This window comes from Emys orbicularis, chromosome 1, assembly GCF_028017835.1.
Source record: "Emys orbicularis isolate rEmyOrb1 chromosome 1, rEmyOrb1.hap1, whole genome shotgun sequence".
NCBI lineage: Eukaryota > Metazoa > Chordata > Testudines > Emydidae > Emys > Emys orbicularis.
The window spans coordinates 45,014,431-45,086,519 of record NC_088683.1 but is presented as its reverse complement, the minus strand read 5'-3'; the positions used below and the strand labels follow the sequence as shown (position 1 = coordinate 45,086,519).

General features: G+C 41.5%; 2 protein-coding genes across 2 annotated transcripts; both read left to right on the top strand.

Moving 5' to 3' along the window:
• Positions 1-13,062: 13,062 nt before the first annotated feature.
• LOC135884736 (hyaluronidase-1-like) lies at positions 13,063-23,272 on the top strand. The gene is made up of 3 exons (XM_065412270.1): positions 13,063-13,983; positions 21,502-21,591; positions 22,844-23,272. The coding sequence occupies exons 1-3, from the start codon at positions 13,063-13,065 to the stop codon at positions 23,270-23,272; spliced, it is 1,440 nt and encodes a 479-aa protein (XP_065268342.1).
• A 19,612-nt stretch (positions 23,273-42,884) lies between these two features.
• Positions 42,885-49,186, top strand: HYAL4 (hyaluronidase 4). The gene is made up of 3 exons (XM_065401080.1): positions 42,885-43,838; positions 47,653-47,742; positions 48,773-49,186. Exons 1-3 carry the CDS (start codon positions 42,885-42,887, stop codon positions 49,184-49,186), a joined length of 1,458 nt encoding a protein of 485 aa, XP_065257152.1.
• The last annotated feature ends 22,903 nt before the right edge of the window (positions 49,187-72,089 follow it).

The window sequence follows — 72,089 nt, the reverse complement described above, 5'->3', positions numbered from 1 at the left end:
TCTACAATAGGAAACACAAGATAAAAGCACCGAGGACCATAGTGATCAGAAAAGAGCAGCCTTGGCTAACGTTTTGAGGATGTATTTATTTTGCAATTACATGAAGCCTTGTAGGTAAAATCCTCTCTTCCCTCCAGATCCTGTCAGTATCTCAATAGTTAAAAGCACACCCATTAGGAGGAGCAAACTTCTAATACAAACACAGCAGCAACTGTAACTTGCTCTGCCAAAGTTTTCTTCTACTCACTGGCTTTATAGAGGTGAGTACCAATATTGTTGACTCAGTTAATAACCATAAATGACAATGTTTTATCTTTTGTTTACAGTTCAATAGTTAGGAAAATATCTCTGCAATGTTTTCTCTTACAGCGTCTCACCTCTGGGTTAATTTTCTCTTTATTATCCAGCCAAATAGCTGTGTGATGCTTTATACTTTGATGCATAATAAATACTTTGGTTTAGAATATTGATCTGGAACAGGCACCTCAGAGAAATCTGGTTAGAAATAAAATTCACATCTGAGAAACAACAACATTGCTTTGACTTCAAATATGTTTTAGAACAGGATTAATCAATATATTATTTAAAAACACAGAGCTGTGTATTCAACATCAGAGACATAGAAAATAGACAGTTGGGTGCTGATCATATATTTAAGATTCACTAAGAAATATATTTTGCCTCTTTGTTAGTATCAGGAGAGCAGAGGTGAGGGTATGGTTTCAAAACAGCATGCCATTTGCTGACTTGAAAATAACTTCACCAATCCCTTCTTATCAGTCTTACCGTAAAACAGCATTTAATGACCTAAAACCAGTGTCCTGTTTACGAACATCTTCCCCAAAATCATCTGGAAAGAATTCACTGGACTATTGACAATATTCTGAAATGTTCTTACTATTGCTGTGTGTTAACACATTGCATCATGCCTTTGCAGACATAGGGATATTTGTAACTCATTTGTTGAGGCAGGCTATGGCATGCCAGACAAGCTACATACAGTCCTGGAAATAAGATATACAACGTAACTTCACCTTGGATACTTTATATGTATTATTTCTCATATTGCCTAGATATTGCCTATCCTCTGTTCAGCAAAGTATTAATATTTTTTTCCTAGTATCCAGAGGGTAAGAAACATTTATAGAATACAAAACAGATTTTTTTTTATCATTTTAAAGTGAACATAAGCAATTATTTTAAATGTAGACCAAGATGTTAAGAAATATTAGCTCGCTATGGGCCAAATTTTACTCTCATTTACAGGATTGTAAAAGCTGAATAACTCCATTTGCCTCAATGGAGTATTTCCAGATTTACTCCTCTCAAATGATTTCACTAGAGTTTCTTTGAATTTACACCACTCTGAGAGCAGAATTTGGCCCAGCATTCCCTGAAGTTAGTTTAGCATGTAAGTCTAAGTCCTTACTTATTTCACTAAGTAGGGAAAAAAGGCCCTAACAACTGTGACAATCAATATCACTTCACATGGGAGGCAAAATAACTATGCCGGAGGCACCTTCCTTTATTCTTTGCAAAATACTTCTCTGGACACAAAATGAAATCAAGTTAAGCTTTGGTCTGTAGGTAATCTCATTTATACTTTTAATACATACACTGAAAAATAAAATAACCTTCAATATGTTTGTGTCCGGAGTCAGATGTATAGAGGCAGGTGAAATTGAAAACAAATGCACATGAAACTTTTTCTAATGTCAATACAGGCTCAGTTGGAGTTGTGGGTCAAAATTCAGGTTAGTGCTCATTTCTAATTCATGTATTAGATAAAAAACAAAGTGACGAGATACTCTAGCTTTTTCTCAGTCTCCTCCACCCAAAAAACTTTCATTTTGTCAGCTAGAAGCAATGGAAAGATGGGACATGGCATATATATACCTATACCTTTGTGCCAGTTAGAGGATTGATGTAATCCAAGGTCATTTCTCTTGCCCTATTATTCAAACTGTCATCCATAATTCATGGTGATTAAAGGGGGAAAGATGCTCATGTGGCTAAAACAGAGAACTGGGAATCGGGAGATTTACATTTCATTCTTGACTCTGTCACTGATCTGTGTGTGACCTTGGGCAAATCACTTAATCTTTTTGTGTCTCAGTTTCACAATATGTCCAACGGGGATAATAATATATCTCTACCTTACAAGGTGTTGAGTATTACTTAAAGGTTGTAAAGCACTTTGAGATCCTTGTATTAAAGGCACTATTGAAGGGCAAAGTATTACTATTATTAGAGGCACAACATAGGGTGAGTAATATCTTTTATTGGACCAAAATATATTACCTACCCTACCTTGTCTCTCTCATATCCTGGGACTGACACAGCCCCAAACTATTATTATTATCATCAGAATTCTAAGCCAGATTCTATGGAAAGCCAATGAGAGGGAGCTAAGAGAAAGAAAAATTCTATTAAATTACCTTTGCCATTGCCGCAAGATCATTACGTCTGTGTGGGCATGTACATGTGTGAGTGTACTTGCTTTCCAGTTGAATGGGCAGGGAATACAGTCCTGAGATCTGTACAGTGCCTAGAGGATCCACTTGAGATGAAAGCCATCCATACTGAAGTCTGTGAAACTGCACCAGCCACAGGGCCCTGTTTCCCTCTCTCTTCTCAGGAAGCTGCACTGCCAGGGACAGTTCTGCCCACTGCTGATCCCACTACTTCAAGAGGGGTTTACAGTGAAATGTTAATGCAGCCTCCTCTCAGGAATAGACCAAATTCAGCAATCAGTGAAGCTGCACTGGTCAATACCAGTTGGCTGCAAGTGTAGACAAGGACAAGCAGGGGCTTGCATTCGTTGAGCTAATCATGATTGAGACCTGGTTCAAGTGTACTGAAAACCCTGTAGCCTAGATCTTCCTCACTAACTCTACTATTAGTGCCATATACATGTTAAACAAAAAGGGAGACAAGATGGAGCTCTCCATAACTCCCCACAAGAGAACCTTCAGGACAGAAGAACAATGCCTGTAGCCTGAAGCACTGACTCTACTGCCTGAACCTGTCCACAATATAAATAACCTGTACATCAGAGGGACTGGATTCTTAAAGTCCCTGGTCAGTAATATAAGTTTTGTGACTTTCATGGAATTTCTCATTTTATTAAAACGAATGAAGTAAAAACAAACATCTGCATGTAATAGCATCAAGGGTTTGATACAAATGCCACAGGAAGTATAACAAAAAAAAAATCGATATTCTTCCATTGCTAACCCAACCAATTGTTCCAGGTACTGCAAGTATATCTAAAATCACAGTGATTTCACATACATAACACTGCAGCTGTAGAATAAAGATATGAGTTTCTTGTGTTTGGTCATATGTTACATTCATTTGGCCATACTTTAAATGATGATTTGTATTTATTTTAAACTAGTTGTATGATAAAGCTAGGACTAGATTCTATTCCCCTTTTTCCCGCTGACTAGTACCTTACTCCATGGGTAACCCTACTGAAATGAACAGGACTACTTGGAATAAGTTACTAGTCAATTTGAGTAAGGGTGGTAGAATTTGACTGCTAGAGACTAGCTTACATACCATAGAATATAGATCTTGTATAGTATTAAAAACTATTTTGTTCAAAGAGTCAGATTTCAGTGAAGTCTGTGATGCCATGAGAAGAAGTATGGGTTTAGTGGAAAGCAGCATAACCTTACAAGAGTATACCCCAAATGCTGGTTCTTTGATCTCTAATTCCCATGCTCATTTACAGCATTTCCTGTTAATTTAAACAGTATCATGAACCACACATTACAGCAAGGCTAAAACTAAACAGGAAATGCTCAAGCAGACCTTTGGTCTCAAAAGTGACTTAGTATAATACTGTATAATCTGACAAAGGATGTCTTTTGGTATCTTTCATTTGCTTTTAAAATGAATTCACTGCTCATGAAAGGAGTGACAGTGCTGAAAACTATTTGGCCACAGAAAAGACATGCTGGGCCTAATTCCCCACTGTCTCACAGCTTGTATAGGCTCTTGCACTTGTGTAAAGAGCTACCAAATGAGAATGGCAGCATTCTACAGCCATTCTGCCCAAGGTTTGCACTGTTGTAAATGGCTCTACAAGTTGGAAAACATGCTACTCCATACCTTGCCATTATGTCTCAGCACTGCCTCAAAGAGTGCAAATTTAAAGCTGATGTGCAAAAGAAAAAAATTGGTCATATGTTCTTTTTTGCTTCTTAGTGGTTTATAAACAAACCCTGGAAGGTTTGGTTTTTATTTTTTTTCTGCTTGTTAAAAATAAGAGATCTTGTTTAGCCTGGAAGCCAATAGTAACTGGAGCATTTGTGAAATAATGATTTCTTTTATACCTCTGTCCCTTGTGAGAACTCATAAAACACATCTTCTGATACACTCTTCTCCTCTCTCCCCTTTCCCAGGTCCTGCAGTTAAACTAGGAAAGGCAAAATCTGACATATTTCCAAAGTTATTTTTAAAAAGCAGAATATATATATATATATATATAAAGAAATGGCACAAACTCACATTTTAGTTATTTACAGCCCACTTTTAAAGTATAGTTCATTCTGAAAAGTCCCTCTGTAAAAATAGAATTTGAGGGTCCATATTTATTGTCCCTAACTAATTTTGACACCAAATATTTTCAGTTTATAAGTAAAAACCATTTGTTTAAAGTGCTAGTCATACACCCTCTCTCCCCCACACTACCAGGATCCAAAAGTCCAGGTGTTTTTCTTTCCTTCTCATCCTCAGTAACAAAGGTATTGCAGGCCAAATGATGCCTTCAGCTACAGGAGAAAAATGTAGTAAAACTATTCTGTCTCCAGTGCACAAGCATACTTGACTGTCATTAGTTCACAATTTGTTGATGATAGACAAGAAGAAACAGAATCCAAGTCTCTCTCTCCGCTATATTTTTGGTTCTGTAGGGCCAACAGGAGTGAAAAGTTGTAAAATATATTTGTGGTCACTGAAGTGTGCAGAATGCAGATATGACTCTACATATAAACAAGAAGCAGATCAATTGAGTAAGAAATTGCCATTTTTACATATTGGCTTTTCAGCGTAGAACCACATCTAAAGGACACAAGGGTAAATTCTTAATGCCCTTTCAACCTTCAGCCTTTCTGCTGAGACTACGAAAAGGAGCTAAATTATTGCATGTTGTGGTGGCAATTTTCTAGTGTGGACATCTGCCACTAGGAACTATACTGAGACCAGGAGCTCGTTTCACATAGTCCAACATATAGATTTCAACCATTACTTCCCTTGGCCAGATTTGAACCAGTGTTCCACAGGTGAAAAGTTCTGTATGCTATCACCTGAGACATCCAACCCTCCAAAATAGTGTACCCTTAAACAATTACACTAACTCTTGCTAAAAAAATATATAGTATGTTTATTATTTGGCTGCTAGAGAACTAGCAGTTAGACAAGGTAAACATTTACATGAACTAGTTGTATCCCCAGATTTATATTAACAGTATAGCTATCAATCGTGGCTCCATTCAAGTCAATGAGAAAATCTGGCATTGGCTTCAGTGGAGACAGGATTTTACTCATTGTCTCTATACAAACAAAGAAGAGCACATTTTCTCTTCTCTTCTCTTCATGTTCTTATGCTGGGCCCATCCTTGTGTGTATTGAGAGTTGTATCTGTTTTTGATATGTGCTTTGTAAGAAACACAGACAGACAATTAGTGATTTCCAAATGTAACATGAGAAAACTGCAAGGAAAATCTGTTCTATATGTTCTAAAATAAGTTCTAAAAGGAAATCATCAATACTGAAAAAGGGGTTTTAAATAAATACATGCATACTTGACAATGTCATTTCAGTAACGATGACTTCTTGTTACACGTGGCAAAATCAGAGTGTGACAAAACATGATCTGGAATTCTTTGTTATTGGATGTATTAAATAACAGCACAACTTCTGAATGCCCTGTTATGTGTATAATTTCTTCCAACATATTTTTTCATATTAACAGAGAACCTGAAATATAAAAAGCTATGTATTTAGACACCTGGTCTCTGCAAATCTATAATGTTTTCCAGAGGTGGTGCGAGCTAACTCTCAGAATTCAACAGGGAAAGTAGAAGTGAACAATATGAAGAACATTCCAACAGTTGACCAGGGTGCCCAGTAGATACAGTAAGTGTCCTTCCATAATTTATACTCTTCCTCTTTCCCTTTCTTTTTGTGAAATTTCAGTTTGAAAAATAGGAAGGTCAACTGAAAAGGGAACAGGCAAACATAGAGCATATTACATCTCACCTTACTAACAACTGTGAAATGAGACAGTTTAAAAATACATTGGGCCATATCCCACTCAGTGTACTCATTTGAGTAGTCCCACTGAAATCAGTGGGCCTACTTTAATTTAATAGGGCAGAGGATTAGTCCATTGTTCCTGAAAGACCAGTAGAATGTATGGGCCAAGTGGTATATTGGTGAGTTTGGACTCCTTTAATAAGGTGCTGTGACTTGGTGGTAGCATATATATCACCTAATTGCAGCCACTCTTATGTGAACTAATTTTTTTATATTGCAACAGTTAAATAGTTATGTAAAACATGCATAATTGCAGAGGCAAAAGATTTGTTAAGGTTGTCATATCTCTCTTCTAAAAATGTGAATAGAGGATTGTAATTTTAAAAACTCATTAATGCTCAAACATTAATAGGAAGTAGGTCTGAAACAAACAAAAGGAAGAACTTCTTCACACAACGCACAGTCAACCTTTGGAACTCATTGCTAGGGGATGTTGTGAAGGCTAAAACTATACCCAGGTTAAAAAAAGAACTAGATAAATTCATGGAGGTTAGGTCCATCAATAACTATTAGCTAATATGGACAGAGATGCAACTCCATATTCTGGGTGTCCCTAGCCTCTGACTGCCAGAAGCTGGGAGTGGACAACTGGGGATGGATCACTCAGTGATTGTCTGTTCTGTTCATTCCCTCTGACTACCTGGCATTGGCCACTGTTGGAAGACAGGATGCTGAGCTAGATGGACCATTGGTTTTGACCCAGTATGGCCATTCTTATGTAATTCAAGGTTAAGATTCCTGTACCATTCTCATCTTTGTGCTCTCATCCCCAACTATATTTTCATTTTGCAATCATAGATTACAACAGCATGGGTCTTTGATGATGTGACCCACGCACACCCTTTTATCAGGTACAGCTGGGGAACTATTGCCAGTTTTGCAAAGATTTACACTGCACTGAGAGGTGAGCCTGTTGCCCACATGTGAAGGGAGTGCACAATGCAGGTTAATCTCTTGCCTACATTTGGAGTTTAGGGTCTCTGATCAGTACTGGAAGGGTGAATGGGGTACATGGGATTTCCAGATGACATCTGGATAGTGGATGGGAACAGAATAGTGTATGTGAAAAGTAAGATATAAGGTATCAAAGTGCACATACAAAATTTCAGGTGGGATGGGGGTATGTGTGAGAAAGTTCATTCCAGGGATCAAAATTGGATTTATAAAGTGAATTATAGTATAGCTTGGAGCATGAAGGGAGCTACCATCACAAGGCAGCAGTAAAACATGCATGCTCTTTTTTTTGATGTTTACTTTTTCAATCTCATGAGATTTTATCATGAGTCTCACAATATTTTTCAAAGCCTTAGCTCCAACAGTCCTGTGATTACATGAGAATTTCAGCTTTCATTAAAAAAAAAAAAAAAAGAGTAAATTTCTAGCCGTCATTGTTGTGGGTGAAAAACGTTTGAAAACATGAAACATACAGGCTCAAATGCCAGAAGAATCCAAATAAAAAAAAAATCCAAATATGTTATTTTAAAAATCTCATGGTTGTCCGATGAAATATAGGAGCTGGCAATACTTCAATATCTTAGTTTCAACAAACACAATATAAATAAAAATAAAGCACATAATACACTGTCACTGGTGGACTTTATGTGACACTGGCAAAGAATCACAGAAAGAGTCACTTTCTTCTAACACAGAGCAAGGAACTCTATTGGAAATAAGGAAAACAGTGTTCCTTCTAAGGCCTTGTCTACACACAAAAGTTGTACTCTTTTAACTATACTGGTGTAGTTAGAGTGGTACAACACTGTAGATGAAATTATAGTTGTATAAATGTACCTATATCGGTGTAGGTAATAAGCTATCCAAGTATAAGGGCTAGTCTACACTGGCAACGTTGAAGTGCTGCTGCGGCAGTGCTTTAACGTGGTTTGTGTGGTCGCGGCACAGCTCTGGGAGAGAGCTCTCCCAGCGCTCTAAAAAAACCACCTCCATGAGTTATACCTTTATATTGGTATAACTGCACACACACGACGAGGGGTTGTACCAGTGTAACTATTTTGGTAAAAATTCTCATCTCTGACTTAAATAGTTATACCAGTACAAACATTGTGGGTAGGTCATGCCTAAGGCTTTGTCTAGGCTAGGTCTTAAAGGTGTGTTAGCTAACACGTGCTAACTAACATGTTCTAAGTCCAGTGTAGACAAGGTAGTGATTACTTTAACATGTTGTTAAGCTTGTTTTAAAGCCTAAGTTCCCCTTGATTTTAACTCAACCAGCTCAGTATGTATTAAAACACACACTGCCTTGTCTATCCCAGAGTTTTGTAACATGTTAGTTAGTATGTGTTAGCTAATATGTCCATAACATAATATGACCTTTAAGTAGCTTAAAGCTATTCTCTCTGCTTCATTGCAAAGCTTCTGCTTCGAACCTTGCCAGCCCTCTCCTGCCTGGCTCCTGCTTACTGATTTGAAGAAACAGCACCCATACCTCACAGTAAGTAGAAAGAAAGGATTGAATATCCCTTATTTAGAAAGTAGGGTCCTTAAGTTACAGGGACAAAAATAATAATGAGATAAAAATCACATCATAATGTTACCTTTAGAACACTGAATATTAACTAAAATACATGGTGGGTAGTTCTCAAGTTTTAGTAAGCAATTCTTTGAATGAAGAAAATGTCTTTATTTTTGTGATTCTTTGACACAAAATGCCACACATGATCAATCTGTGTTGGTGAAAAAATTATTCCAGTTCTTTAGAATAACTTTTTAATAGAGAATATGTCCATAAATGTGACTCATTTATCCAGTAGAGATGGAAACATTTGAGATTCAAGGACTATTAGAAACAAGGATTGTAAAATAGAAAAATAGAAATGTATTAATATTAAACGTATAGATTATAGTTTCTCAAGAAGTCAATATACAGATGGTGGAATATAATATGGGAGATTACATCAGAGGGCTATTATATTATAAATTAGACACTGAAATATCAACTGTCATGAGGAGTGTTGGAGTCCAAATAGCTCAAATAATCAACAAAAGAGACCGAGTAGCAGTTGGTTGTCTGGAAGAGATCAAAGACACCCGGTGAATGAGATCTTTTATTGGATTAATTTCTGTTGGTGAGAGAGACAAGCTTTCAACAGAGCTTTTCTTCAGGTCTCTGAGTAAGCCTGAAAGCTTGTCTCTCTCACTAACAGAAGTTGGTCCAATAAAAGATATTACCTCCTGGTATCTCTAATATTCTGGGACCAATATGGCTACAACAACACTGCATGCATGGAAGAAGTCAAGTTAGATGTAATTACAATTTAGGAGGGTATTGTTTTATTAGTGCTTAAAGTGCACCTCAATCATTTTTTTTCAGGGCGGGGGGAGGTCTACATTGTCTTGATTAGGCATAAAGGTGTTTCTTTTAAAGTAAAAGAGAATAACTCCCCCCTCTCAATTTCAGAATAACCTCTCCCCCCTCAATTTCAGCTGATATCAACCCATTGCAAGTTGCATACTTTGATGGAAAATATTTAGGCACAGTGGACATAAAAGTTTATTTTAAATTAACAGAATTTGCTTGAGAAAACTGTATTCTGCACATTTTTATTTACATAAATAGTGATGGAAACTCGCAGAAATGTATCAACTTTTTTTTATTCACTGAGGAGCAATTATCAGTGATTAAAGGATATACTCTAATTAGTCCAGTAGCCTTACTGTCCTAAACTTCAACAACATATGCAGACATAAATAGCAAATTGCACTTAATTTTGTGCTTTGAGTGCCTGATCTGAAGCCCACTTGAGGTCAACAGAAAGACTCTCATTGACTTCAATGTGTTTTGGATCAGGCCCTTAACTCTTTTTTTATGAGGGGATGTTTTTGTTTTTAGAATATAGAGCAGAAACATTGACAGCAGATTCTGTTTTGAGAACACTCCAGGGACAAAGAAAGATAGGCACGTCCTTTGAAAGTTAAATGAACTATGACAATGTGTCACCGAATGAGAAAAACAGGCGAATTTGAACCAAGATTGAAAATGAACTGCAAAATGGAATTGTTAGCGCCTGTGCTCATTATAGAGCTGGGATTGAGGCAGTCCAATTAGTGCTCATGCATGAGACCAATAAACTCACAGTCTGGATAAACAGCAGTGGCCCCAGTAATAAAAGACGTTTTGTTCATGTTTAGGAGATTGTGTGGCGCATTTGTGAAATAGTAGGTAATTGTGTTTTCCCTCCGTATTTCAGCATCAAATATTAACCTTATTTATTTTTGTAAAGACTTGCTCCACTTGGCCTCAAACATTGTTCTGAAGTGAAAAATAACATCTGCAATAAAATCACAATTTGCAAAAACCAATTTTAAGTCAATAGATCTAGATTGCTTCTTGTTCGCAATACAAAGAGTTTTAGGAATTCTCTCTGTTCATCAACAAAGTATTATCCTTCAGTGTCTAATGGTGAGAGGTTTTAATGAACAATGCCTGCGACCACAATATACATGAGTAAACCTATTAAAGGTATTCAACATATGTTGACTGAGAACAGATGAGAGCCTTCTGGAGAAAGAATTCCTTGCTTTCCTGAAGGTTTCTGTGCAAATTAAACTTTTTTTCTAGCTATAAGCAAGGAGAAAATACAGTTATAATGGGACTTGAATAATAAACCTTTTTATTTATGTTGTGATAGTGCCTCAGGATCCCCATAAGGGATCAAGTCCCCATGGTCTAGGCACTGTACAAACAACCAGATAATTTCAGATAAAGAGAGGGAGAAGGAGGCAGGAAAGTTGCAGGACCAAGGGGAGGTAGAGAAGGCAGCTGTCAAAATATTTCAGAGTGTAATGAAAGGTATGTTCCATTTATTTTTATGTGTGTGTTCCAACACTTTGGCTGGTGCCATCTGTAGGGGAGGGTAGGAAGTTTGGCTCTCATTTTAGGAGTCCTCCTTGTTATCCTCCTCAAACCTGTCAACAGGTTGATAGCTTAGTACTAATTCTGTCACTTGTCTTTCCCATTCTCCTTACTGTAGCAATTGGCTAAGGAAAGGAAAAGAGTTGGAGAGGGGGCAGGAAAAGAGAGAAACAGGGGCTGGGGAGGAAAATGGTTGCTATATCAGAGACCGTAGGCCAAGGGAGTGGAATCAGGAGGAAAAGCAAAAGTCTAGGAGAGGGGACTGGTGAAGAGGGAGAGAGACACAATACTAGAGGATAGAGGATGAAAATGGAAGGGAGGCACAAAAGACTAGGGGGGTCGCAGTCCCAGATATATCACTTGTACACTTCTTCAAATAATGTACAAACTGGATATCCTTCTACTTCATTGTACCTGCCGTGGGTAATTGGGGAGGGTGCACTTGCAGCCTGATGGCAGATCTGGTCTCACAATACTCATTCACTTCCACTAACATTTTAAACAAAAATCAGTTCCACTTTTTCATAGGTACTTGACACTTCCATGGATGCTTTGTTGAGTTTAATATAATTAATTCTCTTTACCATACTGATATCTAAGTTAAATCCAGGATAACAACTAGCCTTCACACTTTCAAAAGCCATTAATAATGTCATCCTTCTGACCTGCTGAGTGATTATAATTCTTCCACCTATTCCTTTAGAAAAATGACAATTTTGTACCACAGTAGATAGTAATAAACATGGGCCTTATTCTTTTCTTAGACACGTGGTATATATTACCACATATCTGAGTTCTCTTGGTTAATCTAAGTGAGAAAGACACTTCCATCATGGCGTTTGTTTAAATTACCTTCTCCTATTAAATTGATGTGGAGCTATAAGTCTGAGGGTAATATAAGAAGAAAAAATCATAGAACCAGAGTGTCAGAAAGGAGCAGAGCTATAGGAAAAACAGGGTGAATCTGGCTACAGCTAGCTGCACAAAGATACAAATATTCTGTGAAAACTTTTGAGACTTTTGAAACAAAACCACTTTAGTTTTGTGTGACATTTTTCATTTGTCAACAAAAAACAGAATAAATTTTTTGGAGAAGTTCCATTTTGCTGTGAAAAAACACTCACTTTTTAACTTCTTTCCAATGACAAAAGGCAGCAAAAAAGTCAGGGAAAGTGGTGAAAAAACTACTCACAATATGCTCAGTACTGAATTGGCACACAATTCAGGGCGTTCCAGCACTAAGAAGCTTTAATTATAATAATAATTATTATTATTGCATTATGTATATATTGCGCTATTTAAATTGTGATGACCCCTAGATGTCCCCAAAAGACAGTTTTAGATCCCAAAATGTTACATCCTAAGTAAAACAGATGGTGAGTACACAGGATATGCAGGGAAACTGAAACACAGAATAAGTAGGATGCTTTTGTTTTAAAAATATTCTAATATTATTATATTACTAAGTCAATTCTTGTGTCTTCATGGAAGAAGTGAGTCTTTCAGAGGGGTTTGAATGAAGACAGGAAAGTGTCTTGGCAGAATGGAAATCAAGAAAAGGCTGAGTATTGGAAAGTGCTTCCTGACCTAACAGTGAGATCTACCAATCTGTAGAATAGTTTCCCCAGGTACGCACCTCATCCTTGAAGGCATTTAAACGCTGACTTATTTTTGTCCTGATTATAGTTTTGTCTTTGTCCATATCTGTTGTGAGTACAAAGTTAAAAAAGAAACCCAAAATAAAAGCCATTTCTTTGACACAATATCTGTCCTTGCTGTGAATATTGGTTTTTAAAAAAAAATCTCTTCCTGTTTTTGTTCTCAGGGAAACCATCGCATTAAAACAGCGAAAACAGCATACCATGTGTAATCTGTGGATTAAATGGATAGAAATTACAATGCTGCTTATTATGGTTGATGGCCAACTGCTCAAGCAGGCAAAGGCCCCACTGCTACTCCACAAACCTTTCATTGTTGTTTGGAATGCACCTACGGAACAGTGCAGACTGCGGTACAAGGTGGACCTAGATCTCAGAGTTTTTGACATTGCATCAAACACCAATGAAACTTTGAGTGGATCCAATGTGACAATCTTTTATCACACTCATTTGGGGCATTACCCCTATTACTTAGACAATGGGGTTCCTGTCAATGGAGGGGTGCCACAGAATGAGAGTCTGATAAAACACCTTAACAAAGCTAAGTCTGACATTGACCATTCCATACCCATGAAGAAATTCCAAGGACTTGCAGTCATTGACTGGGAAAACTGGAGGCCCCAGTGGGACAGGAACTGGGGTAATAAAACCATTTATAGAAATAAATCTCTCGAACTGGTTAGGAGACACCATCCTCAGTGGTCAGAGGACAAAATTAGGAAAGTTGCTAAGGAAGAATTTGAAAATGCTGGCAAGAGTTTTATGAACAACACTATCCTTCTGGCTGAGCACATGAGACCGAATGGTCTATGGGGTTATTATCTTTACCCAGACTGCTACAATTACGATTACAAAGAACATCCAAAAGTATACACAGGTAGATGCCCAGACATTGAATCTTCCCGCAATGATCTCCTGCTTTGGCTGTGGAAAGAAAGTACCGCTCTTTATCCATCCATCTATCTGGATTATATATTGAAGTCAAGTCCAAATGCTCTGAAGTTCGTTCATTATCGGGTTAAGGAAGCAATACGTATTGCCTCAGTTGCTAGAAAAGACTATGTTTTGCCTGTTTTTGTTTACTCCAGACCATTTTATGCCTATACTTTACATGTTTTGACAGAGGTAAGCAGACATATATAGAAATCTAAAGATGAGCCATACAATCTCTTGGAAAAAGCACTTCCTAGGAGTTTCTCCTTGCATAATAACAGTTATAGATGCATTTGTGTTTCATATATAGAACTATCCTGGTAAAGAAAGACACTACAGTCATGGTACAAAACACTACAGCTTTCAATAGTGATCCTGCTGTGGTTTGGTCTATTACTGTAGAATAATGTTGTATTCTTTTTATGAGAGTAATTTAGAAGAAAGTACAAAGCAATTGTTTCCTTAAGTAATTAAATATTTCAAATTAATTCTTCAGTTTGAGAAATGGAGTTGACAAATCTCAGTGAAGTTTGAAATCCATTAATATTAAGGGAAGATAAACGCTCATGAGAAAGGAATCTCAGGGTTGAGTTTATTTGTTTTCTTCCCAAAATGGAAGCTCACTTGGTACAAAAATGAACTAGACGTATCAACTAGGTAAGCCCAAGTTTAGCTTGGCATTCCTAGCTCCTGCATGAGAAAACTTGCACAGAGGCAGAATGTGACAGCAGGCTTCCTAGAGGCTTCCTAGAGGAAGGATGAGTGTGTTCTCCTGGCCATATTGTTTTCTGAAAGTACAATATGTCTGATTATGCACAGTAACTGAGTATCTGGTTTTTGGCTTTTTAAATCTACTGTATTACAGAAATACAATTTCTGTGTCATGTGATGCCTCTTCAGCCAATGATAATTGAAGGAAATATTTTTAAAAATACAATAAATATATGCAGGTTACAAAATAGGTGGTTGAGATATACACACAGACATTAAGATTTCTGATAACTGTGGTAATCATAAACCTTGTTTTGGATCCTGTCTATGCAACTGCTCAGAGCATGTAATTCCTGAATGGCTTCCTAAATAGCCTTTTGCTATAGGCTGTCCTACCCTGGGCATGGAAGGATTTGGTTTGATCCATACCTGAGGTGCGGACCCAGTTGGAGGACAGGGAGCTACCTCCTGACAGGATTAATAGCCCTCTTTGGATATTGATGCCCCTCCCCTTCCTCCCTCCCAGCCCACTCTTGGGTCATGGAGAGCTGTGGTGTTCCCCATACAAAAATGGCATTGTGGTTGGTGGCTTGGAGTGATGTGGGCTCAATATCAGGGCTGTGTCCGTCTACTCTCACTTGCCATGGGTGTGTGTGCATATTCAGTCCCACAGGTTCCAGAGTGCTCCCATCTGACTGGTCCAGTTTGGAGCTATGAGTGGGGGATTCCTGCTGGAGCTGTGCAGACCCAGTCAGTCTCTCTGGCTGCTTAGTGAGGAAACACAAGGTATACAGCCACCTTTTCAGAAGCTTTCACTAACTTTGTGTGCCTCAGCTTGTTAATTCTCAGCTGGAGACTTCTCTGTGAGACATCAGAGTTTCAGAGATGCTGAGGATTCTCTTCCATGGGAACTGCCTGTCCTCAGCACTTCTGACAATCAGGCACCAAGGGGTGAAATCCTGGCCCTGCTGAAGCCAATGGGAGTTTTGCTATTGACTTCAGCAGAGTTCGGTTTCAGTGGTAGCCGTGTTAGTCTGTATAAAAAAAAAAAGAGGAATCCTTGTGGCACCTTAGAGACTAACAAATTTATTTGGGCATAAGCTTTTGTGGGCTAGAACCCACTTCATCAGATGTATGAAGTAAAAGATACAGGAGCAGGTATAAATATATGAAAGGATGGGGGTTGCTTTACCAAGTGTTAAGTCAGTCTAATGAGATAAATCAATTAACAGCAGGATACCAAGGGAGGAGAAATAACTTTTGAAAAAGTAAGAGAGTGGCCCATTACAGACAGTTGACAAGAAGGTGTGAGTAACAGTAGGGAGAAATTAGTATTGGGGAAATTAGAGTTAGGTTTTGTAATGACCCAACCACTTCCACTCTTTATTCAGGCCTAATCTGATGGTATCTAGTTTGCAAATTAATTCCAGTTCTGCAGCTTCACATTGGAGTCTGTTTTTGAAGTTTTTTTGTTGAAGAATTGCCACTTTGAGGTCTGTTATTGAGTGACCAGAGAGGTTGAAGTGTTCTCCTACTGGTTTTTGAATGTTATGATTCCTGATGTCAGATTTGTGTACATTTATTCTTTTGCATAGAGACTGTCCGGTTTGGCCTGGCAGAGGGGCATTGCTGGCACATGATGGCATATATCACATTGGTAGATGTGCAGGTGAATGAGCCCCGGATGGTGTGGCTGATGTGGTTAGGTCCTATGATGGTGTCCCTTGAATAGATATGTGGACAGAGTTGGCACCGGGGTTTGTTGCAGGGTTTGGTTCCTGGGTTGGTGTTTTTGTTGTGTGGTGTGTAGTTGCTGGTGAGTATTTGCTTCAGGTTGAGGGGCTGTCTGTAAGCAAGGACTGACCTGTCAACTGTCTGTAATGGGCCACTCTCTTACCACTTCAAAAGTTATTTCTCCTCCCTTGGTATCCTGCTGTTAATTGATTTATCTCACTAGACTGACTTAACACTTGGAAAAGCAACCCACATTCTTTCATGTATTTATACCTGCTCCTGTATCTTTTACTTCATACATCTGATGAAGTGGGTTCTAGCCCACGAAAGCTTATGCCCAAATAAATTTGTTAGTCTCTAAGGTGCCACAAGGACTCCTAGTTTTTTTTCAGCAGTTAGGATTTCAGCCAAGGTCTCTTCACCTGAGAACTCAAAATAGAGGCACACAAAGTTAGTGAATTCTTCGGCAGGCGTTGGCTCTAATAGGTATGTTCATCATAAACACACATAGCTCTGGGGGTTAAAATAAAAATACCATTAACACTAGCTAAACATCCTACAATATGAAATCTAGCACAATTATATATTATGCAAGCTTTCGAACATATGAGGCTGTACAAAGTTAATTGTTTACCTTGAACTAGCTTCCACATTTAATAATAGTAACTTAAAATAATATTGCCCATAAGTTACCCTTTTATCCACTGAGCTGTATTTTAGTTGCATATCACCTTCTTTTCAGACCTGGATGTTTCAGAGACCTTTTCTAAAACATTCAGCACCTGTGTGCACAGCCCATTCACAGCAGGGGGAATCCCCCATGAGGAATGTTCAAATATGTATTTTGTAGTGAAAACAAAATATATGTCTTCAAAGACTGATCATGGGTACCAGGCTTGTAGCTTCTCCAGACTACATATTTGGCAGCATGAGCTCTATGAGTGGAGCTTGGGAACCGGCAGGCTTTTTATAGATAGAGCACCGGAAAGAGCTCCAATGATCAGGAAAACAATGTTCATGGCTTTAATGTTTTAATCTATTGTTTCATAGCCCTGATGTCCTCAAATGATTTTATATCAGCTCTTGTGAAACATACTTGGACACTGATACCTACTGTAATCTCACACTCTGCACTGCTCCAGTAGCAGACAGGACATCCAACTGTAGCTCAGAGAGTCAGAGATTCCTTCCCAGCACCCTGAGGAAAGTTTCACTTCTTTTCTGGAGCACTTTACACCTTCCTATGACCCCCTTCAGCTACTCTGGGCAGCAAATATAGGGGGAACAGAAACAAATCTACTCACATTCCCCACCCCCCCTTGCTAACAATGCGGAGTAGCTCCCTGCTATAGTCATAATGTGAGCAAGGGGGGTAATAAGGACTTTACTCCCCCTTATACGCTACCATGGCTGAGCAAGAGTGGGACAATCTAGCCCTATGGAAATTTAGCTTTTGTTTGGTTGCTGACACAATAAGATGTTGTGCACAAGCCCTAACATGTACAGTGCTAAAGATAAAGCAAGCACCACTATGAAAGAAGTTAAGTTGAAGCAACAGTTGTGGGAACCACCAGAAAGAGCTGCAGGTATAAGAGCCCCACGAAAGATTAAAATCCAAAGGCCAGGAATGTCCCTGCAATTGTGTCCCCCTTGCCTCATTTCTCTTTACAAATCATTTGCCAACAGATCCTAACTTCTATGAATGGCTCTCTTATCTCTAAGTATTCACCACATAATTTATGCAAATGATTCTCTATATTGATGCTCTAGGGTGTTCAGAAACTGTCCCCCTAGACTACTTGCTATTAATAATGTGTGATCAGTGATTGAAGTTACATGGCATTGTTTCTGCTCCCTGACTGGAAGAACAAATCTTTTCATAAAGCAGAATGACAAATAAATGATGAATAATGAATAACAGCGACTCTTGTTCATGTAGAAATACCCGTGTCCTCATGTCACGGTGTGTATTTGTACAAAGGCCATTCCCCATGAGCAAAGCCACCTTTGCACAAATATTCTCCCATACAGAATAAGATGGGATATGACTAGATTGAAACAAAGAGCCATTCAGAATTTGAAGTAAAGAACACAAACATTTTTTGTTGTATGCGACCAGCTCCAATTGCAGCACCAGTTTCCTTTCATGTTGATAAATTTGAACAGTTTAGTGCTCCTCCTTCCATTTTTCAATACAAAATGAAATCACCCAGCTAATCAGCTTGTGGAAGGAGCCCTGGTGAGAGAGGAGTTCCCTTTTTGTTTATATGGAGTGAGGATTCTACTCTCCCCCAGGGGGCTAGTCCAGAACACCAGCACAGGAGCAGAATCTTGAGGGTCTTTGGTTGCTGGAAACAGCATCCAAAACTTGGAACAGGATCTTGAGCATCAGCAGAGAGAGGAGGAAACCGGGGTATTGTAGGGAAATATTGGTATGCTAAACAGCTATTGAGTCACAGAGGGGATGTTGAGCAGCTTGGGGATGAGGGAAGATAAACAAGCATATTATAAAATGGAGCTTTTAAAATATTGTAAGTCCCTCTCTTTCCTCCATATGGCTCCTCTAGGGCTGGAGATGGAGAAAGCAAGGAGAAGAGCAGCTAACTACCTAGCCCATCTACTTATCTATGTACTTATGTGGCCACTGTCACCATAGGATCTGAGCACCTCACATTATTTTAATGTATTTGGCCTCACAGCACCCTATGAGGAAAGGAAGTGCTATTATCTGAAGCACAGAGAGGCTACGTGACTTGCCCAACATCACATTGGAAGTCTGTGGTAGAGTAGGTAATTAAACCCTGGAGCTCCTGACACTGAGGCCAGTGAGCCCACCACCGGACCATACTTCCTTAAAAGTCCGTATTTTCTATTCTTCTTCGAGTGCTATCCCTGTGGGTGCTCTACTTTAGGTGTCAATGCAGCCCTGCCGGACACTGCTACTGAAAATCTCCAATTGACAGTGCAGGGACGTACTGACACCTAAAGTGGAGCACTCATAGTGACACATCTTGAAGAACCTCAGTAACTGCTCAAGGTGAATAACCCTCTCTGTTCAGTTTTTGGTTCATTCAAATGTGTTTGATGTATTGATCCCTTATTTTGTCTGACTGAGAAGAGATCACCAAGTTGTTAATAGGAGCTGAACTGTGTGTCATGCTAGTTCACTGTACCACCATGTGGTTGATTTAAAACAGTCATGGTCGAGGATTTGTGTTTTTATAATCTTTATGAAGTATTTTGCAGAAGAAAAGGGCTAGGGATCATTCATTACCAAGAGTTTTAGATATATCACAAAGTCACTCAACTTTTCAAAGTTTGATTTTTGAGCCAAACATTTTTTTTTACTGCTAAACTTAATCCAGTAAAAAATACACCACCATTTTCAACATGAAAGCAACACCAGTGGCATACCTTACTCTCTTCTTCTGGAGAAAGCACTGAACTATATGATTTTAGCGATAATAAAGTGCTCTCAAGAACTGCTTGGATGATCAGCAGCACCACGAACTGCAGGTGAGCCCAATAACATGGTATAGTACTGTGAAACCTACACGACGGACCAGTAGGCAAACCCTGTTGTTTAAAATATCTCCATGATTTCCAATATTATTTTATCTGACCTTTAGTTAAAGGTCACCTCCACCACTCACTTGTCCCAGGAATCCTCCTCATATACTTCTTCAATAATTCAGCACACTCTCCTTTTCCTCATCCACTGATTTGTGTCTTCACTTTCTTGAACAAGAAGCATTTCAGGACAGGAAAGTCCTTACTTATAAACTGCTCGGTGCATTAAGAGAGTTGTGTGTGATTTTTAAAAAAAATAATAAATAATAATAATAATGGAGTCATCCAGTTTTATCTATCTGTAGTTCTAACATACCTACTGCCATCACATGATCATCTCCTGAGCCCTTGGATGATTTCACAGTGATGCAGACAAGGAAACCTTATCAATATACTATCGAGCACCAGCGAGTTTATAAAATTTGCAGGTTCTTTATATAATGTTTGTATTTCTCTTTGCAAAGGCTGCAGAGGATGGGAGGAAAATCACTGACATTCCCAAATGAAAGCCACTTGCTAGGGATCTAGGGGAAGGGGAAGAAAGGTAGTTGCTCTGGGTTCTGTTTATTTATTTTCCTCCTTTCCCTGCTAAATATAGCAGTTTACTGAATGCGCCATTTCACCATAGCATCTTTTTACATTGGGAGGGCTCCCCAGCCTCTCTTTTTCTGGTATTATGAAGTGCTCACACACATTGCTGAAGTGACACTAAGGAGGCTTGGTCTGAACACAGTTTTTGTATTGGTATAATTACATCGTGATTTTTTACCAAAATAGTTACATCAGTACAACCCAAGCACGGACTAAGTTATGCCAATACATAAGAACGGCCATAGTGGACCAGATCAGTGGTCCATCTAGCCAGTATCCCGTCTTCCAACATCAAGTGCTTCAGAAGGAATGACTAGAACAGGCAATCATCATGTATAAAAGTGCTTATACTGATATGGTTTATTTCCTTTCCTGTACAGTTCTACCTCGTGTATGCGCTGTTATTACTGGTGTAATTGTGTCTGCCAATCTCTATACCAGTATAGTTAAATTGGTACAACCTGTGTGTATGGACAAGGCCTTAGAACCGCAAATACTCATGGACTGACTAAATGACAAACCATCATATTTATAATCCCTTGCAAAAGAGGTACTAGAGTATTCTACACGAATTGTCCAAGGCACTACAGTTCACAAGAGTGTCACTGCCTTTCTGCTCCTCCCGTCTGTCTGGAGGAATCATTCTGAATATACTACAACACACTGAAACATCGATAGGAAAGTACATTTATTTGTGTGAATAAGCAAAACATTTTTTAAAAATTATTTTAACTCCTTCCCCTCTTTCCACCCCACCCCTTTGCAGTTTCTGCTGTAAGTCAATGTTCAAAATCCTTCAGAGAGTCCCTGGATCTACTGTCGTTATTATCTATTAATTGTATTGTGATAGCACCTAGAAGCCCCAGACAAGGGCCAGGACCCCATTGTGCTAGAAGCTGTACAAGCATAGAATAAAAGACAGTCCCTGCCCCAAGAAGTAGGGAGCTCATTATGGGCCTTTTTGAATATGAAGATTCTACAGCATAAATCAACATCGCCTCTGGAAAAAAGTAGTGCTTAAATGTTAGTGTGTCCTCTGCTGTATTTGGTGCTATGGGTTCTGATGCTTTTCCAATGTCTAGTTTTGACACTTTCCTCTTTCAGACTGACCTGGTGAACACTATTGGAGAGAGTGCTGCTTTGGGGGCAGCAGGAGTTGTCCTTTGGGGAAGCATGCAGTATGCCAGCTCAAAGGTAGGTGGGGTGGATTTACAAACGTTCACGGGTTAAGTGCTATGTCCTTGATAAGAGCCTCTCTCCCCATCCATCCTCATTTCTACCATTTTACATCCTTACCATGAAGCTTTCCCTCACCCATCATTGTCACCAGCCGTTTGGCTGAAGATGACTGCTTGGGAGTCCTTTCATCTTGTTAACAACATACTTAAATTAGCCATTGCTTCCTAGGAACCACATCCAGGGACCAAACATGGATGACATCCATAGCAGCGGATAGCACTAATACCAAGATAATAAGATACGGTTTGAAACACTGAAATGTAAATGTAAACAGTCTGTTTAGCAGTGTTCTGCTTGCATAATCTGTACAGTACCAAACACAAGGCTATGTATTTGGCAGAGGATGAGGTGGGGAACATTTTTCACAGACCAAATGTTGAGCTTTGTCCTAAATTTTATAACAGAGTCATTGGTGGAATATAATCCCAACCTAAGAAAAGTCCTGCTCCTCCTCACAAGGCCCTGGGACTCACCTAAAGAAGTCTTACAGTCCCATCTCCTGGAATTACCAAAGGTGACAGAAGGTTGCATTGCATTGTCTATCTTTGCAAGGCACCTAATAGGCCAGCTCCCTAGCCTCACTCTTAGAAAGGCTGCAGGTGGAGAAGGCAAGTTGACCTTTGATAGGACATTAGCAATACAGGAAGACGCAACCTCTTTCAGTGTCTGACCCTACTACTATCAAAGTCAATGGCAAAACTCCCATTGACTGCAGTGGTGTGGTATGAACTCCCAAACAAGTTCAGCGGCTTAACGTGGAGCTGAAGAACCCAAAAGCTATTTTTCCACATTGCACACCAGCCAGTGAAAATTGTCTAGTAGCTACTAAGTTAAAGGTTTATGGTGATCAGTGTAGAAATCCCTAGTGCTAAAGCAATGTGTCAATAAATGTTTTAAACCCCTTTTATTTTAAATCGTTCCTTTTCAACAATCACTAGAAAACCTTATTTTTAATAAAACATTCAATATGTTGTTACCAGGCACCCAAAACAGAAAAGCAAGATTATAATAAAGGTCAATATCTTACTGGCCTTCCCATGAATGCAGATTAAGCCAGGGGCTAATCACATGAGTAAGGCCTTCAGGATTTATCTCAGTATATCACTTTAGCCAGCAGTGCTTCCATGTTAATATTCTACCAAAAATATGGAAACTTGGACATAACTCTGGTTACTGATTAACATGTCACACTCTTGTTTTCCTACAGGAGAGCTGTTCAGTTGTGAAAAAATACATAGATGGCCCCTTAGGACATTATGTCATTAATGTGACCTCAGCAGCCAAACTCTGCAGTAAAGTTCTGTGTAAGAAAAATGGGAGATGCATCCGTAAAATCGGTGACTCTTCTGCTTATCTGCACTTGTCACCCAATAGTTTTGAGATTGGGGTCCACCATTCTGAAAAAGGCCCAAGATTCTTTGTGACTGGAAAACCTAGACCAGAAGACATAAAGGCCATGAAGCAGAGCTTCACATGTCAGTGTTACCAAGGCTGGACTGGGATATTTTGTGAACTGCCTGACCGAAGTCTACTTGAACAATGGGCTCACACTCTGTTTAATAGATCAAAAAATAAAATGCTCAATTTTCTCTTATTTGGATCCATGCAGGTTTTTCTGCTTCTCATTATACACTAATGTTTCTTACAAGGAAGCAAGAAACGTTGCAGTTGAGACTTCAGATCTTCTTGCTTAGCAAGTTTCTATTCAGATGGGAAATGGTGTTGCAGACTGTTGCTTTATCTTCATTCTTCTCCATTTAAGTACTAATCCTACTGGTCAAGGCAGCATTTTTACACAGAGTGTTAAGGAGATTTTGAATGCATCTCCCTCTTACTGGTCCCACTCGTACTGTTCTATCTATCAGGTAGCTGTCACACCACTGGTGGAGGAGGAGATGGCTCAGGGTGGACACTGGCAGCTGGTTTCTTCTGGCAGCAGGCAGTGCTCCACCCCTGCTCCGAACCCTCCCGCTGTGGTAATAGGTAACCGTTATGCTCTTCTTGATACAGGAAAGAAGGCATCACCCCCTACAGTAAAGGAGGAGAAGCCTCGTACCCCTAAGGCTGGGAGGTCTGCTGCCACCACTTCGAATAGAAAACGTAGGGTAGTGGTGGTCGGAGACTCTCTGCTGAGGGGGACGGAGGCGCCCATCTGTCGCCCTGACATTTCATCTCGGGAGGTATGCTGCCTGCCGGGAGCCCGTATCCGAGACGTTACGGAGGCATTGTCGAGGATTATCCAGCCCTCTGACTACTACCCCATGCTACTCATCCATGTGGGCACAAATGATACTGCGCGGTGTGACACTGAGCGGATCAAGAGTGACTACAGGGCTCTGGGAGTACGGGTGAAGGAGTTTGGAGCGCAGGTAGTATTCTCTTCGATTCTTCCTGTCAAAGGTAGGGGCCCGGGCAGAGACAGATGCATCCTGGAGGTGAATGCCTGGCTGCGAAGATGGTGTCGCCAGGAGGGCTTTGGCTTCCTAGACCACGGGATGCTATTTGAGGAAGGACTGCTAGGCAGAGATGGCGTTCACCTTTCGAGGAGGGGAAAGACCCTATTTGGACACAGACTTGCTAACCTAGTGAGGAGGGCTTTAAACTAGGTTCGACGGGGACAGGTGAGCAAAGCCCGCAGGTAAGTGGGGAACATGGAGACCTGGGAGATGGGTCGGAAACGAGAGGGAGTGTGGGCTATATTGGCAGAGAGAAAGGAGGGTCAGGACAAAACTGGGAGGAAAGATCAAACCAGTATCTTAGATGCCTATATACAAATGCGAGAAGTATGGGTAATAAGCAGGAAGAACTGGAAGTGCTAATAAATAAATACAACTATGACATTGTTGGCATCACTGAAACTTGGTGGGATAATACACATGATTGGAATGTTGGTGTGGATGGGTACAGCTTGCTCAGGAAGGATAGACAGGGGAAAAAGGGAGGAGGTGTTGCCTTATATATTAAAAATGTACACACTTGGACTGAGGTAGAGATGGACATAGGAGATGGAAGTGTTGAGAGTCTCTGGGTTAGGCTAAAAGGGGTAAAAAACAAGGGTGATGTCATGCTAGGAGTCTACTACAGGCCACCTAACCAGGTGGAAGAGGTGGATGAGGCTTTTTTTAAACAACTAACAAAATCATCCAAAGCCCAAGATTTGGTGGTGATGGGGGACTTCAACTATCCGGATATATGTTGGGAAAATAACACAGCGGGGCACAGACTATCCAACAAATTCTTGGACTGCACTGCAGACAACTTTTTATTTCAGAAGGTTGAAAAAGCTACTAGGGGGGAAGCTGTTCTAGACTTGATTTTAATAAATAGGGAGGAACTTGTTGAGAATTTGAAAGTAGAAGGCAGCTTGGGTGAAAGTGATCATGAAATCATAGAGTTTGCAATTCTAAGGAAGGGTAGAAGGGAGAACAGCAAAATAGAGACAATGGATTTCAGGAAGGCGGATTTTGGTAAGCTCAGAGAGCTGATAGGTAAGGTCCCATGGGAATCAAGACTGAGGGGAAAAACAACTGAGGAGAGTTGGCAGTTTTTCAAAGGGACACTATTAAGGGCCCAAAAGCAAGCTATTCCGCTGGTTAGGAAAGATAGAAAATGTGGCAAAAGACCACCTTGGCTTAACCACGAGATCTTGCATGATCTAAAAAATAAAAAGGAGTCATATAAAAAATGGAAACTAGGACAGATTACAAAGGATGAATATAGGCAAACAACACATGAATGCAGGGGCAAGATTAGAAAGGCAAAGGCACAAAATGAGCTCAAACTAGCTACGGGAATAAAGGGAAACAAGAAGACTTTTTATCAATACATTAGAAGCAAGAGGAAGACCAAAGACAGGGTAGGCCCACTGCTTAGTGAAGAGGGAGAAACAGTAACAGGAAACTTGGAAATGGCAGAGATGCTTAATGACTTCTTTGTTTCGGTCTTCACCGAGAAGTCTGAAGGAATGCCTAACATAGTGAATGCTAATGGGAAGGGGGTAGGTTTAGCAGATAAAATAAAAAAAGAACAAGTTAAAAATCACTTAGAAAAGTTAGATGCCTGCAAGTCACCAGGGCCTGATGAAATGCATCCTAGAATACTCAAGGAGCTAATAGAGGAGGTATCTGAGCCTCTAGCTATTATCTTTGGAAAATCATGGGAGACGGGAGAGATTCCAGAAGACTGGAAAAGGGCAAATATAGTGCCCATCTATAAAAAGGGAAATAAAAACAACCCAGGAAACTACAGACCAGTTAGTTTAACTTCTGTGCCAGGAAAGATAATGGAGCAAGTAATTAAGGAAATCATCTGCAAACACTTGGAAGGTGGTAAGGTGATAGGGAACAGCCAGCATGGATTTGTAAAGAACAAATCATGTCAAACCAATCTGATAGCTTAAACTGCAGCAAGGGAGGTCTAGGTTAGACATTAGGAAAAAGTTCCTAACTGTCAGGGTGGTTAAACACTGGAATAAATTGCCTAGGGAGGTTGTGGAATCTCCATCTCTGGAGATATTTAAGAGTAGGTTTGATAAATGTCTATCAGGGATGGTCTAGACAGTATTTGGTCCTGCAATGCGGGCAGGGGACTGGACTCGATGACCTCTCAAGGTCCCTTCCAGTCCTAGAATCTATGCATCTATGAATCTCATTCCTTAATCAGTCAAAACTCTACTGATCCACTGGGAGTTTTGCTCGAGTGAGAACTGAATAAAGCTGGGTTAAGACTTCAGGATTTGTCCCTAGACAAGCAGAAAAAAAAAAAGGATGTAAAGACCATTTATTTCAAAGGCTGGATGATTTAGAACACTTTAATTCTGAGGATCTTCCCATTGACTGGGGTCTAGTCTGTACTCCTCTTGTGTTTAAACACCATGAAAGTCAAATGGAGTTTTGGGCGTACAATAATGTAGCATCAGGACTCAAACTGGTTTCAGCTTGTGGATGTCACTGCTTGTATAGCAGCTTCTACATAAAGATTTGAAAGGCACAGGGAATTCTCCATAAACACACACATTAAATATTTGGAATATGAACAGATATACTCAGTTATATTTCGGCTCACATGTTAATTCAGTGAGTATCAACACTTTCCGTGATAGTTTTGTCCTGTTGATTCGCAAGCTGCTGTTTGACTAAAGACTGGGCCTGTCTGCAATTTCTGATAACCCAGTTCAACCTTTGTTAGTCATTAAAAAAATTACCTCTAAAATCCATTCAGGTTTGGCGTTCTCAGTCTTTGAGAGAGGTGCTGGCACTGGCACTTTATAGGATTCCTGGCAAGGGCGAGCTCCACATGCTCCTTTCCTTCCTCCCTCCTGCAACTTGGAAGGAGACAGTCCCACTCTTTCCTCCTCCTGACTGCTGGGAGGTGGGATGCTCCATTCTCTCCTTCCTTCCAGCCAGGGAGGGTTGTGTGCTCCTCACTGCCTCTTGGGCACTGAATTCCCTACTTTCCACCCTGCTCAATCCACGTATAGCTGGTAGAGCCCTCCTGTGACTGATGCTCCACTTGCCCTGCCCATCACCAGACTGAGTTAGTGGATTAGTGGGATTCATCAAGAGCACGAAATGGGGAGCAGCCGCCACAGAAACCCTTTGGGAACACACCATCCCCTCTTTCAGGCAGGAGGGAAAAAATGGAGCATCCCACCTCCCACAAGCTTTGCCCTGCCTCCCATGTTGAGGACCCTGATCTAGGTGGTACGGTCAGCACTTTGTAGCCTGATCCTCTTTTAAGTAGGGCTAGTGGAAAGACCTACTGAATAATTACTGGTGAATATAGTATCCAAGAAATGGCCCATCGAACTAGTCCTATTTTTCAATTGAAACTATATTTTAAAACATTAATTTAAAATAAGGCACTGGCCCATTTTCTCACAGGAATGCATACATTTTTCCAAAAATACTACCTTATATACAGTAGGTTTTTTTAAAAGTCATAAATAAGTGACTAGATCAAATGGGTGACAAAACCAAGAAAAATTCTCTCTCTCTGAACTGAGTTGCTAGGTACAATATAAAAGTTGTTTTCTCTTGAAACTTGCAAATGATGGGTTGTGTAGAGTACTCGCCTAGAGCAGTGTGCACTGAAATAATGAGAGACCTGTGCTCGGATCTAAGAGAATATGGTATACAATCCTTTACCCTGAGCAATCTGAGAGTTTATACTGATTATTCATGGCCAGATTTTGCCATCCTTACTCACACTGAGTAGCATCATATTCCAAGAGTAGTTCCATTAAAACCAGTGAGACTACTCTCAGGGGAAGGTGCTACTCAACACAAGTAAGGGTGGCAGAATTTGGCCCTCAGCTAGAGGCCATTCTTGATACTGGACTAAGTCTTACTCAAGTAAGGCAAGTTACTTAAGACATTAATCTGCATATAGCACAATACAATTCTTCTGTATATTTTGTGTTGTTTGTACATCCTTAATTTATCCCCAACCATTACTATAAAATAGGAGTCAGATTCCCAGCTGGTAAAAGCTCCGATGGTCAGATTTGCACTAGTTAAAAATCTAGCTCATAACAGAATTGTAATGGATATTTTAAGGTTGCAATGACCAGTTTAAACCAAGACACGTAAGTGGGACTGATTTCAGTTAAATAGAGATCTAGTACAAGCCTTAGTTTTCTGAGTCACCACTGTAATGATATGTTGTGCTGAAATGCAACAATAAAGGTTCGCTACTCAACTTTTACTTTGTATCAGGTAACTGGAATGGCTGACAGCAAATCTGAAGGTAAAAAATCTTTTTTTGGAGGGGTTATTTGTAATTAAAAGGAAAACTTTTAGTACTGTGCCTAGAAGTCATTATATTTTTAAATTTTCGTGTATACTGTTCTTTAGTTCTTTTCATGTTCAGTGTTCGTTGAAGTTAAAAGAAAAGTGAAGCATACATTCAATCCACCTCATTTTAACACAAACATTTGAAACAACAAGCTTAATTTTGTTAAATATGTGTCATAAGTAACAGGTTTGCTTTTGGATTTGACATTTCTGTATTGTAGAAGAGTAACCTAATTTGTTTTCATAAGCCACACTGTGGGGTGAAAATATAATGTTATTAGGCATATGTTAAGTGTCACTTAAATTGTAGTGTTTATTTTTAGCTTATTTCATGTTTTATACTGTAAAGTATTTCTTCTATTTATACAGATTTTAAAGAATAAAATACTTAATATACTTAACAATATACACAAGTTATTTGGTAACATAAATGAAACTAAGTGAAATTAACATAAGATCTTCCATGAAAAGAGTGCTGGTACTTTGTGTAACGTTTTATATAAAACAGTATGAACATAGGGGGCCAAATCCCAAAGTTTTAATCCAGGCAAAAATTCCCATTTTAGTCAAAGGGGCATATCCTCAGTTGGTGTAAACTGGTATAGTGCCACTGAAGTCCTTGGAGGTATGTCAATTAACATCAGCTGAAGATCTGGCCCAAAGCCCTGTTTCTGCTCTGATTTACCATTTTGACAGCAGTGTAGCTCACTGATTTAATTGAAGTTACATCTGGTTTATATCAGGTTTAGCGAGAGCAGAATCTGGCTCAATGGAAGGTTTGCCTGGGACTAAGTAAAAGTCTTTAGGGTTTGTCCCATATACTGCTATGAAGTATTGTGAGCCAAATTCTCCTAGCAGACTTCGGTTGTGTTCCCTGGTTGTTATCAGCAGAATTTGGCCTGGGATTTTTACTTCTTTAATATCACTAATGGAACTGAACATATAACTGAGTGTGATTTTACAGATCTGAATTTTATATTTTGCTTAGTAATCTTAGAGTATTTCCTGGTGTAAGAAGAAGGATTTTATAATTATGAGTCAGTTAGAAAGTGGTTTTCTTTAAGGCAGCAATTCTCAACATGTGGCCCAATTAGTACACAGCTCAGCTGTGTGCTAAAGACTGCAGGCTCCCGGCTGCCCTGCTACACAGTGGGATCCGGGTCCAGCGTGCTCTGGGTCAGGGTCCTGGCTGCCCCCCGTCCCCGCACGGCAGGGGTCGGGTTGGGGGTCCCCACACAGTGGGGGTCAGAGGTCCCCGCACAGCAGGATCCAGGTCAGGGTCCCTGTTGCACGCCCAGCTCTCCACTCCTACCCCCACTCTGTGAAGGGGTCTCTGGACAAAGGGCGCTGAGCATTGGAGTTTGTGAGTGGGGTTTAGGCTGCATATGTGGCTCGCAATGATAAATAGGTTGAGAAAAAACAGTTACCTTTTCTGTAACTGGTGTTCTTCGAGATGTGTTGCTCATGTCTATTCCACAAAAGGTGTGCGTGCTCACCACATGCACCGGTGCCAGAAGTTTCCCCCCCAGCAGTATCCGTAGGGGGGAGCGCCCCCCGCGACCCCTGGAGTGGCGCCTGTCTGGTGCGGTACAAGGGGAGCTGTGCGCTCCCCCCACCCTCAGTTCCTTCTTGCCAGACAACTCTGACAGAGGGGAAGGAGGGTGGGATGTGGAATAGACACGAGCAACACATCTCAAAGAACACCAGTTATGGAAAAGGTAACTGTTTTTTCTTCTTCAAGTGATTGCTCATGTGTATTCCACAATAGGTGATTCCAAGCTATATCTGTAGGAGTTCACTGAGTCAATGAGACCTTTCAGGTCTCAAACAGTTCTGGGGCCGAGCTACAGCAAAGCTGGAGCAGAGCAGTTCCGATGCACCTTCACTGGCGGCAAGAAGGAACTGAGGGTGGGGGGAGCGCACAGCTCCTCTTATACTGCACCAGGCAGGTGCCACTCCAAGGGTTGTGGGGGGCACTCCCCCCTACAGGTACTACTGGGGGAAAAACTTCCGGCACCGGTGCACATGGCGAGCACGCAGACCTATTGTGGAATACACATGAGCAATCACTCCAAGAACCACCACTGCTTTAAGGGGCTCTGTTACTATTGTGACAGATCTTAGCAAGAGCCACTTCCTGGCCATGCACTAGGACTGCTGTGAAGGGAATCAAAATCTCTGTGCTCTGGATTCCATGGGTTGTGTTAAGCTTCTGGAGCCCAGCCACCTCCCCAATCTCTGGCTCACTAGGCACACTCTCAGGCGCAGATCTTCTATCTGGCACCCCCCTCCAAGTATTGGAACCCACTGTCCAGCAGCCTAGCCCCTCTGGATGCAGTGCGGGCCCCTGACTCCTGAATACTTAAACACACCCCTCTCCCAGAACTCCACCCAACAGGTGTGAAGCTTTTGGTTTGCAGTTAAATTCTCTAAGGGGCATGCAGTAGTTGTGAAGCAGGCAACACACACACACTTTGTTCAAAGCAACAGAGGGTCCTGTGGCACCTTTAAGACTAACAGAAGTATTGGGAGCATAAGCTTTCGTGGGTAAGAACCTCACTTCTTCAGATGTCTTGCATCTGAAGAAGTGAGGTTCTTACCCACGAAAGCTTATGCTCCCAATACTTCTGTTAGTCTTAAAGGTGCCACAGGACCCTCTGTTGCTTTTTACAGATTCAGACTAACACGGCTACCCCTCTGATACTTGACACTTTGTTCAATCAACTTTATGCTCTTTATATTCAATCATGTAAAGCACAGGAGAGTACAGATCACACAAAACAATAGAACATCATAAATACAATGTCCTTCACTAGCTTACCCTTCCATTGGGTCACCCGCTTCCTTTGTTCTCCTCCTGATAACTTTCCATTACTTCCAACCCTGCTCCCTTCAGACAAGAGGAGGGAGTATCTTCTCCTGGCTACAGCAAACCCATTGTCTCAAGGTGTTTTACTTTGAATAGACAATCATTGAGTGCTGATCAGCCATAGTTGTCTCTGGCCTGGCAGAGACCTGATACAACCCTGATAACTCATTGTGGCTCCACATACATATAGGCTTTCCATGAGACAATAACTTCATGATCTAATTTCATAAAATTATCCACAATTCAGAAGTGGGACAGACAGAACCTTCAGTTCATCACAACTATAACAACCCTAATATGTCCATAAGAGGTCACAGAGCATTAGGAGTATTATTGTACTTTTTAATTGAAAGCTGTGACCATAATGGCCTATAATGTGGCATTCAGCCACTGCCATTGCCCCCTACTTAGCAGTGAGGAGGTTGGCCAGTGGCCTGCTGCACAGCGGGACTATATAGCTCATATCACCCTGTAGGTGCAGCCAGCCAACTCCCATAGAAGAGGCTGGTATAGAGGGAAGTGAAGCCATCACTCCCTCTTCTTCCTTCTCTCCTTTTTTGAGCTGCTAAGTGAGTGGTTACTGAACTTCAAGTGCAGGGACCACATCTATTGAACTTTCCTGCTTGTTAGAGTCTGGCTGTTAAAGGGTGGGAAGGATGGTTTTTTTGGCCATAAGCATCTACACGTTCTTTTATTTCCAACTGACATTAAATTAATGTGAATCTTGATAGGGTTTGAGGCCCAGACCCTCAAAGGTATTTAGAGACCTACCTCCCATTGAAATATAGGGGCTTAAAACTAACTAACTAAAAATGTAAACCTTCTTTGAAGTTTAAAGATATTTGGTTAATGTTTTTGCCCTGCTATGCATGCCTCTGTCTTTGCTGATACTGGTAGGACCAGAAGCAGACATACCATGTAAATAGCCTTTCTTGCAAAAACCCAGCCACCTGGAGATATAGGGGCATATCACCTCACCATTTGTTATTAGTTCATTGATGTCCAACAACGTGGTTGCGATCTGTGCATTATCACTCATGTATCAACCTACCAGTATTTGTTCTGTATGGTTGCACTGCTGCCTTCTTGCCATCAGGGCCGGCTCCAGGCACCAGCCCACCAAGCTTGTGCTTGGGACGGCACCTGGAGGGAAGCGGCGCGGCGCTCCGGCCACCGGGGAGAGCGGGGCCACAGCCGGGCTCGCCGCCCTCCCCGCGGCGCTCTCGCCGCCCTGCCCCCAGCGCTCTGGCCGCCGGGGGGAGAGCGGAGCCCCGGCCGGGGCTCGCCGCCCTGCCCCCCGCACTCTGGCCGCCGGGGGGAGAGCGGAGCCCCGGCCGGGGCTCGCCGCCCTGCCCCCGGCGCTCTGGCCTCCGGGGGGAGAGCGGACCCCCCGCCGGGGCTCGCCGCCCTCCTCCCAGGGCTCCGGCCGCCCTCCCCCCCTGGCGGCCGGAGGCTTTTTTGCCTGGGGCAGCAAAAAAGCCAGAGCCGGCCCTGCTTGCCATACTTCTGATCAAGCCAGAATCCAGGTACTAGTGTACAAATAATAAACAGGAAGTAGTGAGATCTCACAAGCCAGTCAAATTACAGCTTTCAGCCAAGCTAGTTTACAACACCATAATTGTTATGGTGGATATCACCAGATGGTGCTGTTGTACATAGTCTTACAAGTTCTTTTTCTTAGCATGTGCACACTGTTCAGTCTTTGAAGAAATGCTTTATTGTTGTTAGTGGTATGGTGTGGTATTTTGGGGGGAGTTCGGGCATGCAGCAGGGCAAGTTCCTCTTTGCTTAATCTTGCTAACTAAATTCTTTAGGCACAATTTCTCCCTGGGATCTGGGCACTGGTGTTTTGGCTGAGATTTCCGAAAAAGGGAATTTTCTGCTGCCCATGTTTGACCACCTCTGTTCCAGGACTGGTGTCTATAGTGTGTAATAAACAAGTTTCACAATGAATATACACAGACTACATGTCACTGATTTCTCTTCCAACAGGAAGCTGATCTGCAAGGCCCTGACATCTGCTACCCCACAACAAAGTGCTAGCAATACCATCACAACTGCATGTTCAGATTACACGTTTGCTCTCCTGGTACACTTGCATTTTAGCTAGTTTTCTCAAATTGTAAAATTCAGAAAAATGTTTTATTTCCTCCCCTGTCTTTTTGACTAGCTGTAGCACCTAAGCAACAAAAATGTTTGTTATCCAGTCTTCTATTCCATTGCTGATGGGTTTTTCTTCAAGCACTGAACAGTTCTAGGCCTGGTCCTGCATTTCTTGTGCCCCCAAAACTGAAGTAAAGATAAACAAAATCATCACCCACAAACAGGAAGGGGTAGAACAGAAGTAATACAAACTGAAGACCCAGTTTCTTGCATCCAAAACCTTCATTGAGGTCAACAGAGTGACCCCAGGGATGAATTTGTCCCACTATGTTTTTTTCCCAATACTGTAAACTGTCTCTTTTCCATGTCTGGAGGTGACTTACCCCAAAACCATGAAGTTTGAATTGTTATTAGGGTTGTTTGTGTCGTAAGCATGAAAAGTAAATTCATTTTAGCCAGCTGATTTGATAATGTGGGGTTGTGTGCTTTGCTCAAGCTACTAATGTAAAGTAAGTAGTGGAGCTGTGAGAAGGTTTAAAAATGGTCAGGTAAGTCCCCTTTTAAAGTCCAAATTTAATGGGCCAGACATTAGAGTGGCTTGTTTGAATTTAACAGTATGACTATTTTTACAGGGGGGAGGGATAGCTCAGTGGTTTGAGCCTTGGCCTGCTAAACCCAGGGTTGTGAGCTCAATCCTTGAGAGAGCCATTTAGGGATCTGGGGCAAAAATCTGTCTGGGGATGGGTCCTGCTTTGAGTAGGGGGTTAGACTAGATGACCTCCTGAGGTCCCTTCCAATCCTGGTATTCTATGATTCTACATTTTACCCACTTTTTCCTCATTGCTGAGGTGTGTAGATATTAAGGGGAGGAAAATAGGAATAATGTGGTTAGAGAACATAAGGAGATCTAAAAGAAAACAAAAGTGACAATAAAATGGAATGAATGCTCAGATCAGTTGTGAGTCATGACACTGTACATGCAAGTAAGTGTGTCTGCGAGAAATTTTTATTTAATAATCCCTAGTATAAAGAAGTTATAGTGCTCATTAAATGTAAACTATATTTCAAATAAGCATATTAAAAATGCACTAGTTTTTTTCTGAGAAGTATGATAGTTTACTCTGTAAACTAGAATTACATCATAAAACTTTGATTAATGAGACATTTATAGAGTGTTTTGCCTGCCTGAACTCTGATATACTTAGCATGCAGTGGCTGCCAGAACACATTCTTGTTTACGTAACAGGAAAAGTAGTTTCCTGTCAATCTGTGCCAGGCTCAGACAGTGGGAGTATTTGCAAATACAGATTATTCTAAAAATAATTTGGAAATGATAGTTCTGTGCACTTTGAAGGATGACACAGGCTGGAAGCAATAAGGTTTCTCAAAGGCAAAAATCCAGGCCTCTCAAAAAACCCCATGTCCGAATTTGTTTAATATGATTAAAGCAAGTGGGTTGTTTCTGTGGAAATAAGTAGTACACTAAATAATAATAAGAATGTACTTGTAGTTAAACTTCACCATGTTCTCTAATTGCAATAGGTCAGTTCATCTCTGGTTTAATACCATTGAATTTATCCCAATGTCTTTGTTTTCTGATTCAGTGAATATACTGTTTAAGTGGCAATAAAAGAACAATGGAATTTCTTTTTTTAAAAAATTTGATGTAGAAGCAGCAAGACAGTTGACACAGGAGTGATGCTTTTTTTTTTTTTTTTTTTTTTTTTTTTTTAAATCCCTCAAGACTACAGCTACAGGCAGCTACATAATCTTATATGGCATTTATGGTTTGTGCTCAGACTCAGATTTTATGTAATATGTAACTTCATTTGCAGAGGAGGCTAAAAGCACCTAACAATCTAAAAATAAGCAGAAATGGATGGTGTTCCAAATGACAATATTTCAGTGTTCTCTACTTTGAGTTACTCCCTCTGTTTTAACAAACATTACTAAAAAAGTGATCTCTTTAGACAATTAATATTTTTTCTCTACAGCAATGTGTCTTCATATTGGCAGTCTGTTACATGATAGAGATTCATAGATGTTTGAGCAATTTTTTTCCTTATAAAATGGATTTTTCTGTTCTTAATTTGAGGTTAAGTGAAACAGAATTACCTTGCAGTACTCTAACATTTGTTTAAAGGAATACACCAAGCTCTCTCTTCCTGTCCTCCCCTTGATAGCCAAATAGTTTAATCTGTGTGAGCAACTTTTAGAATAAAATAAGATTCCATGCTAACAAGAATCCTCTCAGTCAAACAGAGGACCGATTATTAACAGAAATTCTTTTAGGGGCCTCTTTCAGGGGTTGGCTTTTTTAGGCCTGAACATTAAAATATCTTATTCTCTCTCTCTGTGCTTGCTGCTTACCTTTGTTCTTTACTTGCCAGTCAGTAACTGAGAAAGTCATCCCAGATTTCCCTTATATAGAGCCAGGTTCTGCCATGCTTACTCATGTTGGGTAGCATCTTACTGTGACGCTCCCCTCTGGTATTGTCTGGACTGGTGATCTGCTAAATCACTCCAATCCTTAACTCTAGGAGCCAGCCTTATCCTGCTCTGCTGTGAGAACCCCCACTCCTGGGCTGTTCACGCACAGCCTCTGGCATGTAAGCTGCTCCCAGCTACTTGCAACCAAATGACACTAGCCAATACCGCCGGTCCCAGACAAACTCTAGGAACCTCTGTCTTGCAGTGTCCAGTTATGCCCGCTGGACGCTGCAAGCTTATATGACTTCATCAATTTAACAAAGAAATTGATATGCACCAGGCTTGTTATTCCAAGGGGAGTCTCTGACACACTTCAAACCAAATGCACTGCTTCAGGTAGAACAAACAAACAAATTTATTAACTGCAAAGATAGATTTTAAGTGATAGGCAAAAAGTCTGAGTGGTTACCAAAATAAAATAAAACATAAGCACGCAGGCTAAACTCTCAACCCTATTAGACTGGGCAACAACTAGACTAAGCAGTTTTCTCACCCCACTGGATATTGCAGTCCTTAATATACAGGTTTGTTCCTGGGCCAATCTCCTGTGTTGGAGTCTTGTCTTCTTCTCAGTGTCTTGGTTGCTTGCAGCATAGGTGGGGGCAGGCGAAGGGCCCAGTACGTGGCCACTCTGTCTGTTTTATACCCTCAGTCCATGTGCGTGGGGAGCACAAGTCCAGGCATGTCTGGGGGGCATTGCTGAGTCTCTCCAAGGTATTAAAATACTCATTTGAATTTTTTCCTAATCGTATTTAATAGAAAACACACTCAAGTTGCAATTATCAGAATATGAGCTCCTACTGCAGTTCTGTAATGATTTCTCTGCTCTTCAAGGGGCAAAGCCTCAGGGATTAAAATTAGTGCAGCATTCCTGATTTCAATGGAGCTACACATATTTACACCAGCTGAGGATCTGGGTTCAAATGTTCACATATGCTTTGTCTATTCACCCTCAGATCATTTCCTTCTCTTACACTTTTTTATTCTTAGCCTGGTACCATACGGTTCCTTTCTTTCAGTCACCAAGCACTCAGGCTGGCCAGCAACAGTCCCCAATTCCTTATGTTTATACTCAAGTACTTTGAAGAGACATGGACAGAAAGAATGCACAGCAGATGTGCAACAACTGGGATAGCTTGATAGATTTGCTCCAAAAAAGAACAACACACCACAGTAAGAATAAATTCCATACACTAGGCTTACAGAGGTTTACATGATTTCAGGTTCAAAATAATTACCATAATCCCCTCAGCTGACAAAGGAGAATTGTTACATTTCTCTCAACAATAATATTTAGTGCTAATCCAACATGCAGCAGGTGGGAGAAAACCTGCAAGTTACATTTTTTCAGTCTGTTGGAGTAGGAAGAAAGGAATGATATCCAATGCTGCTGGGTTTGGATGCAAGCTATAATCACTCATGTGGGAGTGCATTCTGAATTACTCAAAGCTTTCAGACCTCATTCTGTTCTGATGCTGGTGCAAATCAGGAATAAGTCTACTGGAGTCAATGACTTACACCAGTTTTCTACGGGGGCTAAGTGAGAGGAGAATCAGCCTGTTACTATTAAACAGTGATAAACTTCTGTTTAATTTCTGCTAACGACCATATTAGGAACAACAAGAGTTGCTTACATGATTTTCATTTGGGATTCACCATATAACTAGGAACAGGAACACAAACAAAGGGGGAAACTATTTTTTAGGGCAATCAATTCAACATAGTTCAAAATGCTGTAAATAATAATGGTGGGAGAGCAAAATACACAGAAATCCATTGGTATTTGCTCTTGCCTTCTGGTAGTTGCAGCGCTGTAAGGAAAGGAAGACATGAAAGGTATGTCTATGCTACAATCAGAGGTGTGACTGCAGCACATATAGACACACCCAGGCTAGCTTTGATCTAGCTAGCTCAAATAACAATAGCAGTGAAATTGTGGCAGCCTGAGCTAGCTGCTGGAGTACATAGCCAGGATGGGCTTGTACAGCCTGTCCTGCCACCCAGGGTGTTGCAGTTTCGCTGCTAAGGTTATTAAAGCTAGCTACATCAAAACTAGTCTGTTACACAGGCTGCTATCACACCTCTCATTTGCAGTGTAGATGCAAACATACCCCGAGAGCCTGATTCGCCATTGCCTTGCACCCTATGTACTCAGTTAAATCTGTGTCCATGCTACAAAGCAGAACAATGGGCCCTGATTCTGGACTGCATTTAACCCAGTTATGCTGCTTTTGTAGCAGAAGGAGCCAGAATGTAACTGGATCTTCCCACTGGGAATTTCTCCAGCACAAAGAGCATAATGATGGCATAATGTAATAGGGCTAATGTAACAGCAATGCACTGTCATAAGAACATAGAATGGCCATACTGGGTCAGACCAATGGTCCATCTAGCCTAGTATCCTGACAGTAGACTGCTGATTCTTTCGCTCAATCTGCTCCAAACCCTCTTAGCCTCCCCTAAGCAATTGCCCCTCAGATCCTGCTTTAAATCCTATGGAGGAGGCAAGATTCGCCCTAGCAACATAACTTAAACTCAATAAAACCTGCATCAGCCCCTCATATTTCTGAGCATGTCATTTTTAATTTGCAGATAAAAGTTTGATGAAAGAATAATTTTTAATTACAATTTAAATTCAGGGGGGTTATTTTATTTTTACACATTTGGTATGTGATTTTTTAAATGTGTACCTTTATGAATAAAATGATGTTAATTGGCCAATTAGCATTCACTTTCTCAAGAACCATGCAATGAACCAATGTCACCCAACTATGCCCATTATGAAAAAATCGCTGTTATTGATTCATCAGTTGCAGTTTTCCTAATCCCTTGATGTGAAAAGTAAAATCACTGGAACAGAATTTTGTTACAGGATAAATGGTGAAGTTTGAAAATAAATCCCTCAACTATAGATTAATTTGGGGGCTTTTATAATCTAATCCATGCCTAGACTTCTTTGCCATCATTTATTTAGCAGCAGGATACTCAGATCTTGTGACACTAATGTCCTCTTTATCACAAATGCTTAACTTTTTTTTTTCAGGTCAGTTCTTGCTTAGTTCTAGCTATCACAGTTTTAGTGAGCACAGGAGACATTTATTCTCTCTTCTCTTTTGGAAATTGCTGCTCTTTGTGCCTGCTGATTGACATTGGACAGAATGGTCTGCTTCTGTAGTCACTTTGTTCACAGACCTGCGATGGAATGGTTTAGGTAATAAGCAGACACAATGGGCAGTGGAGAAGAGGAAACAAAGGTTCTTGTGTGCTCAGTAACTCTGCAACAGTTTATTACTAATTATTGACTCCAAAAGTGTGAGTAAGAGATAAGAATGGCAGCAGAGTAGGACTTTGGCACCTGACTTTAGTAGGCAGTTTGCAAATGAACAGCTTCAGACTCTGGGCCCACCTGGAGGCTGGATGTTTATGTGTAAGTGTGATGGAGGGGAAAAAAATCAAAAATGAGTAAACTTATTTATGCATTCATGCAGAAACACAAAATATTAACTAAGTGTATATTACATCCAGCCACCAGATGGGCCAATCAGCAGGCACAAAAAGCAGCAATTTCAAAAAGAGAAGAGAGGGTAAAAGTATGCTTCCATTTATGACCCTTTATGATAAGTTTCAGTCCAGGGGTGATGTTTACAGCTGATCAGCTCACACTGTTACAGTGCAATGCTAGCCCTATTTCCCCAATGTTCAATAAGATATTCATTTTCACTGAGTATGAATTGTTGTACTGTCAACTTGACTATACGGACTTCCCTAAGCAGCAATCTAAGGTATTCTGACGAAGAAAAATAATACCAAACACAGAAGACCCTATACTTAATTATACCAACTTCACCCTGACCCGGATGCAAGTGCTAATCAGTGACAAGTAGCAGTTTTGAAAATTGCCGCTTCAGATTCATAGCAAAACTCAAGTACGTTGAAAAACAAACCATGTTTCAATGTAATGTGTAAGTGGGCTGGCTTAGGTTAGCTATTCACCTATGTAAGTCAAGATATACGTAAGCTGTTCTTGCAAGAAACTGATGTACCTTCGTTTGTATTATATTAGAAAGCAAACACCATGGAGTTTTGTGCATGATGACACCTAGTGGCAAAAATCAATGGTTAGGATGAATTACTCAAATCATCTTCAGTGACACATTTTCAAGCTAGAGTTTCAAAGGGCCAGGAAGGAGAGGAATAGTGAAGTGATATGGTTCTTCCAATGGCGGCTTAACACTAAACTACACAGGACACCTGAAAATTGACAGTAGGGAACAATCCTGTATGTGCAAGGAGATGGACTGGCTGCCTCTAATAGGACGTCCCCATTGCTAACTTCTGTGATTCTCTCTGAATTGTCAGAATATTGTGTGAATACAGCACAGCTGTCCCACGTGCAGGATGGCCTATGCTTCCAGAAGGAAGGATGGTTGAGTAGTTAGGATGCTAGCCAGTAGCATGGGAGACCTGTGTTCAATAGCCTGTTCTACCACAGGCTTCCTGTGAGACCTTGGACAAGTCACTTAGGCCAGTCCATGAGAGTTAGGTGCTTAATACCTTTCAGGCTCTGGGCCATAGTCTCTCTGTGGGAGATCTCAGAAGCACAAATGGAATGTATGTGCCCAATTGCTACTGATTTTCAATAGGAGTTGGATGCCTAACTGCCTACGCTGGTCTTGAAAATCTGTGCCTCTGTGAAATGGGTATAATAGCATTTCCCTACTCACGGATGTGTAGTGATGATAAATACATTAAAGATTATGGAGCGCTCAAATATTACAGTGATAGGGAACATATAAAAAGGCAAACACACAGGCAAACTAGGCACATACCTGACCTAAGTGGCGCTATGACCCCATGTGGTGATGCCACTCTCTCAGATTTGGCTGGCCCTCCCTTCCTCATGACAAAAGTGTGGCCAGGCTGAATTTGAGGGAGTGGCATTGTGCACAGAGTCGCAGTGTTGCTTAGGTTTGGCCCGGCTGCCCCATGCAAGTTGAAATGCCATTTACTCTCCTTTGGGGCAGTTGGGCCAAATCTGAGTGGGTAGCAGGGTGGGAAGCACTTCTCCTCCTCGCCATTGCTGTGAGGCCAGCTTCTGCACCCTGGATCCCCCACAGGGGCCTGCCTGGCCTCATCCTGCTTCCAGTATACCCTCTGCTCTGCCCACAGGAGTCACTCAGTGACAGCCTCAAGATCTGCTACAAGTATGGAGGACTGCAGACTGCCCACACAGAAGCCAGCAGAAGAGGGGTGGCAGAGATCCCTGCATAGGGTGACCAGATAGCAACTGTGAAAAAACTGGACGGGGGTGGGGGGTAATAGGCACCTATATAAGAAAAAGTCCCCAAAAGCGGGACTGTCCCTTTAAAAATGGGACATCTGGTCACCCTGTCCCTGCAGGTGCAGACACGACGGGGTTAACAGGGCAGGTCCATCCATCCAGTCACTATAGGACATGGTTAACTAAGCTACATCTGTGCAGTGGAAGCCAGACGTGCTTGGGTTTTAGATCACTATTGTATCTGTGCTGGCCAGGACAAGGTTAATATAAATGCATCCATACTGTGGGAGTATCTAGTTTAGCTGGCCAGTAGAGGAGCTCAGAATTGTATGTTTGCCTAGGGCCCAGTGATGGGTTAATCTGGACCTGTAGAATTTAGCATGCTTGGGTTTCTATTCTGAGGTCAAGAAAGGACAACCTGAATGCTTGTTGAGCAATAAACCAATTATAATTTCTAGTTTATGATAGCACCCATGATGTGTTAGGCACTTTCCAAACAGTCAAGAAGAAATGATGGTTCCTGCCTGAAGCAGATCCCAGTCTGAGGAGAGACAGATAGGTAAACAGAGATTAGGGGAAGGGGAACAAGAGATAGGGACTTTTTAATACAAGTCAAATAGATTCACTGCAGGCAGCATTGCAGAAGTGGGTCTTTAAGAGGGACTTATATGTTGATGGGGGCATGTGGTACAAGACATGGAGGCAATTAAGCAAGAAGCTGACAAATAGGTGGATGAGTATGGGAACATCTGCAGAGAAGAGGAGGTGGAAGCAACACAACTTAAGTAGGGAGGGGCAGAGCTATAGAGCTTTGAAGGAAGCAACAAGAAGCTGAACTTTGATATAATAGTGCATGGACAGCCAGCTTATGGAGGTCTCATGTTATGCAAAGGCACGAAGTATGGGCAGAAGAAAATGAGAGAGGACATAGTGTAGTGAGAGTACTTGAATGGACCCCAGGATAAGCAGTGGCTAGGGTTATTGTCTTCAAAACTGAAAATAACTTCATTACTCATTCTTTCCTACTGTTAAAAATAATTACAAACATTCTCTCTTTGCCCACAATTCTTCATAGTAATCTTGTCATAAATATTTTGCATTCTTACAAGATTACTGTGTCAGGCACAGGAGAAATTAAATTAACATTAAAGTGCACGGGCCAAACTCTGTTCTCGACTGTACTCCTGCAGCCCCATTAAAGTTAAATCAAACCAAGCTAAAATTAAGAGGGTTGCATAGAGTAGCTGAGAGCAGAATTTGGCCCTAAATCCACTTGTCTGAGGATTGCCCTTCTCCAAAAAAAAAAAAAAGGTTTGAAAGGGAGATGAATGTGGGTAATTTGGATTGTAAATATTTAAAGGCAGGGACAGGGAGACAACTCTTGGTTCCAGTGAAGTAATGGCAAAACTATTAATTTCAATTAGATCAGGATTTGGCTCAGTGGGGCAGATTTACAGCTGCTATAAATTGCCATAGTAATATTGACTTCCACAATGCTACACTGATTTACACCAGCTGAGAATCTGGCCCATTGTTTTTACTTTGTCTGTAAAGTATCATATACATTTTGGCTCTCAAGTACTACAGTTGCAAATGCCTTAGAAATACCTCAACACATTTCTAATACTGTGTAAAGAACAAATAATGCCCCTTCTCTTATGTTTTGCAGACAATATTGAACTAGGAGATCTCCACAGTAGCCTCTTACATCATGAGAATACTGTTTGAAAGTGAGATACTATTACATATTATCCAATTGGCTCAGCTCACGGTGTGGCTACAGATTACATTTATTTGGAGTTCCACATTTGCAATGAAACCAGCCCAACCACTAGTTTTCCAGAGAAAACCTTTTATAGCTGCCTGGAACGCACCCACAGATCAATGCTCACTGAAATATAACATAACTCTGAACCTGAAAATGTTCCATGTGATTGGAAGCCCACTGGCCAGAGCAAGAGGGCAGAATGTGACTATATTTTATGTGAATAGACTGGGATACTACCCATGGTACACATCGCAGGAAATCCCTGTAAATGGTGGCCTACCTCAAAACTTCAGCTTGCAAACTCATCTGGAAAAAGCTGGCCAAGACATTCAATATTACATTCCTGCTGAGGACTTTAAAGGATTAGCTGTCATAGACTGGGAATACTGGAGGCCTCAGTGGGCACGCAACTGGAACACAAAAGATATTTACAGGCGAAAGTCACGGAAGCTCATTTCTGAAACGCAAGGCAATATTTCAACAAATGACATTGAAAATTTGGCCAAACTCTCCTTTGAAGAAAGTGCAAAGGCTTTCATGAAGGAGACAATTGAGCTAGGGATTAAAAGCAGACCTCTGGGGCTCTGGGGATACTATTTATACCCTGATTGCCACAATTATAATTTTCATGACCAGGACTACACTGGTTCCTGCCCAGAGAGTGAAGTTTTGAGGAACAATGAACTTTCCTGGCTCTGGGATAGCAGTGCAGCTCTGTATCCTTCCATTGGCATCAAGAAAACCCTTGGAAACAGTGAAAACATATTACGTTTCTCACAATTTAGGGTGACTGAGTCCATGAGGATCTCCTCCATGACATCTCATGATTATGCTCTGCCTGTGTTTGTCTATACTAGACTAAGTTACCGAGATGATCCTTTATTATTTCTTTCTAAGGTAAGCCAACGTTAGGAGTTATGGAGGCTGCTTTAACAGATCTAATCATCATTATTGCAGAGATGCTTTGTATATTTGTAAAGGCTTGTATATGGGTCTACTCTGCTGATTAATGTTTAAATGACTACATGTTTTAAAAACAGCCAAAGTTCAGCAGTAAACATTCAATCTGAAATACACTTTAAAAAAAAAATCTGCAGTGCAGTGGACAGAAATTTGTCCAATAAAATATATTACCTCAGCCACCATGTATCTCTAACATTTTTGTAATGTATATATTTTTCTCCAGTTCAGCACTGTGCTATATTCCTGTCTGGATATGACAAAGCTAGAGAATTTTTACAGATTTTACTTAGCTGGAATGCAAATGGTTAATTAATTAACACAAAATGCTTTTCTTCTGCAAAGCACTATACAGCTATTAACTAATTCTCATAGCTGTTAGGTAGGTATTATTCGCCTTTTACAAGAGAGAAACTGAGGAGGAGATGTTAAGCAACTTGCCCAGTACCACATAGGTAGTCTATATGGGAGCTGGGTTTCAAACTTGGGAATTGCTGCCCCAGGCCCCAACCCTGCGAAGACTTAGTCAAGTGCCTAACTTTAAGCATGTGAGCAGTCCCATTGAAGCCAGTAGGACTACATCCTTAAACGTGTGTATGTGTTTGCAGGATCAGGGCCTTAAATGAGACCATTCTTCTCTTTTGGGTTCAGAGATCCTCTCAGAAAAAGATAATATTCTTCTTTTTAATAACAAACGTAATCTTCTTGTAACAGCTCTGGCTGAACTCCACATTATCGACAGCCACCAGGTTGCTGTATTAGACTCAAACCTTGGCTCCCACAGGTTTTTAAGCTTACTGAGTCTGAGCAGTATCCAGACACTGGCTGTATGTTATACTGTCCCAGTGCATGTCACTCACCACACTGGGCTGGCACTTCCTGCTGGCTGTCTTGGGGATTAGCTCAACGCTGACACCACCACCAGCAGTCTGCACACCGTCATCCAATCTCTGCCATCAGCCTGCAGCCCCTCTTGCAGCCTCAGGAGTCGCAGCATCCTCTTCTGTGTCACTGTCTGTGACCCCCCTTCTGGGGGAGTTTAACTTCTAGTCCAGCCACTTCCCCAGTGGCTGAGGTAGGGGAGCTAGACCCTGGGTCCCGACACTGTAGATGGCAGCCAGGTGTTGCCTCCCTTCCAACTCCTCAGTATATTTTCCTGGGCCACTTCCCTGCGGCCCCAGCACCTTCTTTGCCCTTACCTCAGGGCCTCAGCATGCCAGTCCTAGCAGCCAGGAGCTACCTCTCACTCCCCCGTTCCTGCCCAGCGCTACTCTGTCCAGGGTGCTAGCTTCCTTCTACCTGCAAGGCATCCAGTCCTCCCTCCTTGAGCTCCCAAGAGTAATTGACCCCACTCTGCCCTGCAGCTCTTTTTATATGGGCCTGCCGGGCCTTGATTGGCTGCTCCTCACAGCCCCTCCTCTATTGGCTGTTTCTTGCCCAGCCTCCCTAGGGTTCTATCAACCCTCTACAGGCTAGTGTGAAGCCAACACCCCATCACACAAGCCTTTCAGAAAGACAAGGTGGGTGAGATAATATCTTTCATTTTACCATCTTCTGTTGGTGAGTTAGACAAGCTCTTCTTCATGTCTGGGAAATGTACTCAGCGTGTCACAGCTAAATAATTTAGCATATCTATTTTATCTTGTTTTTAGCTGAGTCACTCTAAGTACCTCTCCCAGACCTGAAGAAGAGCTCTGTGTAGTTTGAAAGCTTGTCTCTCTCACTAACAGAAGTTGGCCCAATAAAAGATATGCCTCACCTACCTTGTCTCTCTAATATCCTGGGGCTGACATGGCTACAACTACACGTCATAAAGCCTTTCAGGCATATTCCCAAGGAACACAGTCCAAGGCTTGTACACCTTCTTGGGATGTAGGACCTCACAGCCTAACTCTGCTAGGCCACCAAGACCAATATGGCCCTCCCGAGTCTCCCCAGTGGCTCACATGCTGTTTCCAGAGCTTTACCCTCATGGGTACACTGGGTCCCTTTGGGGACATTGACAGTTAAAGCAAGTAACACACAGACTTTGCAAAGGAACTTCTGAAACATACACCTTACTGATAGGTAAGCACAAGAGATATATAGGTCTGTAGAAAAATAAACACCTGCACATAAGACTCTCCCCTTAGTTTCCTTACCCTTCTTTGTAAAGTGCTTTGAGATCTATTGATGAAAAGTGCTATATGAGAACTAGGTATTATTATTAGTCAGCATCTTTCAGGGAACCCAGGATCTGCCTGCACCCCCACTCCTTCTGCCCAGTCTTGCCTTCTGGTTTTGGTCTCCTCTTATAGTGAGTCTCCCTCTAAACAGAAGCTCCTAACATCTTAACTCTTCAGGTACTTTCCCTGCAGTTTTTCATTCTCTGTCCAATCCTCAATGTATTGTGGCCTTCAACATCCCCAATGTTTGTTACAGCCTATAGGAGTCATTAGCAAGTCAATAGCCTTTGGCTGGTAGTCTCCATTGTTCTACTAGGGCCAGGCTATTCAATTGTTAATGGACCTTAATGTCTGTTCCATTTAGGGATAGATCCCCAGGTGCAACATTCCCTCCCTTTGATACCAGAGGGATGATGTAAGGATACAGTGGAAGACATTGATGAGGTTATAAACATAAAATCAGAATGGAATTTATAAATTCACATAGATTCCCAAATTGTCATACTTTCTCTTTTATTTAAGTTATACAATGCCAGTCTTCTCCCTCCTTGAATTTGCTGTCCATTCATGATAACTGCTAATCTTATATGAAGGCCTGAATGAGTTCACACTGAAAAAAAGCTAGGACAATGCATGACCTTGGACTTGGAATTACATCTTTCTAAATCTGACAAAGACTGGAATTGATTGGTGTACAGAAGTGGCTGCTTCTCCCTAGTTTTTAGCCAAGATTTATTAGCTGAACTCTTTAAGGAGTTTTCATGTAAAAAAAAAAATCTCAGGACTTTTAGTAAATGTACTACACTATGTAGTAAATAATTAATACTATACTATTGCCAACATAAATGAAAATAAAATTATTTCCCCTGGTTTGATTGTTCACTTGAAAAATTCAGTAATTCCCCATCACCATGCCAGCAATTAGTGTACATTTGCAAGGATCTATTTAATGATATTTATTAATTATCTTTGTATCCAGAAAATTAAGGCTTGTGGGCAAACAAGTTCTCAAAAAGAATCTTCTTTAAATTTTGTTTCATATTTATCTACATAGACTTTGCACCACTCTCCTGCCATCAGAAACAGAAAGTCTTTCTCTTGACGTTCCACCCAAGAAATATTCCCTAGATGAGCCTGATCCTGCAGTCCTAATGGGTTAAAGCAAAACCTTGGATCCAAACATCCCAAGACTTTGGAATGTTCCAGATCTGAGATACAATTTTACATCATGAGTCCACCCCTATTTCAATAGCATTTTAGATCTTTACAGAAATTATGGACCAGATCTATTGAAGTCCATAAAGCTATGTCTATTTATACCCACTGAGGAGCTGGCCCTTTGTGAGCTAGCACTGTGACACATACTACAAAATGAGAGGTGAATACAATAAAAAGTATGCACAGTGTTTTCAATAAAATATCAAGAAGATTCTATTTTTGTCTGGACTAGAAATCCATATAGTCCCGTGAGTTTTGTATAACACTTACATTTTGTTTAACACTAACACTTGCCTGGCTTTAATAGCCACAAACTGTGAAAGCAATAAATTAGACTGACAGTGATGTCTTTATTGTTTTCACTGTAGCAAGATCTTATTAGCACTATTGGAGAGAGTGCTGCCTTGGGAGCTTCAGGAATTGTTATTTGGGGAGATATGAATTTAACGTCATCAGAGGTAAGTCAGTGCCATAATGCTAATTCAAATGTACTAGCACAGCATAATACATCAATTCCTTTGAGTTCTGAATTCCAGCTGGTGTGATAGCTCATAAAGTCCCCTTAGCCACCCAATCAAGATCATAATGGAATGGTGGGGATTCGGGTGCGGGTGGCTCGTTGGGGTGGTCCAGTGGCACGGGGAGTGGGGTTCATAAGGGCGGGCGGTTTCTGGGTGCAGGAGGGTAAGGCTCAGAGAGAGGGTCTGGGTTTGAGGGGGTCTGAATCCACAGGAGTTGGGTGGATGCGGGAGAAGCTCCCTGTAAAGTAATCCCTCCCCCTGCAGCTGAGGAGTGATGGGTGCAGGAAGCATGGAGGGGAGTTTACACAGCTTCCTACAGCCAGGGGAGAAATTTGGGGATGGGTCTGACACGGCCCCGGATGCTGTGCAGGGGAAGAGGACTAACAGCTGAAACTGGCTCAGGATAGGAGCCACCAGCTGGGTCTTCCCCAGTCCCGCCCTCTGCCCCACAGTGATTTACATCTCTGCTGGCTGCCCTGGGCACCCGAAACATACTGCTGGGGAGGGTCGCATGACCGCTCTTGTGGCATCCCTTTGCTTCCCCATCAAAAAATCATTTTTCTGTGGGGAAGCAAAGTAATCTGCAGGGGACATAAATTCTGCGCATGTGCAGTGGCACAGAATTCCCCCAGGAGTAAAGTAGATATGCTCAACTGTCAGTATTGAAATCAATTTCTGAAGCCAATTATTTGAACACACAGCTGTGGCTCCAATCAAATTAAAAGATCTTAATGAGACACTATCAGGTTATTTTTTAAAACAAACAAACAAACAAACAAACAAACAATCTCTTAGTGTATATATCTAGTACTATTTTAGATAGTCAACATAATTTCAATTTTAATAATCTAATTCTAGCTCCAATTGTAAAGCTTTTTGTTTACATTTTACATATTTCTCAGTTTGAACAAAGAATACAGACTAGTGAGTTTCTCTTCAGCTAAGTTGTTTTCTCTGCTATTTACAGGGCAACTGTACAAAGGTGAAACAATTTGTTGCTACTGAATTAGGGATCTACATCATCAATGTGACCAAAGCAGCAGAGGTGTGCAGCAAGCATCTTTGTCAGAATAACGGGCGATGTATACGAAGAAAATGGAAAGCCCTGGATTACCTTCATTTGAATCCTAAAAACTTCAAAATAGAAGCTTCAGAGGACCAAGAATTTACAGTGAGAGGAGAAGCATCAAGTACTGACCTGGAAGTAATGTCACAGAAATTCATCTGTCACTGTTATCAGAGCTATGAAGGAGCTGATTGCCGGAAAGTTCAGACTTCAGATAAGCAACCTGGAAGTTCTTCAGATTTCCTCTTACCCAGAACATTAGTAATGATAAGTCTGCTTTCTTTGCCTTTCTATTTTCTGAGTGTTAACTTGTGAATAATCATACTGAATAGGGTCTTTCTAGACTCCATAGGTTCAGAGGAACAACTTTGATAAGAGAGATTATGGCAATACTCCATTGTCTTTTAAAAATCAAGTGAGATATTGTAGCAATGAAAACACTATTAGAGTGCTACCTATAATCAAACAACACAGAATCGGGCACCTTTTTTTGGCTTGGAAGAGACCTTAAGTATGTTCTACCCAGCATAGTAGGACCAGGTGTTAAATGTTATTTTAAATTCCGTATCTATATTATACTACATGTCAAGATTTACATTCTGCTGACAAATTTATGCATCACTAGAAACCCTAATTCAACTTCTTGCTCACTAGCAGGAACTAGCAACTCCCTTCCTGCTTCTCAACTCACATCATGCCCAAATAGACCTCTCCCCATTGTCCTGACCCATCCTAGAATATTCCCCTTCTCCTTGTATAATACACTTCCCTCCAGCCAGGCCATTTCCCCCTGCTGTCTTTTGCTTCCCAGTGCAAAAGAAAGGCCAGGAATTGGCTACAGAAGATGGGCTATGTCAAGGGGCAGACTGGGAGGGAAAATTGAGGGATGTTTTCAGCAAAGAAGGTATGTTGTGGTATTCACTTTTCCAAAACATTCTAACCTGCCCTGCCTCCCAGAGTCCAGAAACTCTCCTTCCGTCCTAGCACACACATCTCTTGTGCCTATTCAAAAACTTCTGGAAAATGGCCTGTCTTCACAGTATTGCATGTGTGGATATTAACAGTTTTCTTAGGGTTAAGTGTAGAAATGTGGATTTATTTGAATGGAGCAATTACAATCTATTTGGTGAATAATGACATGCATTCTTAAAAATATACACACAATAAATTATGTCATTACACAGCAGGCAAGGTACTGGAAAGAAGGATGGTCCAGTGGTTAGGGGCTAGCCAGCAAAACAGGAGATGGAGGTTCAACTGCTTGCGTTGCCACAAATGCTTTGTGTGGCCTAGGGTAAAATCAATTAGGTGCAGAGCCTCAAAGGTATTTAGGCTCCTAACTGCCATTGAAAGAGAGGAATCTGTGCCTCTATTCCCCATCTGTAGAATATTTTAATGCTGCCCTATCTCACATGGGTGTTGTCAGGATAAACCTTAAAAAAAAAAAAAAAAAAAAAAGGGATTCTGAGGCACTCAGCTCCTTTGGTAATGGAGGCCATGTAAGTGCCATAGAAAATCTGTGACAGAACTGTTGTACTCCTTTGTTGAATGAAATATGTCAAAACCCATTGAGGGAGGCCAAAAAACAGACAAGCAAGACTTGTGTTTAAGACTACATTTTACAAACACAGATGAAATGAAGAATATTTCTTTTAATAAATGAGTGCAGAAGAACTGCCAAGAACTTTTTAAAGCAATTTTTTTTTTGCTAGCAACTAGAAAAGATAGAAAAAAAATGTGGAATAGTTTTCCCATCAGCAAATGCAATGGTGTCAAAATCAAAATGTTTTGTGGGAATTTATCAATTTCAACAAAATTTTCCCCAGTAAAGTGTTGAAACTAATCATTTTGACATTCTTTTTTCATTTTGATAATGCTGACATGTTTCATTTCAATAAGGTAAAAATGTTTCATTTTGACAATTTTCTTTCATTTTGACTTTATTATTATATGTTATGTATTATTTAATGTTTTATATTATTTTGTAATGTTTCAGCATTGTCTAAATGAAACACTTCAGTATTATTGAAAAAAAATGATTTGATGTTTCCAAATAATTTTTTTTCAGAAGTTTCATTCTGTGGTACATTTTGAAATTTCAAATTTTTGTTCTGATTAGGAACAATTTTTGACATGTTGAGATGGAAATTCCATTTTCTGGCCACCTCCCATGTAAAGGTCTTTAAAAAGAATTGTGCAGACTCCATTAGTGTTTGTTAAAAATTTGTGAGTGAGGCAGGTTTTACTCAATAATCTAAAGTGACTCCATTAGCAAGAAAGCTCTTGTGCACATTCACATCACTTTACTCTTCAGTGCAGGGAATCTACACTGCATTATACAATTGCTGGACCCAGACCTCACAGCCATGTTAATGCATCCATATTGCTCTACGCAGACCTTCCGACTTGGGTCTGCGGCTTGACATCCACACTGCAAAATGGCATGGCTTGGATCCAGGTCACACTGGAACTTGGGCTTTGACCCACCTTTCTAGCCAGGTCTTAGGACCTGGGTCCTGAGTGCCTGCTGACCCAAGTCAGACTGATTTGTGTGTGGACAGAAGAGGGATTTGGGTTCAAAGCTGAGTCAGAGCCCAGACTTAGTGTGCAATTACAGTTTGTACAGCACCCAGGACAACGGAGCCCTGACCTTAATCGTGGCTCCAGGACATTACGATCATATAAAAAATATGTTTAATTAAAAAAAATCATCTAATGTTTCTATTGTAAAACAAGGTGACAAAAGCAAGGAAATTCATGATTAAATCTGCTTCTCTACCTTTAACTAACCTTGTTATGTCCAAGGATTGCAATAAATACTATATAGCACAGAATGTCTCCTAATAACACCTGAGTAGCATTTAGTTAAATCTTAGCTTTGACTTTTCTTGCTTTCTTGTTTGTATTACACCCTTAATGCTACTATAATAAATAAGAATTACACTGGGCACTTTCAGTCAGGTCTTGACTCTTTTACAAATCTATTTAAACCGAGCTCCTACCCGTGAGATGTTGCGATGTGCCTAGGTATTGCAGCACATACTGCACGGTACGCTAGGGAATGTCACCTAATGATGTTTGGAAGGCACACACAGTTAAAGACAGATTAATTTCCTGTTTCCTTGATTTGTCACACCTGTTTTACTGCTCTTAATATTTCAATGTTTCTGTTAAGAACACTTACAAAAATATGGCATTTAATCATGCTGTAGCTACTGTCTGTGATGAAGAAATATTTACATGTTCTAAAGTTACAATAGGGCACGGTGATGGTTTCCACCATTAGCCACCAGTTTATAAACAAATAATATACAACCTCAATGTTCTCAGTTTAGAAGTGCGTTATCTTTTTTTAAGCATGCATTGACCCATGAGTGGGGAACCAGACTACCCATATTCTCTTCTATACCATCTGTCATTCTGAATGTATTTCTTTCAAAATATCCTGTAGCCTTGAAGCTGAAGACTGGAAAAACAACTGTAATCTGTGGCATTAATGCTGAATTTCTTAAGAATGTGGAGCCACACCTCTTAGCATGTCTGAACAAAACTACAGATACCAGGAGGACTTGGAACAAAGTTTCTCTTTACTGGCACAGGTGCAATAATTTTTCCTTTTTTTCAAAGCAAACCATAGGTGCATTGTGCTGCTCTCTTCCCTTGACTGAGAATCTTTGAAGTAATCTAAACAAATTCTTCTAATGCCCTTCAAAATTCCAGAGAAAAATACACATGTCCAAGGAAAGGAAGCACTTTCTTCTTATGTGACATCACCATTAGTGGAGATTTCCAACCATGGTAGCTCATTCTGTATGATTCTCTGCTAATCTCCGTGTGGATGAATAGGCCTTTTGATCCACCCAAGATATTACATCATCCATCCAAGATCTTCTTTTTCTGCCTTGTTTTCTTTTGCCATCAAATTTCTCTTCCAGTGCCCAGAAACATGAAACTCCTACTGAACCCCTTAAGATATGCCCAGCAAATCGAATGTTTTGTTTCATAAAATCTGACTAGTGTTTGCTGAGATCCAATCATCTCCACTACTTTTTCACCGGTTACGTGGTCTATTCATGACATTTTCAGAATTATTCTATACAATCCTTCGACTTATGGTGTTACTTTCTTTATTATCTATTGTTTGAATGTCCAGGTTTCAAAGCTGTAATTTAACATAGAAGAGCTTTATCCAAGCTTCAAGGAAAATCAAAGCACTTACTTATAATACCTTAGATAGCTACAGAATTAAGTGCAGGATTGTATAACATACTGCAAAAACTGAATTTTAAAAAGATATCAGAGAAAAATCTGTCACTGCTTCAGCATCTCCATAATTGGGAACAGTGTTAATGGGCCAGATCTTTAACTGGTGTAAATCAGCATGGAGCCCTTGACATCAATGTGCCACTGAGGCTGTGTGTAAGGGTGGGATTATGGAGTCCACTCTAAAATTCTAACCATGGCAGGAGGTTACCCAGCTATACGCACAATTTCCATTCTTCTGGCTGGAACAGAGCTCTAGGTGCTTCTGAGAAGGGCAGGATGAGGCAGTCCCGCTCTCCTCTAATCACCCCTCTCTTGAGGGCAAATCCTAAACTTGTGTAAATTCTGGTGTAAGTTTACACCAGCTGATGCTCTGCCCCTCGGTCTCTAGCCTGATGATTTCCCTTTAGGCAGTACTCAAAGATCTTAGGCCCAGATCCACAAAGGTACTTGGACACTGCAATCTCGACTTTGGGTGCCTAAGGTCCAGATCCATAAAGATCCCTGAGATTTAAGTACCTAAAGGTAGGTCTACACTGCAATAAAAGTCTCACGGTGCCCAATCTCAGAGTTTAGGTCAGTTGACTCGGGCTCATGGAACTCAGACTGCAAGGCTAAAATTAGCAGTGTAGGTGTTCTGGCCTGGGCTGAAAACCTGGTGAGGGTCTGAGACCCTGAGCCAGAACATCCACACTGCTACTTTTTGCCCTGCAACATGAGTCTTGTGAGCTTGAGTCAATTGACCCAGGCTCTGAGATTTGGTGCCGTGGATTTTCTTTGCAATGTAGACACATCCAGTGTTAGGCTCTGCTGCAAAACACAATACCCCTGGCCAGTTCCTGTCTAACCACGTAGGCTGCTAAACTTACTCCGCTCTCATATTTCTAGGGTAAGAGTCCCCTTGGAGCCCAAATTCTGTCCCTAAGCACATGCACTGCTACCTCATTCTAGATATCTGGCTGCCTATCTCCCACCCAAGCCCCAGAGCCATCCACAAACTGAAGGAAGATAGGTGGAGGAGTGCCTATCAAACTTGGAGGGCCCAGGCTGGTAGGCATGCTCAAAATTTGACCAGAGGGGGTGGTTCTGGTGGTGCCTTTTAACTTTTAGGCCACTGATTAGAGAACTCACCAGGATATGGGATACAGGTGTTAAACTCAAACCACTGAGCTATGGGGTAGTCTGAGGCAGGGTCTTCTCAGTCTTTCCTGTTGAAACTGTTCCACTGTGCATAAATAATTAAAAAAAGAGTCATCAGAACAGGGGGAGTGGACCCTCGATCTGCTCCCTCCCTGGTGGGCTACAGAAGCCCTAACCACTGGGCTACAAAATCATTCTCTCTTTTGCTCTGTCTCTGTGGCCCAATTACTCTTTACTTATTAATCCACTGAGGAAAAGCTTCAACAGGAGAGGTTGAGGGAACCCCACATCGGAACATCCCAGAGTTCAGTGGTTACAGCACCCTCCTGAGAAGTAGAAGACCCCTTTTCACACCTTGAATCTCGTGTGAGTGCTCTCACCACCAGATTAAAAGCTATCAGGTGGGCTCCTCCTACAGGTGTTTTTTGTGGCGTGCGGCAGGTGACTCAACGCATTCACACAAGAAATGACTTGGGGGCCTAAGCTGCCTGATTGCAAGGAGACGAGTTTCTGGCTGTGGATTGCTAGGCTATATAGGCATCTCCCTGCAGCCTGGACCTAGGCAACTAACTCAGTGAGGGGGCAAGGCTTAGGGCACACCCCTCTCATTGGCATCTCTCATTGTCTTCTCTAGGTGGCTTCCCCACCTTGCATGCTGGCTTTTGTGGATTCCATTCTAAGGCGCCTATCTCTCCCCATTTATTATGTAGGGAACCTTGGCACCTAACTCAGGCTTTGTGGATCCCATTGTTGTTCCAGTGGTTTTCTTGAAGCCTAAAAAAGTTAGGCATTGCAATGCCTAAATCCCTTCATGGAGCTGGGCCTTAGCTTCCTTTTATCAGGGAGCTAGGAGAGGATAGGCAGAGAGCTCTGGCAAAGCCCTCCATTCTCCATGAAGGACTCTCCCTAACTTGAATGCTGCCTCCTCTTAGACTTTTACTCCCCCTGGTTTTTGTATATTAAATCCCTGGCTTCTTACTAATTCAAAAAGTGTCTGGTGGTCATTCAGACTCTGAGTTACTTTCTGAAGAGCTGAGCTCTCATTATTTGTCTCATTTGGAGACAAAACCAGTGCTCTGATCAGAAAGTTTAGAGGTTTGTTTATGTGCTGGAGTTACTGTTGCATGTGCACACATTCCCACATGAGCACACTGGCTCTGTAGAGGAAGAGTGGCAGGGTTTCCTGACACGTGGTACACACCACAGAGTTATACCAAAAATACGATTTCCCATCAGAACTGGATCTTAAGGTAGTGGTTTAAAGATTGCCATAAGAACATAGTGACTTTATATTATGCTAACTACACAGTTGGTTAACTTGGGCCATGTCTACATGTACAGCACTGCAACTGTACCGATACAGCTGTGCCGCTGCAGCACATCTAATGGAGAACTCTCCCGTTGGTATAAAGAAGCCACTTCTGTGAGTGGCATAAGCTATGTCAGCGGGAAAAACTCTCCCACCAACTTTGCACTGTGCACACTAGCACTTTAGTCAGCGTAACCTATGTTGCTTGCGGGGGTGTGTGTGTGGAATATTCACACACCCGTGAGTGACATAAATTTTGCCAACAGAGACAATAGCGTAGACGTAGTCTAATAGTACGTATTATGGCATGTCATAATAAAAGAGTGGAACAAATTATTTTAACTGTAGTGTTTTTTTTTTCTTTAATGTGAATTAAAATTCAATGTAGATCATTAAACTCACTAAGTGGTAGCTACAAAACCCACTAATCTTACTTTATACATTTAAAATAATACAGCCTCCTATCTCGAGTAAAACATGGAAACATACTTTCTCCTATTACAATATACATTTGTGATTTCCCACTTTATTCTTTGTGCAGCTGGTTGTGGCTCAGTTATGACATATAAAAATAATGTAATTAAAAATAAAGTACTCCAGTTAATACAGGCTGATCCAAAGCCCACTGAAGTCAGTGGGATTCTTTCCCTTGGTTTCAATATGCACTGAATCAAATCCTATGTGCATGCCTGAAAACTATCCAGACATATGCCACCAAGTGTCCTTGTTATTTTCATAAATTCCTCTTATTCTCATGCTTGAATTCTTCCATAATAGATCAGCTGCAGAATCACATAAAATTTAGGGGAAAATAGGATTTAGAAAGGCTTATTGATTTCTTAAGGACATTTATTACAAAAATATACCAAAATACCATTTTCCTTGTTATCAAAGTTGTCAGAAGCCTTGACAAGATGCTTAAAAGGATTATAATAGCTAAAAATTATGTATTAGAGCTGGTATTTGAGAATATTTATTGATTTGCACTAGACACCAAAATAACCATAATTATTGTTTCATTTATCTAGGAAGCTAACAACCATTGAACAATCAGCATAAAAACAGCATTTAACTCCTTAATTATTGAAACAGTCTGGCAGAGATCTTCTGTATGCTCAGCCTGCTAGCAAAGGTAACCAAGGTTATTAAAAAATGGTTTTGGGGTATAGAACTTGGCTGGGATGCAGGGAAACAGAATGCTGAGGTTTAGATCAGAAGAGACCAGAAAAATCTGGGCAGAGCATTGTGATGTTGTTACCAGAAGCAGGGCCGGCTCCAGGGTTTTTGCCGCCCCAAGCGGCGCAAAAAAAAAAAAAAAAAAAAAAAAGCCGCGATCGTGATCGCGATCTGCGGCGGCAATTCAGCGGGAGGTCCTTTGCTCTGAGCAGGAGTGAGGGACCATCCGCCGAATTGCCGCGGAATAGCTGGACGTGCCGCCCCTCTCCGGAGTGGCCGCCCCAAGCACCTGCTTGGCAAGCTGGTGCCTGGAGCCGGCCCTGACCAGAAGGAGATATTCTCAGTGTCTTTTATTCTACATACTAGTCCCTGTAGAGAGAGATACTCTGATATTAGCTCGGTCTTCAATTTGATTTAAAATTTCTATTTGTGGTATCAGTTATCCCTTAATTCAGACATGCAGTCCAGCCTTGCCCACTTGTCCAAGCTGAATAAAATGCCGTTAGATTTTCAGTTTCCCATCATCATGGTAAAAGGCAGGGGAACAGATGGTGGAGCCTGGAAAATTGTTCTAATCATGGGTTTATAAATGTGGGTCCTGATCCTTCAACTGGATTTGCTCAGGCAGAGTCCTGCACACATATAGACCTAGTTACTGGATCAGGGCCTAACAATAATGGGGTTGGCAGTCACTCAAATACATAGTGGTCAAATACTAAGAAAGATGCTGATATTTCTGCATTTTTAGTTGCATGTCAGAGGACAGAGTCACTCATTCTATTTCAAAAGGGGAAAAAAGAGCTGTTTGGACCAAAATATAAACCAGTTGTCTGACCCAGCAAAGACAGAGTTTCCTAATCTGAGGCAGTTTAGTTAGTTGGTTGTTAAACTCTAGGACCCAAATCCACAAAGGGACTTAGCCTGTGTGACATTCAGCATTGCAACACCTAACTTTTAGGCAGCTGGAAAATGACTGGAATCCAGTAAGCCTGAGTTTGGCACTTAGGCTCCCTATACAATGCATGGGAAGAAACAGGCACTTGAGATTGGGATTCACAAAAGCCAGCACACCAAGTGAGGAGCCAATGGGAGATACTAATGAAAGGGGTGTGTCCTAACTCCTGCCCCTCCCATGGAGTTTGGAACCTAAACCTGGGCTTGCAAGGAGGTGCCTATCTCTGCTTGTGATCCACAGCAGGGAGGTGCCTTAAGTAAGAACAGTGTTGTTGCACACCTAACACCACACGCACCACATGCAAGAGGAAGCGGAGGTGGTGGTGGCAGCTTCTCAACTTATAACCTTTTGCTCAAGGATTCGAGCACTCATCAGAAGGTTCAATTCCCCTCTCTGCCTAATGGGGAGAAAGGATTTGAACAGGTGTCTCCGATCTCACAGGAGCATACTGTAACCACTAGGATATTCTGATCTGGGTCTCTCTTTCTCTCCTGTTGAAGCAGTTCCACTATGGATAAATAATTAAATAGTTATTGGAGCAGGGGAACCAGACATTAGGTCTCCTACCTTGTAGAGGAGTACCCTAACCACCAGGCTATAGAGCTATTCTCTTTCATAAGCTCTGTAGCCCAAGACTATTTAACTATTCAAAATGAAAGTGCTTCAACAGGAGACACTGAGGGGGTTTTCTTCCCCCCGCAATCGGCCAGTGGTTATGGTACTCTCCTGAGAAACAGGAGACCACTGTTCAAATTCTTCTCCTCCTGAAGGGGTAACTGAATACAGGTCGCCCACATGCTGGGTGAGTGCTCTAACTACTGGGCTAATAGTCACAAGGGAGGCTGCTCCTCCTTCTGGATCAGACCTCACGAGGTGATAGGATGCCTATCCTCAGCTGGTTTGAAGATGGCACTGGAGTTTAGGGATGAGATAGATATCCAAATGCCTAAGGTAAGGCAGCAGCGTTTGTGCACAGAAGCAGAAACGTAGGTGCCTATGGAACATTTATGGCAAAAATGTAGGTGCTGAGTGAGTTTAGGCACCAGCTGAACTGGGGTTTGGTGGCTCATAGTAGCAACTATATCTGGGGTTTAGACACCTAAAGCCCTTTGTGGATCTGGGCCTATTTTCCTCCCAACTACTACATCAGGGTACTACTACATCTTCTTGATTTAAACAGTTAAACTCCTAGCTAGATAATCAAGTGAGAGTTACAGGTTTTTCCCCTCATTACTCATCCCTTTTGGCTTGTTTGGATGTGGGCAGCAGAAAAGTTTAGCAGGAAATTAATCCCAAATTATGGGTGCTCTGGCAAGGCCTTTGATGCGTATCAGTTTAACAGGCAGATACACAATATAGTTGCTTTGACTTAATTTTTCTGGTTGTGGTGTGGCATGGGTTAAAACATTTTTATTTATACTGTTTACACTGAGACTTAGTACCCTGATTTATAGTACAATATCTTATAGTCACATGGAGTAATTTAATCTCAGATGCTACAGAATATTGGGGTGGGGGAAATTATATATCCTGTCTATTAGATTCCCTTGCCTGTACTTCAGCCTAACTCTTTACTGGAGCACAAGCCAGAGCTCTGTCCTTTCTGAAAAAATTACAGTCAAACAAACCTATTTTATTTAAACTCTAAACTCATGATTTATTAACAACTTTGAATCTACAAAGGGCTCACCTAGGGCACTATCTGTAACTGACAGGCCCAGCTAAAATCAGACAGAGGACATACAAACCTTTATCTAATTGAGCTCTGGTTCTTCTCTACCATATCAAGACCCTGAGCCTGCAAGACAATGGGTGTGCAAACTAATGTGTGAACACAATTGGTACTTTAGACAGATTCCTAATTTAAATCAACACATTAAAATCTAAATGCAATCTTCATAATATTTAAAATTGTATATATAGCAAAGCATTATAGGTGTGGGACCCAGCCTTGTTCTCTTGGAGCCTCAATTTTCCTTCCATTCTTCTGGCTGGGGAGTCCTTATATACATCCTTTGTCCTCTCATTGGTAAATATAAAGAGAGAGAGGCCCACCCAACCCAAACTCATGTGGGAGACCTATGTTCAAGTTCCTGCTCTACCTGATTTGGAGCAGAGATTTGATCTTGGTTTTCCCACAGCCAAGATGAGAGCCCTGTTTATTCTGTATCAGAGGGGTAGCCGTGTTAGTCTGGATCTGTAAAAGCAGCAAAGAGTCCTGTGGCACCTTATAGACTAACAGACGTATTGGAGCATGAGCTTTCGTGGGTGAATACCCACTTCGTCAGATACATGCATCGGATACACAAAAGCTCATGCTCCAATATGTCTGTTAGTCTATAAGGTGCCACAGGACTCTTTGCTGTTTATTCTGGTCCTTTGACTAGCTCTTCTTTTATCTTTACACAACAAGAACAATATGAATAAACCAAACAGGCAAAGTTGGAACTGAAACAACTATGTTTACTAAACATACACAAACGTGAGGCCTAGCTACATGTATACTACTACTGCTCTGATGGAATTCTGGGGGCTTCTGAAACATAGAACATTGTGACTACTGCTAGAGGGTTCACAAACCAATTAAAGAGCTACTACCCCTATTCCTTATGCTACAGCTACCAATACACAGTTCGCTTTTTTTCATGAGTACTGGTACAGCAGATGTATTCCCTACTCTACTCCATGCACAAACACAAATGATTACTGCAGATCCTTTGCTTCTCCCAACTACTGCTTTACCTTTCTCTAGGCTTTAAAAAAGTAATAAAAGCTATATCAGGAAAGGGACTGATAGGAACCACAAGAAGCAGTATTACTCCCTTTCGTTACCCCCAAAGCCTTGCTCAGAACTGTGGTTGTTAGCAGAAACTGGGTGTCCACCTCCCAGAGTTTGTGGAGTCCAGTTCTGTGCTGTGCTCATACTATCTAGACTACGCCTCCCTCTGTTATCAAAGAGGGCAAGATTATTATGGAACATCACAGATCTTTTCCCTACATTCTAGAACCTTTTGTTATACTTCTGCCAGGGCCACATAGCTTCTAGACTTTGAATTTTCATTAAAATAATTCAGTCTTAAATATTAAAAAGTTGAACACCGTGAAAAGCGAAAGTGGAATCCAACAAAAATTCAACAAATGTACTACGCTGCTTCCAAATAGATGACATGTACTCTTGATGGGGCTTTTGAACATCACAAAGGGACCAAACCAGCTCCCACTGAAGTTAATGTGAATCTTTCCATTGGCTTTGATGGGAGCTGGATGGAGGCCTCACTTCCATGGAGGTATTAAAGACTGTACCTACTCTCCCCCCCTAAAAACAAAACACATTGGAACCCCTGAGAAGGGCCAAAAATGCAAAATTTGATTCTACATTTCAACCCCCATTCCCAGAACTCAGGGTTGGTCAGGTCTGTTTTTGGAAAAAACTTCAGCAGTGTCTTCAATGGTATTTCTATGTATTTTTTCTGGTTTGCAAGAAATGTTTTGTCAGAGAATATTGTAAAGAATGCTCTTATTTCAGATACTTCCCATTTTGTCCAGCTGTTTGATTATATTATATTTGATATAATATAATTATAATTAACACCAGTGCTCGAAACTCCTACTGAGCTTTTAAGCTCTTTGAAAACTATGGACCAGATTCCCAGCTGGCATACATCAGAGTAGCACCACTAAATTTACAGGAGTGTTTCTGATGCATACCAGCTAGGAATCTGATCCTGAATGTCAAAAAAAACCAAAACAAAAAAATACCAAAAAAAGAGCCCAGGCTAATGGCCAATCAATAGTTAAAACTTAAGGCTGGTTGGTGTTTACAAAATAGAATTCAAGTGTCAATTCAGTCCTTGGCCTCTCTACTGAGATCTTCAGCAAGTAATGAAATAGTAATGGTGGTATGATGGGTTCCCTCCCCTCCCCCCTTCAGGGTGCCACCTGGGACTGGGGTACCACTGAGCCTGACTGACCTACCAGCTTGGGCTCCCTTTACACTGTATTGCTGAGGAAAGCAAACCAAGCCTTCCCTCAGGCTTCAGACTGCACTTTACCAGCATACATACAGGTAGGGACACCAGCTGCAGCTATACAGAGCTGATCTCAGCATCTGTGTGTATGGGAAGGCTCAGCTAAGGAACTACCCAGTTACTCAAGTGCACCCCCCCCCCGGAGTGTAAACCCAAAATTATACTGCCTTGCACTGCACAGAGAACTGTACAGCATAAGCTCGTGAAGCTTACCCCCTCCCTCAATGTGGAGAGAGCTATGCAACAGCTTTCGGCCCCAAGTTGTGATTTCTACACACTGGTTTTAAACAAAACCAAAACAAGTTTATTAACTACAAATGATAGATTTTAAGTGATAAGAGATAGCAAACAGATCAAAGCAGATTATCTTAGTAAATAAACAAAACCACAAACTATCCTACCTATATCTAGTGTGTTAAGGTTATGAATTAGCAAATTCTCACCCTGAGTGATAAACAGGCTGGCAGATTCTTAAGGCACAAGTTGCTTTGGCTTTCCCAGGTTTTCAAACACAGGCTAAAAATCCCTCTAGCCTGGGACCATCATGTCCCACAGTTCTACTTGCCCCTCAGGTGTTTCCAGGTGTGTTGTTGTAGGAAGAGTGAGATACCATCATGATGTCATTTCCCCCTTTTATATCTTCTTCCCACTTGCTAGAAAGCTCTTTTGTTGTGACCTGGGTCAAACAGTTCCCATTGTGTATTGCTATCTCTGAGAGGTTTCTATTGTACACAGTTCCTGGGGTAATCCTTGTGCTTGTGCACATTTCCTCAATAAGCCATTAACATTGTTTGGCCTTTTTACCGTTGTACCTGAAAGGCTGCTTGTGGGTGTTTTCAACCTCACAACATGTTTCAGTAACACACACATAGCCAAACTTCATAGCTTCACATATGATGATAGCACATACAATCCAATGAGATATTAATGTCGAGCAGATCATGACTTTTAGAATGATACCTCACAAGGTATACTTTGCACAAAACATATCCTAATTACATGACAGTGGTGAACATTGGGGTGCCAGGGTGTCACAGGTGGTTTCTGTGCACAGTAAAGTGTGTATCTCATCCTCCCTCTAGTGGCTGGTCCACACCAAGGATATCAGCTTACTCCGGTTACCAGTTCTTCCATTAGTTCAGGTGTTGGAGGTCTGTGGGTCAGTGCATGCTCTACACCTCCCACCTGAAAAATCTCACAATCACTTCCATGAGGAGTCCCAGCGGGTTCTGAGGAGGAGGTAATGCCATTGAGGTGGCACTCCCCCTTTCCATGAGTGAGGGGAAGATCCTCATATGCTTGGTCCCTTCTCTGTACAAATTGAAGGAATGCCATGGCCCATTATTACGTCTATTTCTGAGGTGCTGACCTCTGTAGTATCTGGAAGTACTACAGAACTTTATAAGATCATCACTTTTCTCCAAGGAAAAAAAAAACACCTCTCCTTCCTTTCCCCACGGATTAAAGCCATTTACTTAGAGGCATGAAATCCAAATGGGCCAATTTCCTAGAACATGCAGTCTTTAGTTACTGTTGGCACAGCACATTGAAGATGGAAAGTGCGATACAAAGAAGCAATATTATTACTAATAAGTCCTATTACAACGGCTATGAAAATACAAAGCTGTATTCAGTGAAATTTGTTTCATTAAATAAATAGTAGGACTAATGAACCCAGCAAGGTAGTTCCTGTGCAATACTGGAGGACACAGGAACTTTAAATGAATATCTTTGCTTTTGAATTTTGTAATGATTAAATTGTTCATCCCTTGCAATATAGCAATTGTTATAGGAAAGATTTGAAAGAAAAGCACTAGAGGGCAACAGCGAGATGAAATACAAAGCTCTTTTAGCTTGGAATTGGAGCTGGGAGCTGAAAACTGAATTTAAAGCTTTTGCTTCACTTACAGATCTCTGCATGACTATCTTCCACACTGGCAAACCCATCTGAGCAAGTAAAAGCACTGCAGTGACAGGCTCTGGAGTTCTGTAGTTGGATTCAGACAGAGCATTTGGAGGCAGGAAGCAGGGCCGGCTCCAGGGTTTTGGCCGCCCCAAGCAGCCAAACAAATAAAACAAACAAACAAACAAAGCTGCGATCGCAATCGCGATCTGCAGCGGCAATTCGGCGGGAGGGCCTTCGCTCCGAGGAGGAGTGAGGGACCGTCCGCCGAATTGCCGCCAAACAGCTGGACGTGCCGCCCCTCTCCGGAGTGGCCTCCCCAACCACCTGCTTGGTAAGCTGGTGCCTGGAGCCGGCCCTGGCAGGAAGAAGGAATATAAAGAGGGGAAAGGAAAGACATACCATATGATTCTAGCCTGTAGCTTGTTATGAAATGGAGATGAAACACTGACAGCTGAGCTTTCATGACAATTCCCGGCCAGATCCTCAGCTGCTGTATATCAGCACACAGTGTTATCAACCCTTCTGATTTTATGATCAATTTTGTAACATTTGGGGGTTTTCTTAAAGCATCAGCTGACGGAGATATGTGCTCGCATGAGAATCCCAGCTTTCATTTATATATATAAAAAAGTAAGCATCTGGCCCGCATGCTTGTAGAGAAAAGCTTGAAAATGTGAACCCTAAGAGCTCAAAACCCAGAAAGCTAATAAAAACCCAACAGTTATTTTAAAAAAAAATCTCAATCTTTAAACCAGTCCCATAATTCTTTTGAGGTCTGGCTCATGAGTTCTGAATGCTTGGGGTTAGCAACACTGCGAGTACTGCATGTTTTAAACAGCAGTCATATAGGGATCAAGACTTCTGTGGAATTTATTGCCACTTGAAGTGGAGAATTCTGAACCTCCCACTGATTTTAAGACTTCTCTCTCCAGCCTAGTACGTGGTAAATATTTATTTTGATTGTGTACTTATTGGGAACAGCACTATTGAATATGCAGTGAACACTGTGGCTTACCTATCTTCTGAATATTTTATTGCATACAGTGAAACATGCACAAGAGAAAACCTCCTGTCTGGAGAGACATCCCTAAAGTATCACCAGAGGTACTGAATACAATTCTGCTCTATCTTTAATAGAAGGCAGCCTCCATTAAACCAGTGGTTTGCAGGAAGGGTGGCCAGCATGTCCCTCGGCCCGCTCCGCTTTCTGCGGCCCCCATTGGTCTGGAGCAGTGAACCGCGGCCAGTGGGAGCTGCGATCGGCCGAACCTGCGGACGCGGCAAGTAAACAAACCGGCCCAGCCCGCCAGGGGCTTTCCCTGAACAAGCGGCAGTCCAAGTTTGAGAACCACTGCATTAAACAACCAGGGTTTGCCTGTCCTTTGAGTCATCACACAATGTTTTTAATTGCATCACAATATATCTGCATTTTTAATTAAAATCCATTCTATTTCAATTCATGTTTCACAGAGCTGGTCAGATAACTCAACCTAATATGGTCAATGGATTTATGCCTCTTTCTGTGATTGGACTCCCAAGTAATGTGGTGCCTCTCTCTTTCCTGACTGGATGAATGTAACTCTTAAAATCAAGTTCCCAGTGCAAATGCTAAGAGGGAAAGCATTTAAGATTCACTTTTTGAAAATAATTCTCCAATTTTCACTTAACATTTCCTGTTTCCTCAATGATTGCTGTCAATAAATTTGCTCACTAGAATATTCATGGGAAGCCAACACAAAAGGGGCACGAACAGTCACAAAGTCTCTTGAAAAAAATATAGGTGGAAAGTTTCAATGATGCAAAACTACTAGAAAGAGATAGAAGCAGCTGGGATTTTCCATGATTGCAGATAAAACAGCAGGATTGGCTAGTATAATTATTTAATGGGATACCAGGCTATATAAGGATACTGTGATGGCTGCAGCGGCGGCTCCAGGCACCAGCGCTCCAAGCGCGTGCCTGGGGCGGCAAGCCGTGGGGAGTGCCCTGCCGGTCCCTGCGAGGGCAGCAGTCAGGCAGCCTTTGGCGGCATGCCTGCAGGAGGTCCGCCGGTCCCGCGAATTCGGCAGCAATTTGGCAGCGGGTACGCTGAAGCCGCGGGACCAGCGGACCTCCCGGAGGCATGCCGCCAAATCCGCGGGACCGGGGACCTCCCGCAGGCATGCCGCCGAAGGCAGCCTGCCTGCCGTGCTTGGGGCAGCAAAAAAGCTAGAGCCGCCCCTGGATGGCTGGGTCTGTGTGTGCGCAGCACATATGGTGGCTCCTTCCAGAGGGGAAGGACCCCAGGCTCAGGAAGTAACCCTGACAGAAAGGTCAGAAGGGGTGCTCCCAGCCAGGGTGAGGCAAAGTCAGCAGCAGGAGGGGATTTGCCTACATACCTTCTTCCAGTAATAAACACATGTTCTTTTGTTCCTGAGTTCATGCCTATGTCATCATTCCAGGGACTCTGCCTGGTGTGCTAACCCTAGGGAAGAGGCTGTGAGGCCACACAATACAATTAGCTGGGATAGTCATCTTACACATATTATAGGAAGGGCATCCTGTTTTCCACCAAACTGGCTGACACCCATTAGTTTCCCTATTCAACTCACCAGCGTTGATTTTTAAATCTGAAAACAACCAGGCAAGATTTACACATCTGCTCATCACCAGTTTTGCCATGCTCCCCTCATGTCCTAGACTGCTGACAGGACTTTTGAACAACTAGAACAGACACTGTCCTAAATAATTAATCTCAGCTTTTACAGGAGACCTCACATGCTGGAACAGAGCTTTAACAGTTTTGGATAATGATGTTTGGATGCCCTTGCAGTGAAGACATAATCAATAAAGCTGATAGTTGCTTTAGTATGGAGGCTGAGTGCATTAATTCAAGAAAAGTCCAATAAATGAAGATACTCTAGTATCTAGTAGTATAGTGGGTCCTGCGCTTTTCTTGGTGGGGGGCTAAGATGCCACCCCTTGCCCCTGCTCTTGGGGCACCGAGGGCCCCACTAGTGGCCCAGGAAGGTGGTAAAGGAGGGAAGCGGGGGAGAGGTCTGGGTTTGCTCCTTACTCTGAGCCCCAACCCCTCTCAACCCCTGCAGGTTCTTACCCTCTTCCCCCTTGGGTGGGGTACCTTCGGTCCTTAAACACTGGGGGAGGGAGTCTCCCTCCCCTGCTGGGGCAGGGTCTCCCTTACTCTGGTTTTCTGATCTTCCAAGGGTATGTCTACACTTAGCCGCTGGTTCGGCGGCAAGCAATCGATCTTCTGGGATCGATTTATCGCGTCTTGTCTAGACGCGATAAATCGATCCCGGAAGTGCTCGCCGTCGACGCCGGTACTCCAGCTCGGCGAGAGGAGTACGCGGCATCAACAGGGGAGCCTGCCTGCTGCGTCTGGACCGCAGTAAATTCGAACTAAGGTATGTCGACTTCAGCTACGTTATTCACGTAGCTGAAGTTGCGTATCTTAGTTCGATTTGGGGGGTTAGTGTAGACCAGGCCTAAGTCTCACAGCACACCTCCAAGCTCCAGTCCTCTCTCCTTCCTCCTTCCCAGACTTCCTGAAGCAGGGGGTTTTATTAGGTTGCTAACAGGGCCTTAATTGACTACAGGTGCTCCAATTAACCTGTAGCAACCCTCCCTAGTCTACAGGGAACCACGCCTTAATTAGCCTAGGGCTTATATACTTCCTGGATACCAACAGGACCACTCTCCCACTGCTCCCTGGCCCTCCTGTATCACACTCCCTTTTCTTTTTCATATTTTCTGGTGTTCAGCCAACAACCTTATTGCTGTAATTACAGCTGCTATTTCTACTTGCTCTGAGTTAATATGAAAACATTCCCAGACAAGGTGGCAGTATGGGATGAGTGACTGCAAACAAGCAATTGCTATTTCAACACACTAGAGGGAGTGCAGGAAGCTGTTAAACATGCTCAGTAGCTGTTCTAAAGCTGGTGTGGAAGGCTTCATTAATGGCAGACATTTCTGCATGTACACACATGCCTCCCTTCCTTAGAAACTGGAAGCTCCTGAGCAATCAGTACTAAGTTTTATCAGGAGTACAAAACTGGAAGCCATGATGAGCACTGGTCAGATCCAGCCCAGCCCTTCTGGGGGAAGATAGAGCTAAAGACTGAATTTGTGGGTTGGGATCTCAATGCAGTTTCTGTAGGTCAGAAGAGAAACCCAGAGATCACCACACCTCCCTTCACAGACCCAGTACCCAACCCAAACACACCAAGAAATCTGTTCTCTCCAGCTAGGCACTCACAATATGATACCACACAATATGGTCTGAGGAGAAAATCTTCCTGGACTTAGAATACATCTTAACACACTTAAAGCTGCCTTCATCAAACAAGGTCACTCCACTAGAGAAGCAGATCGCATTATGGAATGGGCCATACCCAGACAGAATCTGCTTCAATAGGAAATAAAATCCCTGATGATTGCACACCCACCCTGGAACCAATACAGAGTATCATTAAACAATTACAATCCATATTCTGTGGAGACCACATCCTGAAAGAAATCTTTCCTGAACTCTTTGTTCTGGTCTTCAAAGAACCCCACAACTTCTCCAAGCACATCATCAGAAGCAAGCTCCCCACAGACCATGACTCACCAACTCAAAATGGCACCAGACACGACCAGAACAACACATGCAAAACCTGTAAACTTCTTCTCCACTGCTGTGATGATCAACATCCCCCACAACACAACTTTCTAGATCCATGGCTTCTCCACATACCTCTCAGAACACATGGTGTGCCCCATCTAGTGCACAAATGCCCCAACAACAACTACGTGCGTGAAACCAAACAATCACTATGCTCTCGAATGAACTCACACAGAAAAATAACTGAAGATAAAAATACCATATCATCTGTTGGTGAACACTTTTCACAAAGAGATCACGCTATATCTGATCTCTCAGTCCTCATCCTCAGAGGAAACCAGCACAACACCTTCAAAAGACAAGTCGAAGCTTAAATTCATAACTTTGCTAGACACTAAAAATCATGGACTGAATAGACACACTGGATTTATGGCTTATTACAACAATCTATAACCTACTAAATTTCCCTGTCCCCTGCTTTTTTTTCTCCTTTCCCCCCGATGACTGGAGAGGTGTTTACTGGCCACTTCACCTTGAATGGTCCCTTGAAATATGTTAGCTACTTATGCTAAACAATCTGTTCCATCTTGTATTTAGCTGTGATACTTTGAGTACATTTCCCAGACCTGAAGAAGAGCTTTGTGTAAGCTCAAAAACTTGTCTCTTTCACCAACAGAAGTTGGTGCAACAAAAGATATTACCTCATCCACCTTGTCTAGCTACAGTAATTGTCAGTTTCTCCTTTCTGAAGTTGTGTGGATGATGAAACAATTGGTTATGTAGCACAACATTTATTTTGTGAAGTATAAATATCTATATTTTAGGGCTAGTGTTATATTCTTCATTTTAAAGGAAAACAACAAATCTCTAGTTACTTATGTTAGTCTAGCTAAGATACATTGAAATTGCTGTGCTATAATGGTTTATCTTCAGAGTGCCAGTTAAAAAAAAGAAATTTGATGCTGCTAATTGTGTGTGTGTGTGTAACTCTCTTATGGTAAAGACTGTTACCGGATTCTTAAGAAGAGAGAGAAAGTCAATTCTCTTATAACTTCCACTTTTAGTATTTAGAGTGTTCCTATAGAAAACCCAGTTGTAGTCTCTTGCAAGGATAGGAATTCATGTTCAGAGCAAATACACCTCTACCCTGATATAACACGACCCAATATAACATGAATTCGGATATAACGCGGTAAAGCAGTGCTCTGGGGGGGGGGGGGCTGCGCACTCCGGTGGATCAAAGCAAGTTCGATATAACGCGGTTTCACCTATAACGCGGTAAGATTTTTTGGCTCCCGAGGACAGCGTTATATTGGGGTAGAGGCGTACTTTAAGTCAGATAGAGGAGTTATCTGGTAAGTAAGTTGACTTACTCCCCTCTATGTAGGTTACACTTGCACAGATCTTTATCTGGGAACTTTCCCTCGTAACTTTGCATCATTCTTCATTCCCTTTGTTTCTCAGACTAGGGACCTAGTCTTGCAGAGCACTGGGGTCCCCTGACAATTTCCCCCCATCTCCCACTTAAGTCAAAGAGTGTTTAGCACCTTGCATGAGTCAAAAAGCCCTAGGTTGGCACCACTCTGTTGATTTTGCTTGCCTGAGCAGTATGTAGTATGTGACCAGAGAAGACACACTTGAGCAGTATGTGACCAGAGAAGACACACTTATGTGGAGTACCATGAACACATAGTAAATGACTGGAAAAAGTTGGATTTCTGTCACCCGGTATAGAGGTAATACCTGTTGGGAACACACAATATTATTGTTTATCTTTAATTGAGCAACATAGCAGCAGCAGATTACATCATAACATCTTGTAGCAGTCCAATCATTGCACTGCATCCAGGACATGATATTTCATCCTCTTATTGTCAGAAGGATAGTCGAGGACTAGAGGACAGGTTTGGAGGGAGGAAAGCTGGATTCTATTTCTTAGGCAAGTAATTTCATAGTCTCTATCTCATGTTCTTTGTTTGTAAAAATGGGAGAAGTTAAACTCATTCATGTTTGTTAAGCACTTGAGATCATCAACTGGAAAATACCAGAGAAGTGGAAAGTAATGTTGACACATGGATCAGAAACCTAGAACTAAGACTCATTTATGTATAATGAAGTAAATGAAATGCTACTAGTGAGATGAGTGTTGTGAGAGCTTGTCTACATGCAGAGCTGCACTGGTTTAATTCAAAATGATGTATATGATTTTAAACTAATAAAGCTAAACCAGCACAAACTCCTTTGTGGACACTTATTTTGATTTAAACCAGGCTTAAATCTGTTCCTAATTGACTTAACCTAAACCAAATCAAGCCACTCTTAAACCAAAATAAGAGTGTCCACACACAGGTTTGCATTAAGCCAGTGAAACTGCATGTGTAGACAAGGATAAGTTATCTCCTGATGAGTTGGAACACTATACATAGGTGCTTAGTTTTGCTAGAACCTATTAATATCTGGGTTAATCACAGCCACAAGACTGATAAAAGTTATAACTTCTTGCCTCTTGTGCCAGTCTCATTGCTTTCCATGCCCTTCTGATACAAGACATCACCCACAGAATATTATACACTGTGTCTGATGAAATGCTGTGAATCCTTAGTAACGATGTGATAAAATCAAAGAGTTACTATTTCTGAAATATCACAATAATATGGTAACAACATGACTTACTTTGTACTTATAACATGCTATTCATCTGATGAGCTCAGAGCCTGTGACTAAAGTGGGCAGGTCTATGAACCTCATTTTAAAAATGGAGAAACCAAGACACAGAGACTAAGGGCTATATTTTCAAAAGCACACACACGAGATTCTTTGAAAATTATGACCTAAGTAGCTTGCCCAAAACCTCACTGTGCCAGGAATAAAATCCAAGCCCTTAACTCCCAATAACCTGCTCTTATTGTTTTTTGGAGGAAAGAGGGGTTTGGGGGCTTTTTGGACCATATAATAATAATGCTTAAAAGAGCCCTTACAGAGAAGACAGTGTTGTCTAGTGGCTAGAGAACTGGCTTAGGAATGAGGAAATCTAGGTTCTATGCCTGGCTATCTCCCTGATCTGCTGTGTGACTTCAGGCTAGCCTCTGTTTCTCTTCACAGAGCAATGAAAACAGGAGACAAAGTGATAAGGAAAGAATCTGATGCAAATCTCAGATGCTGAGAAGTGGATAAACTAGATTAGCGAAGAGCCAATGCAAACAATAGGGCCTGTACTTCCTTCTCATCTCATCCAAGCTATGTATGTGATGACAGTAATGGAGAAAAAGGTGCCATTGGTGTGTGTGTATACTAAACTAGAACCACTGCTTTTTGTGTAGTTGAATAGGAATATATAAAGCAAAAAAACCATTACCTGCTCTTATTACAATAAATGTTTCTTGCATACAGAAACACTTTACTCTTATTAGAACAAGACCTTTTATGTGCAGATTCATCACCACACCAGGGGTATTGACCTAAGTTCACCGGTGTCCATTTTTACCATCAGTGTGACCAGGACACCACAGAAAATAACTATAACACCACAAAAGTAAATCCATGAAGTCTGAGATTTTACGAAAGAGAGAGGAGCACCTTTTGTCTAAAGCAGAAACATCTTCTCTGTGAGACTATTCTACCTCCTCCGACGTAAGAAAGGTTTGCCCCCTCCTTTTCCCCTAATAGAAACTAAGAGTGCTAGCCAGCTGGAAGGGAGAAGATGAACCTCATAGCACGTGGATGCAAAATGGTCACTTCAGGGATACACCTCCTTACCCCTGCTAGATAAAAAGAAAAAGCTACCAGAAGAGCATGATGGGAAAGGCTCCTACAACAAGGTGAACCCAAATGAGCA

What these genes read in the sequence shown, in the direction of transcription:
- LOC135884736 (XM_065412270.1), top strand. Translation starts at nt 13,063, where the DNA reads ATGTGTAATCTGTGGATTAAATGGATAGAAATTACAATGCTGCTTATT. An exon ending in CTTTACATGTTTTGACAGAG is followed by an intron (nt 13,984 to 21,501) that starts GTAAGCAGACAT and finishes TTCCTCTTTCAG; the next exon opens with ACTGACCTGGTGAACACTAT. An exon ending in TGCAGTATGCCAGCTCAAAG is followed by an intron (nt 21,592 to 22,843) that starts GTAGGTGGGGTG and finishes GTTTTCCTACAG; the next exon opens with GAGAGCTGTTCAGTTGTGAA.
- HYAL4 (XM_065401080.1), top strand. Translation starts at nt 42,885, where the DNA reads ATGAGAATACTGTTTGAAAGTGAGATACTATTACATATTATCCAATTG. An exon ending in CTTTATTATTTCTTTCTAAG is followed by an intron (nt 43,839 to 47,652) that starts GTAAGCCAACGT and finishes TTTTCACTGTAG; the next exon opens with CAAGATCTTATTAGCACTAT. An exon ending in TGAATTTAACGTCATCAGAG is followed by an intron (nt 47,743 to 48,772) that starts GTAAGTCAGTGC and finishes TGCTATTTACAG; the next exon opens with GGCAACTGTACAAAGGTGAA.